General features: G+C 48.0%; 4 protein-coding genes across 10 annotated transcripts in view; 2 read left to right on the top strand and 2 right to left on the bottom strand.

Annotated features, from left to right (window-relative positions):
* Positions 1-7,034, top strand: part of zfc3h1 (zinc finger C3H1-type containing) — an 8,615-nt gene extending 1,581 nt beyond the window's left edge. Inside the window, exons 4-23 of the mRNA XM_076170755.1 lie at positions 1-454; positions 574-689; positions 869-1,000; positions 1,283-1,404; positions 1,518-1,619; positions 1,883-2,011; positions 2,130-2,307; positions 2,636-2,822; positions 2,907-3,095; positions 3,256-3,493; positions 3,597-3,702; positions 3,782-3,980; positions 4,155-4,249; positions 4,443-4,550; positions 4,656-4,760; positions 4,951-5,101; positions 5,374-5,474; positions 5,705-5,806; positions 5,992-6,031; positions 6,743-7,034. The exon at positions 1-454 is cut by the window's left edge and continues 224 nt beyond it. Of these exons, the coding sequence (XP_076026870.1) occupies positions 1-454; positions 574-689; positions 869-1,000; positions 1,283-1,404; positions 1,518-1,619; positions 1,883-2,011; positions 2,130-2,307; positions 2,636-2,822; positions 2,907-3,095; positions 3,256-3,493; positions 3,597-3,702; positions 3,782-3,980; positions 4,155-4,249; positions 4,443-4,550; positions 4,656-4,760; positions 4,951-5,101; positions 5,374-5,474; positions 5,705-5,806; positions 5,992-6,031; positions 6,743-6,865 (2,977 nt within the window). The 3' untranslated portion in view covers positions 6,866-7,034. The remainder of the gene's footprint in view (positions 455-573; positions 690-868; positions 1,001-1,282; positions 1,405-1,517; positions 1,620-1,882; positions 2,012-2,129; positions 2,308-2,635; positions 2,823-2,906; positions 3,096-3,255; positions 3,494-3,596; positions 3,703-3,781; positions 3,981-4,154; positions 4,250-4,442; positions 4,551-4,655; positions 4,761-4,950; positions 5,102-5,373; positions 5,475-5,704; positions 5,807-5,991; positions 6,032-6,742) is intronic.
* Positions 7,035-11,243: 4,209 nt separating this feature from the next.
* Positions 11,244-12,950, bottom strand: il17c (interleukin 17c). Its single transcript, XM_076170760.1, has 3 exons — positions 12,796-12,950; positions 12,471-12,709; positions 11,244-11,499 (listed from the first exon to the last, which is right to left on the bottom strand). Exons 1-3 carry the CDS (start codon positions 12,808-12,810, stop codon positions 11,244-11,246), a joined length of 510 nt encoding a protein of 169 aa, XP_076026875.1. The 5' UTR covers positions 12,811-12,950.
* Positions 12,951-16,608: 3,658 nt separating this feature from the next.
* Positions 16,609-33,290, bottom strand: zc3h18 (zinc finger CCCH-type containing 18). 7 transcript variants are annotated; one of them, XM_076170748.1, is made up of 19 exons: positions 33,111-33,290; positions 30,966-31,975; positions 30,191-30,275; positions 29,689-29,837; positions 29,344-29,439; positions 28,657-28,799; positions 28,290-28,319; positions 27,523-27,637; positions 27,089-27,363; positions 23,349-23,534; positions 23,082-23,213; positions 22,818-22,916; positions 22,392-22,703; positions 19,868-19,984; positions 19,118-19,323; positions 18,783-19,000; positions 18,179-18,278; positions 17,432-17,528; positions 16,609-17,054 (listed from the first exon to the last, which is right to left on the bottom strand). In XM_076170748.1, the coding sequence occupies exons 2-19, from the start codon at positions 31,959-31,961 to the stop codon at positions 16,844-16,846; spliced, it is 3,567 nt and encodes a 1,188-aa protein (XP_076026863.1). In that variant the 5' UTR covers positions 31,962-31,975; positions 33,111-33,290; the 3' UTR covers positions 16,609-16,843. The 7 variants fall into 7 exon arrangements, with proteins under 7 accessions (XP_076026863.1, XP_076026868.1, XP_076026867.1 ...); XM_076170753.1 differs by having other exon boundaries at positions 18,179-18,275; XM_076170752.1 differs by having other exon boundaries at positions 18,783-18,997.
* Positions 33,291-37,607: 4,317 nt separating this feature from the next.
* On the top strand, positions 37,608-45,816 carry trhr2 (thyrotropin releasing hormone receptor 2). The gene is made up of 5 exons (XM_076170747.1): positions 37,608-37,990; positions 38,091-38,223; positions 40,909-41,060; positions 41,399-41,522; positions 44,947-45,816. The coding sequence occupies exons 1-5, from the start codon at positions 37,608-37,610 to the stop codon at positions 45,814-45,816; spliced, it is 1,662 nt and encodes a 553-aa protein (XP_076026862.1).
* Positions 45,817-70,175: the final 24,359 nt, after the last annotated feature.

The following is a 70,175-nucleotide window of genomic DNA, read 5'->3' as shown; positions in this document are numbered from 1 at the left end:
GCCGCCGCCGCCCCCCACCAGCCCCTTCTCGCTGCCGCAGCCCTCCTTGCACGACCTCACTCAGGATAAGCTCACCCTGGACAGCGAGGACGTCCCAGAAGGCGAGGATCACGAGTCTGAATCCACAGCTGCTCCTACTGCCGCCGCCGCCGCCGCCGCCGCCTCCTCTGCTGCTGCCCCCGCCGCCGCCACCGCCACAGGAACCCGCCGCCGCTCGTCCAGCTCCTTCACTAAGCCCAATCTGGACCAAGTGGCCTCGACCCCGACTAAAGACAACAACGCCGCCAAGCCCTCCAAGGCCGCGACCGCCTCCAGGGAGCCGTCTGAGATGTTTGCGGGCCTGGACATGGACACGCTGAAGCAGAGGTACCAGCAGCAGGACCAGCTGGGGGAGCTGCTGCTGAGGGAGCTGCAGAAAGTGGGAGAGGCTGAGGAGACGCCACCTGCTGGAAAGGTGAGGACCACAACTCATACTGCTTACTATCTACTGTGTGTGAGAGGGGGAGAAGAGCGGGGACGGTCCTGCTGTCTGTATCTCAGTGTGTGTGTGTGTGTGTGTGTGTGTGTGTCCAGGTCCAGCTGTCTGCAGTGGAGGTGGACGCGGTCTCGAGCCACTCTGGGGGCTCGGAGCTGAAGCTGGTTCCTTTTGAGCCGTACCACAGCTCCCTGCTGGTGTTCAGGTCCTACAGGTAAACACTGTGTGTGTGTGTGTGTGTGTGTGTGTGTGTGTGTGTGTGTGTGTGTGTGTGTGTGTGTGTGTGTGTGTGTGTGTGTGTGTGTGTGTGTGTGTGTGTGTGTGTGTGTGTGTGTGTGTGTGTGTGTGTGTGTGTGTGTGGACTGACTGGTCCTCTCTCTCTCTCTCTCCCAGGTTCAGTCCCTACTACAGGACCAAGGAGAAGTTGGCACTGAGCTCTGTGACTTACAGCAACGCCATAGAACCCAAGAAGTGTTTCTGTCGCTTTGACCTGACGGGGACCTGCAATGACGACGGCTGCCGCTGGTTAGTGAGGGACAAACATCTTTATCACATTCCCTGCCCCTCCCCGCTCTGTGTTTCCCTGTCTAACGTGTGTTTCCTCTTCCTGTGTGTTTCCTCTTCCTGTGTGTTTCCTCTTCCTGTCTGTTTCCTCTTCCTGTCTGTTTCCTCTTCCTGTCTGTTTCCTCTTCCTGTCTGTTTCCTCTTCCTGTGTGTTTCCTCTTCCTGTCTGTTTCCTCTTCCTGTGTGTTTCCTCTTCCTGGGTGTTTCCTCTTCCTGGGTGTTTCCTCTTCCTGGGTGCCACAGGCAGCACATGAGGAACTGCACTCTGACTGGAAACCAGCTGTTCCAGGACATCCTGTCCTACAACCTGCCCCTGATCAGCTGTTCTGACAGCAGCTCCAGTGAGGAGATCGGCGCCTCTACAGGTCGGGCTGAGAGAAGAGACGCAGCAGAGACGATCACACAAGCGTTTTGTGACTTTGTTTGGTTTCCACAGACGTCTGTGAGGAAACACGGTTTGCTTTTATTTCTGTTGTAGAAAAGTACATGAAGAAGCTGTTTGGGCCCAACAAAGACCGGATGGGCTCGGACCAGAAGGCCGTCTTCCTCGTGAGCAAAGTCAACGAAAGCAAGCGTCACGGTGAGTCCCAGCCGAGTCCCAGCCGAGTCCCAGCCGAGTCTCAGCCGAGTCTCAGCCGAGTTCTGCCTCGCTTCTTTCTGCCTTTATACTTTTCTTCTGAATGTGTTTGGTAAGAAATGTGATTCTGATGTATGAACGAATGAAACAGTTCTCATTATTTACACTTAATCAACCAAATCTTATCACTTAAAAAAGTGAAATACTTTGGGTTTGAGCAGGTACATATCTTCCTCCTCTTCTTCCTCCTCCTCTTCCTCCTGCAGTCCCTCCCTTCACCACATTCAAAGACATGAGGCGGTGGAGGCCGAAGCCTTCGGCTCACACCGACCTCAGTGCCGAGGAAGACAGCGAAGACGAGTCTGTAGACCGCAGCCAGGCACCGGGGAAACGTGGTGAGGAAGAGTCCGCTAGCTTTCATCTTCATCCTATGATTCATATCCAGTCGGTAAAATTCATTAAGCAGATTTTACAGGTTTGTTAAATGAGTTTCTTTTGTTGATGTTGGCCCAGTTGAAGGGTCAAAGAGCAGCGCGTCGGCGCTGGACGTGTGCGTCACGTCAGAGGACAGACGTTACTTCATCAGCGAGACGGACGACATATCCAACCTGGAGACGAGCGTCATGGAGAACCCCTGCAACACGCAGCTGTGGATCAAACTGGCCTTCAAGTACCTGAACCAGGCCCAGACGTGAGTGAGCAGCGGTTCTGTGTACTGGAATCCTCTGGAAGTGAAACACTGATGGGTTTATCAAACCCAACGTTCTAGTGAAACCTAACCCAGGTCCCTTATCAGGCTGGAGTCGGAGCAACGCTTCATTCCCCAACTCTGGCTGGTTTGTGTGCAGTGTGGCGTTTGTCTTTAGATGGTCACAGTGTGGTTGATGTCCAGCAGGTGGCAGCATTGCACGGAGTAGACCAGCTGTTCTGACTACAGTGTTATAAAGTGTTATCGCTGCGGGAACCAAAGGTAGCGAGCGGCGCCGTCTGACCGGCCTTGTTTCCCGCGTCCTCTGCAGCTCGCCGGCCGAGTGCCTGGAAGCCGCCTTGAACACTTTGTCTCGAGCTCTGGAGAGCAACTGTGAGAACCCGGAGGTGTGGAGCCACTACCTGTCTCTGTTCTCCAGGCGGGGCAGCAGGGAGGAAGTGCAGCAGATGTGCGAGATGGCGGTGGAGCACGCGCCCGACTACCGCGTGTGGTGGAACGTGAGTAGCTGACCTTTGACCTTTTCTAGAGTCTATTCCAGAGCGGCATGCAGATTACATCACAGCGGTTTTTGACGTCCTCAGTACCTGGACCTGGACAGCTCGTTTGAGGGGAAGGACTACGTGTGCGAGCGTCTCCTGCAGTATCTCCTCAACGAGGCGTCGGCCGGCGTCACCGAGAAACTCTCCTTCCAGCTGATGGAGGCTTTGCTCTACAGAGTTGACCTCAACCTGTTCACGGGCCGGATGGAGAGCGCGCTCGCCATCTTACAGGTGAAGAGTCCAGAGTTCAGCTTTACATTCAAATCTAAATTGAAGCTCTGTGTCCTCTGCGCTCCACAGTGCCTGGCTTCTGTTCCCCTGGCCTGGGAATGAACCGGGACGCTCGAGTTCCTATGCAACCTTTACTTAGCGAAGTCTGGTCCCGTTACAGAACGCCTTGAAATCGGCCAATGAAAGGAGCGTCGCCGACCACCTGACGCCGAGCGACCGCTCCCTCGTCTGGCTCTCCTACATCCACCTGACCGAGTTCGACTGTCTGCCGTCCAGCCTGTGCAGCCCGGCCGAGTCGGGCCCGTCCAGGCTGGTCAGCAGGGAGCACTTCCTGCTGCCCTGGAGGACGCGGCAGGACATCAGCACGCCGCTCCACATCCTCGTCGCACTCTTCCACGGTACAAAGAGCTGAGTCGGCAAACAAAGCCCCGCGGCGCTCATTCTGTCCTCTCAGCTGCCAGCAAGTGTGTCTCCTGAGTTTGGTTCCATTTCTACCCGTAGATGCCATCGGTCTGTGCAGTGACGAGACTCTGTCGCCGAGCGAGCGGACGCTGGCCTGCATGCCTCTTCACACCAACCTCATCTTCCTCAACAAAGTGCTGGAAAGGTGAGCGTGTCGCTGCTGCGTGAAGGAACTCTGCCACATGACCATGATCTTCTGTACTGAGAGAGGTTCTTCTCTAAAGGTTTGATGAAGGCATTGAGCTGTGTGAGTCTCTGCTGGAGCTCCGCCCCGAGTCCTGCGCCCTGCGTGACGCCCTGGCCGACCTCCACATCGGGAAGGGAAACGGGGACCGGGCGGTCAGCATGTGGCTTCACGCCCTGGCCGAGTGTCCCAACAACGCTGAGGTCTTCTACCACTCCTGCAAGTTCCTCATGGCTCAGGTGAGCTCAGTCAGCAGCTGATCTCTCTTATGGAGGAGAGATGAAACTTGATTCTGCCATAATGGCTCTGGCTTCACTCTGGAGGCGTTGAGGCCACGTGTGATGCAGTGAGATGCAGAAGAGAAGTTCATAGATTGCGTTCAGCTCAATGACAGGTTTCCTCCTCGTCCACAGGACAAGTGCGGCGCCATCATGCCACTGTTCCGAGGATTCGTTCTGTCCTTCTGTGAGGACGAACAGAGTCAGAGGAACCCTGTGGATGTGCTGCGGTAAGTCCTTCACAATCCCTCTTATTCTGTTCATCCTTTAGGAAGCGACTTCACCTGGAACCATCAGGAGAGCACGGTGGTCCCACAACTCACAACTATCTTCTCATGAGCGACACGGCGTCTCCCACTGAGCCCCTGGTGCACGGGCGGACAGAGACTAAATGTTGTTGTTGAGTGTGTTTTGTCCCCTCAGGCTCATTCTCGGCGTTCCTGCGGAGGGAATCCCCCGCGGCTCCGTCATCAAGAAAGAGCTTCAGCAGCAGCTCGGCCCGCAGATGCCTTACCTCCATCTGGTTCACTGGTATGTGAGGCGCACACACACACACACACACACACAGCAGACAGCATGAGGCAGCGCACTTGTTTTAACCCTTTCCTACCCTCTGTGTGTGTCCCGCTGGTGCAGCCGCTGGCAGTGGCTTCACGGCAGCGCGGAGGAGACGGTGGACGCCTTTGAGAGAGCGCTGGGCTCGGCCATGCAGCTGGAGGAGCTGCACAAGCTCTGGATGGAGTGAGTCTCACTGCGTTCACCTGCTTTCATCGGTCTAAATGACACGAAGGGCTAAACATGCTTTAAAACAGCTGCCTGCAGTCAGCATCTCATGTAATACATAGGGTCCACCCGGGCATCATAGTGACTGAATATTTACATGTGAAAGTCAAATGCATCAACACTTCTAATCCTATTTCTGTTTCCGTAGTTACCTGGTGTTCAGCAGCAGCCAGCAGACGAGCAGCCAGTCCAAAGTCTTCTCTGACCTGGTCCAGCGCTGCCTCAGCACCGTCCCGTCCCGCCTCCAGTTCCCCTTCAACCCGGCGCAGTACTGGAGCTGCTACCGCTTCCATAACAAGGCAAGGCAGCATGGAGGGGTTCTGACAAGGAACTGTGATTCACACAAATGAAACTTCAACCAAAGAAACTTGGCTCTTAACTTCACGTTTGATATTTTAATGTTGTCAAATGAGGCTAAAGATGCTAATGATGCTAAACAAAGAGCAACCGGCCTCATGTGCTCTACATGAATGTGTCCCTACCTGAGGCTCAGTGCCTTGCTCAAGAGCACGGTGACAGCAGCGGTTAGGGGGATGTTAACGGTTGACCTCGCTCCTCTGTGGACCTTCAGGTGGTGAATCTGTATCTGAGCTGCCTGCCACACTCCCAGCATGCCGCGGTGTTGGAGAGACTGAGAGACGCCATGCCCAACAACCTGGAGCTGGGCCTGAGGTACACACTCGCTCACCACCACTGACATCTGCTCACACACCTGCACCAGCAGGCTCACTGTCCTCCCCCATTGTTCTGGTGAGCCGGTGTGCTCCAGCAGACACACACACACACACACACACACACACACACACACTTCCCTGTCGTCTGCGTCAGGGGACATGTTGGCAGTTTGTTGGTGCTGCATAATTTGACGTCCACTCGGTTAGTGTTGGTCTGTCGCTGCACAGGTTTCTGCGCCAAGAGTGGCAGGATGGAAACTGTGAACGTCTGAAATTCCAGGCCAGGATGATGAGCAGTAACGCTCCAAAGTGTCTGGCCACCTGGAAAATGTAAGTGCAGACCATCGTCCTCTGATCAAGGGGCTCTGATGAAGATCAGCCTGTGGTTTTATTTGCTTGTTCTGGTCGGAGATAGTGACAGTCTGAGGTTGGCCCGAGGTCAAAGGGGTCAAACATGTCTGACACCTCAACCACCGAGGAGAAGCTGACAAAGTTTTTCTGCTGTTTCCCGGCAGAGCAATAGCTGTGGAGAGGGAGCTAAAGGAGCGATCGGAGGTGAGTTAGTGACGGGGGGACGGGGTCAGGGGTCGCCGGTGTTAAGCTAGCAAACTAGGATGATTTCTGCAAATGTTTCCATATGAAAACATGCACGTCTGCCAACGCTTCCATGTTTGTGGAATGATTTGTATTGCTGTAGATTCTCTCCCAGCTCAGCTTGTTCCGTCTTTGTCTCTGGCCAGGATTCTACTCCTCTGTTACCTGTGCAGTCAGCGTACCTGTGTACGCCAGCTACACCAGAGGCCTTTGCTTTTATTCCCTGATCTGTTTCGTGCAGGCAGGTTCGTGTTCGTAGGTGACAAACTCCTCCTTACTGCCCCCCACAGTTCTGTCTAGGTACTGCATGCGGTGGCCGCGTGTCATTTCTCCTCGCCGTGGCTCCCGTGCAGCAGCCGGTGCGCGCACGTTAACATTGCGTAGAATCCTGGCCTAGTGCCCATTAGCAAACACGCCCAAGTGTCGCTGCCGGTTTGACGTTATTGAATCTCGTTTCTCCCCCTACAGGCTCTTTGTCACCGTCCACTCAAAGCTAATGTGGCGGTTTAGCTTGTTGTTGACAGTTTGGGTCGTTGCTCGTGTGTTGATTTTCATGACTAAACCTCATTCCACACTTTTCCCATCGTTGTCCGCTGAACTGACTCACTGCTCCGGCATTTGGTGTTTTTGTTTTTTTCTTCTTCTTCCCCTTCTTTGTTTGACTTTTTGTAGGTGCGACTTCTGTATCAGCAGGCCCTCCACAACCTTCCACTGTGTGCCGCCCTGTGGAAAGATGTAATTCCCCCTCACGTAACACTCATCACACGCAAACACCTCACTGCCACCCAGCAGTAGGCCCCCAAGGCACCACCGGAGATTCAGACAGACGAGCCCAAACAGCTCAAATTTTAATGGAAAAGTCGGAATATTTCAAGAAGAACATAAACTTGGAATAGTCACAATATTTAGGGAAACAAATAAATCCTGCAGGAATAAAGTTTTTTGTTTTAGGAAAATTGTGACATCGTGAGAAAAACCCCCATAATTGAAGGAGGATGAAGCTGTAATGTGTTCAGGAGAAAGTTTGAGTAAAGTTGAGATTTGTGCTGCGTCACTCCAGATGATTGTAAGTGGATCAATCACTGCCGAGCTCCACTGTTTGCTTCGAATCGTTGACTTTTTCCTCTTAATCTCGATGTTTTTCTGGTGAACACACTGATTTAGGTTGTTTTTCTTAACGCTGCTCCAGTGTACTGGCATGTTTACCTGCTGACCCCCCTCCTTTCTCTGTCTCTCGCTCTCTCTCGCTCCCTTTCTCTCCGTCTCTCTCTCTGTCTCTCTGTCTCTCTGTCTCTCTCTCTCTCTCTCTCTCTCTCTCTCTCTCTCACTCTTTCTCTCTCTCTCTGTCCCTCTCTCTCTGTCTGTCTCTCGCTCCGTCTCTCTCTCTCTCTCTCTCTCTCTCTCTCTCCAGCGCCTGCTGTTTGAAGCTGCTGAGGGAGGTAAAACAGATAAACTGAGGAAACTTGTTGACAAGTGTCAAGAGGTGGGCGTGAGTCTAAGTGAGACGCTAAATTTAGGCCTGAGCACGGCACAGGGGGACGATGAGTGACCCTCGCTACCGCTGCTCACGGCCGCCACCTGTCTGACAAATTCTAAAAAGGCCCGAGTGACCCAATTCAGTCAGAACCGAACGGAGCGCTCAGATGCCCGCAGCCTAGGTAAGCCAGGACGGGAGGGGCGGGGGGGGGTGCGTGCCGTCATTAGCCGCCGCCCCCCCCCCCCACCCCCCCAACCTCCTGTGGCGCCGCTCAGGGGGCCGGGGGAGCGCCGACCGCCGAGGCCAATGTTCTCCTCCAATGTCCAAACACTCTGGACCTGCTTATGTCTCCGTACGTAAGTATCGACCTGCTGAGTGACAGTGTTGCCTTTTCCCCTGTTTTTAAGTTCAGTCTTCCCTCTTCTGTTTTTGTCACTTTTCGTTTGGATTTTGTTCCTTTTGTTTCTTTAACCTGGGGTTTGGCGTTGGGCGGACCGTGACATGATCACTGTGGTGTTTAATACCGTGTGTGTGTGTGTGTGAAGGCATTCTTCCCCTGTAGCGATGCGACAGCGTCTAAAACCCCTCAAACCAGAATGAATGAATTTCTTTTTTTTGCCCATTTTGTTTAACTGATTAAAATTCGCCCAAGTGGAACCAAACCGACCCGGGACGAGACAGTCGGGACCTCGTTAACGTGTTCACATGTGCAATCTGTCTTTTTGTGTCAAAGTTCTACTACACAGTGATTACAGAGTATTAGCAGAGGAGCTCCGTCCTCCACTGCTGCTTTTGTATGTTGGATTAAATGTGATTAAATTATTTTCTAAAGAACCATGAACTTCTCCTGTGCTTCATTGAGTCTCGGTGTTCGTAACTCCATACAGACGGTTGCCATGGGGAATTACTACATTCAAAACTGGAAATTTCTAGAATAGGTAGATTTTGAATTTCTTATTTATTTACATTTGTCAATTATGGTCGGATAGTTGATGGTTCAATAAGACACATTCATTATGTTATAGTGCATAAAAACACATGGTAGCTGGCCGACAAGGTAAATATAAATATAAAAACAAAGAGGCTTAAACACCAGGGGCCTCGACCCTGCTCACCTGACGTGACTCCAGAAAGCACAACAAATAGGAGAGAGAAGAAGAAACACAGAAGCCATCTGACGCTCGCTGCCTTCATGTTCCAGAGCACATTTGCTTCATTTCATGGATTACATTTCTTCGATTATAACTGAAATGAATTTTGAAAGAATGACTTCTATAAAATGTATTTGAATTCTGCAAGTTACAAAAAAACAATTCTGCTAAATAAATCTAGAAAAATATATTCAGGAAAAAATGATTCCAGTGTCTGGATGGAAGAAGAGTTTAACAAACTTCACCCTCCAGAGCTGAACTGAGGCTGTGAGGAGATGAGTGATGTCCTCAGTCAGACACAGACCAGCACCTGCTCGGGTTCCTCTGAGCTTCTTTGCACCTTCAGCCTGCGTGATGTCTCGTGAAATAAACAACAAAGCGCCGCTGCAAAACGGCAGCTGGGCCACTCTGGAAACAGAAACCAACCTGGTGTGAATGAACTCAAAGTGTGACTGGACACTCACATCTCCCTCAGCAGCGTACCTGAGTGTGCTGCAGGGGCAGGGGGGCCCTCAGCTGCAGGTTGCCCGTCAGCCTCAGGTGGGTGAGGCCCTGCAGACCCTCCAGAGAGATGGAGGAGAGGCGGTTGAAGGAGAGATCACTGAGGCAGAGGATGAAACAAGAGAATGAGAAGATGAGGGTGAGACAAACATGACGGAGGGGGAAGACGTACAGAAATCACATTTTCCTAGATGGAAGACTCTTCTTCCTCAATTATCCACCGGTCTACATGTCGCAACACGCCATCATTTCCACAGAGAACATGAGATTTCTCCTTCACATGTTGAACCACGACGCGTCCCGATCCAACATAAGAATACAAACAGCTGATTGATTACTGACCCGGGACAGGAAGTTGTCGGGGGAACACACCAGACGGCAGGAAGGCAGAGGCGTTTGGGGTCAATCAGACTTTTAGGTTTGAGGTTTTTAGATGAGGTTATTGTTCCTGGATTTATGTAGAACAGAGAACATTTGTGTCAAAGTTTGAGCTTCTCTGTGCAGCTTTAGATTTCTGTCTTCCACACATTAGAGGGAAATATGACTTTTATCTCATAACTTCATTCTTTTTTCACCTAAGAACTTCAATGTTTGTGTGCATTTTTTTCCTGCAAAATGTTGATGAATGATTTTAACTTTATTCTACAGCAGACAAGACAAGTGTGTGTGTGTGTGTGTGTGTGTGTGTGTGTGTGTGTGTGTGTGTGCGTGTGTGTGTGTGAAATAGACAGACAGACAGACAGACAGACAGACGGGTGAAAACACGCCGTCCCGCTGCACAGGCGAGTTTTCTTTTCGTAGGTGAGCCCAGGGGGACCTCATGGCGCTTCTGTTCCTCCAGGTCTCGCTGAACTGAACGCCTCTTTAGGCCACAGGCGGCGCTGTTTCACGCCTTTTATACCTCGGATTGTTGCCCTTCAGCTCTTTGGAGTTAATCAGTGTTATTTTACCAACACAGTTTACTACAAACAACAGAACCAAACAAAGAAACAGGCTCGATTATTGAAATTTAAAATTGTGTGAGGAACTTTTAAGAAATATAATTTTTTAATTGAAGAACATTCTAAATAAATAGGTTAGAAATATTCAACAACAACAATTCAGTCAAATATAAAACACATGTTTTGACTCCACACGTGGAGATTTTCACGTTTGTCTTTATTTTTCATTTTTAAAGAAGCTGAATTCAGCTTATATGATAAAAACAAAATCATAAATAAATACATTTGACTTCTCTGCTTCACAAAAGCCAGTTGTCAGAATTCTAAAAACTGAAACAAACTAAATAATTTATTATTAAAATATTATTCGCTTTAAATTATAACTTAACGTAACTATACAATAGCTAGTTTCTATGATGACAAAGCATCAATCCACATGTGAACACGTGTTCACGGTAAAACACCTGAAAGCACCACAGGTGAGTTTAGAAGACAAACAGCCTGTTAAAGACTTTACAATAAGACTCAACAGCTGACATGAGCTGCGGGAGGGGCGGAGCTCTGAGCGGAGACACTTAGTACACAAGCGGAGACAGCAAACAAGCGGAGACTTCAGTAAACAGGTAAAGAAGCTGCAGCAGGACTTCAGGCTGCTGCAGTGAATGAGCGGGACTCTGGGTTGTGCTGCCATCATCTGGTGGCTTTCAAGTACTGCAGTGTCATGGACAAGGATTCAGAGCCACTTTGACACAAACCTCCCAATTGTCCCTACTGTTCCTTCTTTTGTAAAGGTTTGATTCCCACAGAGTTTCACGCAATGATCCTCGTGTTGAAAAACATTACAATTCTGTAAAATCACATTCTGAGCTGCACTTTACTGCGCTGTGATTGGATGTTACAGGTCTAAGAGTGAAAGAGTGAAAGAGTGAAAGAGTGAAAGTGTCTCCAGCCGCAGAGCAGCCGCCGTCACCCGCAGTTTACAGTGAACTTGGTGCGTTTTAAAACAAACACAACATGGAGCTCTGGAGCCGCTCTGGAGCCGCTCTGGAGCCGCTCTGGAGCCGCTCTGGAGCCGCTCTGGAGCCGCTCGGGAGCCGTCCCCTCTAGGAGGAGTGGACTTTGGGCCGGACGCAGGTGCAGCCCACCGGGACGGTCACCTTGTCGGGCACCAGTCGGTACCTCCGTCCGTCCTCGCAGAGCTCCTTCCTGAGCAGCAGCCTGCTCTGGAGGACGAGGGCAGAGTTGTAGTTCATGCTCTCCTCCTGCACCCCGTTGGTCACGGAGACCAGGATGCAGCCGGAACAGAGGCACTGAGCCACGGCCAGCCTGGAGGGGAAGCGCGCCAGGTTGACGTCATACCTGAAGGGGGGCGAAGAGGCAAGGTGAGGACATAATCAGAATCAGAATCAAAGTCAGAATTGCTTTATTTGCCATTTAAGTTTACACTTAACGGGGACAAGTGGAGGACACGTCATTGACAGATCACACGCACGCACGCACGCACGCGCGCGCGCGCACACACACACACACACACACACAGACACACACGAATGAAACGTGCAAACGCTCGGGAGCCTCGACATGACGGGAAATGACTCGAGCGCTCAAGATGTTTCACGCTTCATCTGACGTCATCCGTGACGTGTTCATGTATACGCTACGTCATGATAATTGATGAGTTCAGGATTAACGAAACTACAGGAGTGACCGGGAAGCTTTGGCACGTTTGAACCTGAACCAACCAGAGATTACAATGACGCTGATGATGTAAATGTGCCTGCGCGCGCGTCTTCCTCTGCTCCAAGTGTCCAAGTGACCAAGTGTTTTAGGAGACGCTTGGATCTGGATTATCATCTGAATTTGACACCTTTAATGCACCACACTAAACATTTAGAAGAGCTATAGGTTTGATATGAATGAACGTGACCGCTGCATTAGAGCGTAACTGCGCTCTGCAGTGCGTAAAAACATCAGATTGTGCGTAAAAGGCGCGCTGGAAGATTTGCTCTGTCTCTCTGTCTCTCTGTCTCTCTGTCTCTCTCTCTCTCACACACACACACACACACACACACACACACACACACACACACACACACACACTCTCTCTCTCTCTCTCTCCGCACCTCTCCAGGGTTTCTGGTTTGAGACTAATTGAAGGATTATATGAGAAACTCAATAGGACTTCTATCCGCACAGATTCCACATACGGGCTTTTCATCTGACAGAGCACGGCTCCATTCAATGTTTGTGTTTTCTTGGCTTTACGCATTCAGACTTTAGAGATCCTGGCGTGGATGCTGAGGTTAGGGGACAGCAGATGGAGGACTTACACGAATCTCCATGGCGACAGGGACCTGTCACTTTGGGGGACCAGGTCCTGGTAGCGCTCCACGGGGCAGGAGACCGGGGAGTCGGCGCTGGATACGTGTGCGGGCTCCGGCGGCTGCAGGTAGTGGCTCCTCAGCTTCCGCTCCGCTTTGTCCTGCAGCTCATGCTCAAGGTAACACGGCTGAATGGAGCTCCACACCGGGACCAGGAGGAAGAGGAGGAGGAGGAGGAAGGCCGGGATCTGGGAAGAGACAGGGGAGAAGGTGATGAAGGGCTGCCTCAGAGGAGGAAGATGAGAGCAGCTGGTCCTGTCAGTTGGTCACTCACCTGTTTCACGTCCATGCTGCTCCTCTGTTTGTGAGTGTGTGAGTGTGTGAGTGTGTGTGCTTCATGGTGTCAACGCTCTGTATTTATATCGTCGATCTGGGAAAAACCGTGCGCACATGAGGAAATGGAAATAGTGTTATTATTTAGTTGCTGGACTTCCTCTTCCCAAAGACAAAATGTAAGAGGCGCAGAACACGCATGCGCAGTGAGGCAGCGCGTCACACGTCCGCCCAGGGATTTTCTCCCTTGCTGTGACGGCATACAGGAAGAATGCAGTCTCTCTCACATACACGTGTGTGTGTGTGTGTGGGCGGGGTATCTCTCTATCGCTGTTTGTATTATTGAGAAAGATGATGATGATGATGATGATGATGATGAAGATGATCATCTCTTTCACTAAGTCATTGATTAATGATAAATGTAAATAACTGAATGAGTAAATAAAGTGTAATGAAGCAAACAGCCTTCTCTCCTCAGAGGTTAAAGTTGGATCCCAGCGCTCCTGCCAGGAAAATTTCCAGAAAGATTCAGAGTGGAGCTGAGAGGAGCTCAGGTGACGACTGAGCTGCTTTGTGTCTGAGAGCCATCTGTGAGGTAAGAAGCTCCTCTGGTGTCACTTATTGTTCCTAAACTGAAACACACACACACACACACACACACACACACAGGTGTGTCCAGCATGTCCCAATAGGTGAAAGTACAGTGTGACGACCCGAGGATGAATCATTCAAAATTCAAAACTTAACCTGATTAAATGGCAAAGTATTATTTGGGGCCAGGTGTGTGTGTGTGTGTGTGTGTGTGTGTGTGGTTAGACATTAACAGGGGAATGCCTCTTATCATGCATGTCTCTGCCCCGGGCTTTTGCCATTAACTTTCCAGCATTCAGTACCTCTGTGTGTGTGTGTGTGTGTGTGTGTGTGTGTGTGTGTCTTCTTCACCTGTTAATCCAAACTTCCTCACTTACAAGCCTGAACGTGTCATTATGATCCGTCTCTCACACTTCAGTCACATCAAACCAACACTGGCGTGATGTGGCGATATACCAGCAGTCACCATGGTGATGTTAGGGTTGCTGCTCATGTGTGGTTCAATACGTGGTAGGGAGCACCTTAGTGTGACGCCAACCAGGATACAATTCATTTCAAGGGTTTTCAGGGAGTTCATCCTGAAGAAACTGTAACGGCAATTTTGTACACTCACTGTGAATTAGTGTGTATCAGTGTGTATTAGTGTGTATCAGTGTGTATCAGTGTGTATTAGTGTGTATCAGTGTGTATCAGTGTGTATTAGTGTGTATCAGTGTGTATCAGTGTGTATTAGTGTGTATCAGTGTGTATCAGTGTGTATCAGTGTGTATCAGTGTGTATCAGTGTGTATTAGTGTGTATTAGTGTGTATCAGTGTGTATTAGTGTGTATTAATGTGTATTAGTGTGTATCAGTGTGTATTAGTGTGTATCAGTGTGTATCAGTGTGTATTAGTGTGTATTAGTGTGTATTAGTGTGTACCAGTGTGTATTAGTGTGTATCAGTGTGTATCAGTGTGTATTAGTGTGTATCAGTGTGTATTAGTGTGTATCAGTGTGTATCAGTGTGTATTAGTGTGTATCAGTGTGTATCAGTGTGTATTAGTGTGTATCAGTGTGTATTAGTGTGTATCAGTGTGTATCAGTGTGTATTAGTGTGTATCAGTGTGTATTAGTGTGTATTAGTGTGTATCAGTGTGTATCAGTGTGTATTAGTGTGTATCAGTGTGTATCAGTGTGTATTAGTGTGTATTAGTGTGTATCAGTGTGTATCAGTGTGTATCAGTGTGTATCAGTGTGTATTAGTGTGTATCAGTGTGTATTAGTGTGTATCAGTGTGTATCAGTGTGTATTAGTGTGTATTAGTGTGTATCAGTGTGTATCAGTGTGTATCAGTGTGTATTAGTGTGTATCAGTGTGTATCAGTGTGTATTAGTGTGTATCAGTGTGTATCAGTGTGTATTAGTGTGTATTAGTATGCTTATACGATGTGTATCTTATGCTGACCGTTGTTCAGGGTTTCTCCTGTCCAGCAGAAAACCGGTTGTATCTGGTTTTGGCCTTAAGGTCAGAGTCATAATTTGCCCAGTAACAGGGTTCTTCTCAGCGTATTACATTTCATTTCATTTCATTACATCAGGATCATGTAGCAGACGCTTTTATCCAAAGCGACTTCCAATAAGTGCATTCAACAAAGGTAGATAAAAGAACTTCAGGTCACACCTTATATGGACTTACAGGTCACGAGCCTAACTGCGAGCCACAGTTCTTTTCCCTTTGTGGGCCAGAGAGCTAGGTGAGCTTCCTGAGCACACGGATCTCTCCTCCATCTGCAAATGTGAATAAACTTTGTTTACTCCGACAAAGTGACTGATCTCTGCTGAACACTGTGGCGTTCCAGAAGTTGCCACAACACCATTTGGATTCGACTTCAATTCCTTTCAGGGTGAAATCTTTGATTGGCTGAAGTGAGAAAGCAACTGGAAGTTACTATAGAATAGAGATCCATGATAACGTGCAGAGGGCTGAGGGTCAAAGGTCAGATGTGTATCCAGGGTGATCCTCCTTCAGGGTGAGCTTTAGAGGCTTTAGACGTTCTATAGAGTATAAATCATAAGAGACGTCACTGAGGCAACTAACCTGAGAATCAGTTTAAAAGCTGAAGCTTCTGCTGGGATCTAAGCTCTGAGTGAGCAGGAGGCGGAGCGACGTTTACGTTTCCTCCTGTGTGACGAGGTCCGTCAGCACAGACATGATGTCATCCACCACTGCAGAGAGACAGATGTTCAACTGTAAACAGAAGGCAAAAGATCCTTCAACTCCTCAACGTTTACAACGTAGGAGCGGACGGAACTGAGCAGAGAGGGTGAACGGTAGAGACGAGGACAGAACACTCAGTGTGCACCGTGGTGCTGCCAAGCTGGAGAGCAGAAGTGGAGGAGTGAGTATGAAAGCATGACCGCGACCTAATAACATCAGCCCCCGGAATGAAAACAGGAAGTTGGAAATGTGTGAAAGCCTCAGCGGGGGGACGCAGCAGCAGCAGCAGCTTCATGTTTCATCTTTACACCTTCAGAAATCTGCCACACGCTCACATTCTCTTTATCAAAATAGTTTATTTAGAAGCCTTTGTCACAAAAGAAAGATATCTGGTCTCTAACGTCCCACCTCTCACACTCTGAACTAAAAATGTGACACAAATAAAACATCAGTTTATCACTTTAGAGCTAAGAAGAAAAGAAAAGGCTGCAGATTAAAAAAGCAACGCTTCACGCCTGTCACACACACTCACATGTTTCTATGGACAGACTCTTTACTTTGACAGAATCTGATGAACAGGTGTGACAGCAGCGCAGGTCGTCGGGTCGAGACCCTGCGGACGTTCACCGCGTCTTCACAGGGTCCAATACGGAGGTTTAAGAAATGATTTGTAGTTTTGTACAAAGATGTCTCGTGAATGGCGGCGGGCCGTCAGTCAGGCACACACTCCGCACGGCCGAGAAGAGAGAGGAAGAGCGACGGAAGAGAAGAGACGGGAGAGAAAGAGATTCTTGGTTTAATGTGCAGACATCTGTTACTGGACAGACACAGTTTCAGATTCTTCCTTTTCACTGAACAGATCAGAGCCAGTCGGGAGTGAGGAAGAGCGCTGGCCCACAATCCCCTACTACAAAATGGCCACTCCCCCCCCAGCCCACACTCCTTGGTCTGCTCCTCTTCCCCGACACATTCAGAGGCTTACTGGAGCTAAACTGAGCCCACCTGGGAGCAACGCAGCCAAACATCTGAGGGCAAACGAGCAGAACATGTTTCTTTTTTTTTTGGCGGCCACTTTTGTTCATCAGCCACTTTATACGACTTTATACAAGAACCGGAGAACATTTTTACAGGTCCAGTCCCATGTGACGCGTCATCACTGAAGGCGGATCACTTCATCCCGTCACCCTCGGCGCTGCCCCGGCTCACGGCGCCGTGCAGACCGGCGGGCGGGCCAACAGGCAAGGAGCGGCTCCTTTCTCTCTTATTTGGCAGGGATCTTCGCTCGTTTCCGGGCGATGGCGTCCTCTACGGCTTTCAGCTGTTTCAGCAGCTCCTCGCGACGGGACAGCGTGTTGCTGGGCTTGTTGGAGCCGGAGCCCGTGGCAGAGGCCGAGCCCGGGCCGGCCGGCTTACCCGACGGCACCGCCGGGCCTTTACCCGACGACTTGGCAGGTGGAGACAGAGGGCGTTTCCTAAAGACAGACAGGGACGATTACACTCACATCACACTGCAGCAGGAAAGAGAGCAAAACAATAACACACACACACACACACACACACACACACACACACACACACACACACACACACACACACACACACACACACACACACACACACACACACACACACACACACACACACACACACACACACACACACACACACACACACACACACACACACACACACACACACACACACACACACACACACACACACACACACACACACACGAGGAGATGTTCCTCATTTGGACTAAGAACTTCTCAATAAATCACTGGAATGTTCCGTCTGTTCCACGTGATCACAGTGAGAGATTTGAACAGGAGCAGTGACGCACACCCACCTGTCTCCCTGCGGGAGCAAGGGTCGCGGCCCCTGGCCTCTGGGTCGGTCCATCCGTGGGGAGAGCGGGGGTCGGCCGGGCGCCCTCTTATCACGGCCTGTAAAGCAGAAGCGTCACGGGTTAGCGAGGCCGGACGGTGCCGATGGAGGGAAGTTTAAACCGTGTTACCATGGAGACAGAAACCTGTGACCGCTTGGTGAAGTTATTGAACTTCCACAAGTACAAACACGTCAGAACATTTCCCTTCAGGTGGAGTTTGAGCTCTCAACAGGAAGTCATGGATCTGTGGCCCATTTGTTTGGTAAAGGTCAAACCTGCTGCTCTCTCTCCTCAAACATCATGAGGTCACCACAGACCTGTCTCACCCACCTGAGGCTGGGTCAGACAGACCATCTGTATGACTGATGATCATGTGTTCAGACCTGCTTGGTTCAGAGTCGGGGAATAATGTAAACAAACACCAATATGGAAACAATGTGTTCAGCTTCTAACGAGGAGACGTCCTTCATCACTGTTTGTACAAAGATACAGGACGTCTGAAACAGTGGATCATAGTGATAACAGTTCATTTCTACCAACACAGAAGAGGGAAGCTCACATTTCTAATGTTAAGCCTCCTTTAAGGGATTGTGTAAAGAATAGATGTAGCTAGTGAGAGGATGAGCGGACATGAGGGGACGAGAACATAAAGCTGTCAGAGCAGCAGCAGAGTGTTTCTGCCGTGTGCCTGCTCTTCCTCCTCCTCACCTCTGTCTGGAGACATGGCCATTCTCTTGCTCAGGGGCGAACCCGGCCGGTCTTTGTCTGACGGCATGTAGCGCTTCCTGTTGCCTTTGTCTGCCTGCTGCTGGAGGACGACACCGCACATTCAGTGTTTACAACAGTGTTTGACATCTTTGTAACTTTGTAATAATATTAGAATGATCAGGATTTTTCTCCTTACAAACCCGGAATGCCTGATGAAGGCGTGCTTGGGTTAAAAGGTCAAACGTATCGTTTTTTCTTTCTCTGAGCTTAGACTCATTCCACCCACACACACACACACACACACACACACACACACCCATCCACCCACACATCACATCACACTACATCACATCACATCACATTACATTACATCATGTAGCAGACGCTTTTATCCAAAGCGACTTACAATAAGTGTGTTCGACAAAGGAAGATAAAAGAACTTCAGGTCACAAGAAATCCTAAGTGCATTTCCTTCCTAAACCAACAGCTAAGAGCAAAACTAGAGCTAGAGTAGAAGAGTGATAAGTTAGGTACTATGATGAATGAGAGAAAAGGACAGATTAGAAATGAAAGATTAGAAAACAAGAGCAACACACACACTTACCTTGTTGAGGAGCGTGAGTTTGATGTCTTTGTGGGAGCCTGAACCTCCATAGTTTCCCGGTGGGCCCATGTTGGTGGGTGGGGGGTGTAGAGGGGGGCCCCCTCTGCTGCCCGGCCCTGATCTGGACGGGGGGTTTCCTCCTCTAGGGGGGGGGCCGCCCACGTCGGCCTTCCTGCGATCCTCCCTGAAGGCTTCGTCTTTCTTAGACGGTTTCTCTGCTAGGACCAAAGACATTTAGAGAAAGATAATAAACATATTCTTTGTGACAGTAAAACACTTTCAGTCCTTTAAATATTCCATGAGGGTCAAAGGTCAGAGTCAGGCCTCTCACTGACCCCTGGCCTTGTCTCTGCCGTGTGGCGGTCGGTCCCTCGGGGCCCCTCGTTCTTTGCGGGGGTGGCTGGGCGTGGGCGAGCGGGAGCTGGCCGAGGACACGGGGCTGGCCAGGTCGGCGTACATGTCGTCCGTATCGGCGCTGCGCACAGAACTGCTGCTGGACGAGGCCGACGACACCGACGACACGCTGCTCACGCTCAGAGATCTGTGGAGAGAGAGCATTACCTCATCATGCCGGTATGCCATTGAGCAACACGTCACTGTTCAGATAAGCTGCCTGACGAGTTCCGGTCTTGCGTCATGACGACGACACACACCCCGCACGCTACACTGCACCTTCAACACACACAGAAGCTCCTGCTACACACGGGCCTCTGTCATTATGAGATCACACTCAAGCTCTCATAAAGACCAATGACTGCCACGCCACGATGACACAACACACAAGAACCAAGAACAGAGGGAAGGGAATCAACAGGTTATGATGAAAGTGTTGAATCAGTTAGTCGGGACTTGAAGCAGCGACGTCTGAGAGGAAGGGAAGTGTGACCGGGGGTTGGATCTGTGCTGTTTGGCGGAGGCGTTCACTCGAGCGCCGGCCTGCTAGGTGAAGCCTCAACTGCAGCCAATTTGCAATAACATGGCGATGCGCATGTTGCGGTTACTGCCGCCGTCTCGCAGCCGTCTCTGCTTAACGTCCCCATTATCTACGCCGTGCAACTGGTCCACATGTGAATGTGAGCGAGAACCTTGATTTTCTTGATCCGGAACGTGAGTGTGAGAGGGAGTTGGAGGAGGATCTGGACCTGGAGCTAGAACCCGTGAAACTGCTGCCACTTCCACTAACGCTCCCACTCACAGTCCGCCTGGAAGACAGAGACAGGGACTTTAAAACAAGAAGTCAAAATGAAGATTAAAGCAATATAATGCAGCTTCAGACTCCATTTATTTCTTGTCATAGTCCACAGTTTGTCATTTCTGTTGCTTAACATGGTGGCAAACGCATGCATCCCTCTGCTGCCTTCTGTCTGATCTCAGTATGATTAGATTCTGCTTCTCATCTAAAGGTTTCATTCGGCCTTCTGTCCTCTGTTTCTTATGTTGCAGCTTCACAAACAGCTGGGATGGCATTTCCTTTTCTATACTGCAGATATCTTTGCCTTCATGGTGCAGGTTGGACTCAACATGTCAAAGGTTCACAGTTCAACCCTGCTTTTCCATTCATGTGAAGGAGATGAGGTCGTGCATCTCATCGATACCTTCTGGCTGCAGAAACCGGTTCCCAAGTCGTCTTTCTGAAGTGAAACTGTGTGACAGCCAGCAGAGCTCCAGCAGAGCAGCAGAGCTCCAGCAGAGCAGCAGAGCTCCAGCAGAGCTCCAGCAGAGCAGCAGAGCTCCAGCAGAGCAGCAGAGCTCCAGCAGAGACACCAGGCAGAGCAGTCAGATTAGAGAGAGCCGGTGTGTGAGGAGCAGCAACAGGGGGACAAATGAACAAGTTCAAAAAGCTACAGGGCTGCTGGACCACGCAAAACAAGAGCTGGACTGAACCTCCAGCCCTCCATCATGATGTCGCTCGCTCAGCTCGTAGGCTCAGAAGAGAACCGAAGCACAGAGGTCCGAGAAAGACAGAACCAATAAGATCAGAACTCTACAGGTGTACATCTGATATAGGTGTGTGTGAGAGAGAGAGAGAGAGAGAGAGAGAGAGACAGAGACAGAGAGACAGAGAGACAGAGAGAGAGAGAGACAGAGAGAGAGAGAGAGAGAGAGAGTGAGTGAGTGAGTGAGTGAGTGAGTGAGTGAGTGAGTGAGTGAGTGAGTGTGTAAGAGTGTGTAAGTGTGTGTGTATGTGTGAAGCAAATTCCTTCATCGGCTAGTTTCAGCTGAAAAACTACACGTCAAAAGTTTATGGGCCAACAGCTGTGTGAAGGAGCAGAGGATCACACACACACACACACACACACACACACACACACACACCTTTCTGCTCCATAACTCTTCCTCTCTAACTGATAGAGAGATTTGCCAGTGAAACCCTGCCTCCCACACACACTGCGGTGTTCCCCAAACACGCTCAGCTATGGGAGCCACACACACACACACACACACACACACACACACACACACGCGCCCCGTAAACACTTCCGCTCATCGATACCTTCTGACTGCAGAAACCGGTTCCCAAGTCGTCTTTCTGAAGTGAAACTGTGTGACAGCCAGCAGAGCTCCAGCAGAGCAGCAGAGCTCCAGCAGAGCAGCAGAGCTCCAGCAGAGCAGCAGAGCTCCAGCAGAGACACCAGGCAGAGCAGTCAGATTAGAGAGAGCCGGTGTGTGAGGAGCAGCAACAGGGGGACAAATGAACAAGTTCAAAAAGCTACAGGGCTGCTGGACCACGCAAAACAAGAGCTGGACTGAACCTCCAGCCCTCCATCATGATGTCGCTCGCTCAGCTCGTAGGCTCAGAAGAGAACCGAAGCACAGAGGTCCGAGAAAGACAGAACCAATAAGATCAGAACTCTACAGGTGTACATCTGATATAGGTGAGTGAGTGAGAGAGAGAGAGAGAGAGAGAGAGAGAGAGAGAGAGAGAGAGAGAGAGAGAGAGAGAGAGAGAGAGAGAGAGAGAGAGAGAGAGAGAGAGAGAGAGTGTGAGTGAGCGAGTGAGTGAGTGAGTGAGTGTGTAAGAGTGTGTAAGTGTGTGTGTGTGTGTGAAGCAAATTCCTTCATCGGCTAGTTTCAGCTGAAAAACTACACGTCAAAAGTTTATGGGCCAACAGCTGTGTGAAGGAGCAGAGGATCACACACACACACACACACACACACACACACCTTTCTGCTCCATAACTCTTCCTCTCTAACTGATAGAGAGATTTGCCAGTGAAACCCTGCCTCCCACACACACTGCGGTGTTCCCCAAACACGCTCAGCTGTGGGAGCCACACACACACACACACACACACACACACGCGCCCCGTAAACACTTCCGCTCCATGCAAATGTATCTGGTGAAGGTCAACGGCGTCTTTGTTCATTCTGGGCACGCTTCCAATTCACCCAGCTCACTGAAAAATGCCAGCGTTCTCCCACCCACACACACCCACACACACACACACACACACACCCACACACACCCACAAGTCAGCACCAAACAGACTCAGAATGTTTCGGATCAAAGAAAGCAGTCTCTTACACGTCAGCTTGACTCTGACACCAGGAGGCGTGTGTGCTATTGTGTGAAAGTTGAAGTGGTGATGACATCGTCCGCAGACGTACCTGCGGGGAGGATGAGGCTGGCGTTCTTTCTTCCTGCCTTCCCTTTGGTTGGGAGGCTTCCCAGATTCTCTCGGCGGCGGGGGTCTCCCCACGCCGCCTCCCGGCCCCCCGGTACCGCCCCCTCCGCCCGCACCTAAGGCCACACCTCCGGCCCCGCCCTCTCTGGGATTGGCGGTCGGCGGCTTGGCTCCCTCTGGTGGCGGTTTGGGAGGTCGGCCCTGCGGCGCTCCCGGCGGCGGGGGGCTGGGGGCTTTCTTCACGGGAGGCTTGTCCCTGCGGGGTGGGGGCATGGCACCGGGCTTCAGCGGCAGCCTGTGGGGGGGGAAAAGGCACTCTGTGGTTTGTGGTGACAGGCAGGCATCAACTATCAATCCAGCAGTGGATCAATCTAGAAGATGTGTGTGTGAGGTACAGCATCATGTTTACATTGACCCTTTAGGCACTGCAGGGGGCAGCTCGGCTTTGTTCTTAGGGTTCCTCTGTGCTGCTGGACTCGGGGAGGGAGACGTGGAGAAAGACCGGGACCTACAAGGAAAGTTAAGGGAGGGAAGGAAAACGGCACGGTAGTGTTATTCCGCTAAACTCAATGAAATTCTAGATTCCAGGAAGAGGTGTGTTTGTTTCTACTGCGTGTTCCTGCGCTCAAAGCTTCAGCGCCACATTAGGCTGGTAGGTTTTATACACGTGTACCTGGAGCGGCTGCCGGTGAAGGAGCTGTGCTGGGACGAGCGGCTGGAGTAAGAGCTGAACGAGGACGAGCGGCTGCGTGAGCGAGAGCGCGAGGATCCGGAGCCCGTGTAGGACGAAGAGCGAGACGAAGACCTGCAACACACAGAGCACAGGGAGGCGTCGACACACGTTTAACAAGCTGAGCGAGTCCCGGTCCTAGATCCGGCTATGGCCGTTTATGAACAAATAGTGACTCGGTCCCTGTGGGAGCATCTGCTCCTCCTTTACCTGGAGGAGTTGGACAGGGAGACAGAGGAGCCCGAGGGCCGATGTCGCCGCCGTCCTCGCGGCGGGGAGCCCAGCCCGGGCCGTCTCCTGGGAGATTTGGACCGACGCCACGGGTCCTTCCACTCATCCGGCCGCCTCGTGACGGGAACAGCTTCCTTCTTTGTGGGCGGCTCCATCGGCCTGAGGCTGAGGGGAAGAGACAACAATGAACAAAAACACAGGGGAGGATTCATCCACAACATCTACACCGTATGGAAACCTCATGACTGAGAGGAAGTCAAAGGTCAATGACAGGTCAGACTCGCTGACAGAACAGATAGTGTCCCCACGTGTCCCCACCTGTCTGGCCTGGTTGCTATGGTCCTCATTTTGTGTGTGTGTGTGTGTGTGTGTGTGTGTGTGTGTGTGTGTGTGTGTGTGTGTGTGTGTGTGTGTGTGTGCGTGAGAACCTCTAGTTGTGTAAACACCAGAGCCTTGTCGGCACGGAGCAGAGGCTATTTTTATTCTGAGAGTATTTTGAAACAATCCATCTCTTAGATAGCACCAATGAGTGTGTTCACTAAAGTTACATTACATTACGATCATTTTTGCGACTTACATTACATCACCACCCTTCACAGAGGGGGGAGCAATTGAGGGTTCGGTGCCTTGCTCAGGGGCACCTCGGCAGGGGCTCGAACCGGCAACCCTCCGGTTCCCAAGCGGAAGCTCTACCCACTGAGCCACTGCCTCCCTAAAGTTAGATCATATCTACAAAACACGGGACTTTCCAGAGGAGAGAATCAGTGTTTATAAATATGTGTGTAATGTTCTTCAGCTTTAAGTATCCGTCCAAATATTTGTTGGAGGAAATGAAGGAAGCGTGAGCGGAGACTCGTCCTGTCGCTCCATCGCATGAATGACTCGCAGCTATGATGCCATTATGTGTGTGTTATATGTGTGTGTGTGTCTCTTCTTATCCTTCAGGTTGGCCTCTGGATGAGCGGCTCTGTACTTCATGTAACCAGAGGACAAACACAACCTGGAGCCGCTCACCTGTAAGTCCTCTGATTACATCACAGGCTGATTTAGGCTCCACCCACACAGAAAAGTCCACAGGTGAGGTAATAACAGATTAGAGCTGGGCTAAAAATAGAAGCACAACACTGGAGCTAATTTAAGCTGTGAAATACAGCACATTCACAGAATGCTTCCTTTGAGGAAGCAATAAAGGAACAAAGGAAAGGGGCCAAGTAATCAGATAAAGCCACAGCGCAACAAAAGGTCACGTCATGCTGGCAGAGCTTTGGAAGCTTTGTTTACCTTATGCTCAACATAAACTGGTTGACCTTATTCTATAAAGCAGTGCTGAATGTTTCTGGCAAAGAAGCTCTAACCTGAAAGGAAGCTGTGAAAGTGTCGACCACACAAAAACAGAATGTGCTTTTATTCAGGACCTTGTGTTGTGTAAAGTAAAGCGTGTTCAGGTCCTGGAGCTCCTGAGAGTCACAGCCATGAACCGGTTTGACTGTAAGCTCAAGTCCCCTTCCACATGTAGCCCAACTAGAGAACTACACGGCAGAATACATCTGGAAAGACTCCTGACTCTATCTGAATCACGTGTGAGTGCAGGTGGGACCTGCAGGCTCAGGTCAGGACCAAGTTTCTGCTGCAGTTGCAGATGACCGTACAACCCTGGACATGATTTGGACAGAGGGAGGATTCCAATGTGTCCCAATGACTATACAAGGAGCATTGCCTCATTATGATGTCATGTCACTAAAGAACACAATAGAAGGAGAGGAGCGTGACGTGTTGAATCAAGCTCGTTTCCAGAGGGGGGTAGTAGGAACGTCACGTCCCTCATGACAGGTGAACTAGGAACACCTCACTTAATTCCAACATTGTGCCAACGTTTCCAAGTGAGACCTGTGTCAAGCTGAGGCCCGGGAGCCTGGCCACAGTGTGTGTGCCGCATGGAGCGACAGGAGGAATACGTCAGACCACCCACCCACCCACCCACCCACCCACCCACCCACCCACCCACCCACACACACACACACACACACACACACACACACACACACACACACACACACACACACACACACACACACACACACACACACACACACACACACACACACACACACACACACACACACACACACACACACACACACACACACACACACACACACACACACACACGCTGGCACGAGCTGCAGGTTTCACATGCAAACAATGCTGCTGTGAAAATAATAAAGGCACTTACGCAATGTGGACGTCAGCAACACAATCAAGTACTTAGAGAAGATAAGTGGTGTGACGTGTACACACTCCTGACGTTATCAATATTAACAAACACCTCTTTGAAGGGACTATTAATTCCTGGAAGCCCTGGACTCAGACGAAGAGGAGGAGGACTACGACACCACAGCTACACAGTTCAGTGTGAGGCTCAGCCCACACAGGGGCTTTCTGACACGCTGAACTCAAAACTGTTATGGTGTGAAACGTGGCTGCACCGTCTGTCTGCTACCATGTAGTGGTGATGAGTGTTAACACGCCTCAAGCTGTCTGAAGACTAATAAGACACACACACACACGCACACACGCACGCACGCACACACACACCTTCTGTGTGATGCTTCATCCTGTTTTACAACTTCTTCCAAATGTCCCAAAGCAAGTTTGGTCAGTGTGATAATAGGTACTAAGAGAGAAAACCTCATGTTCTGCTTTCAATATGGGCTTTATGAGAAGATCAGAGCGAGTGCACACATGAAGGATGAAGTCATTTCCTTCTTTTCAGCCACATGTGAGGTTCTCTTCATCTCAGCTTCCTCTGAGCCTCAGACTCCAGTGAGCAAATGTGACAAAGAGAGAAAGCAGCAGAGAGCCAGTGTGCCCCTTCATCCCTCTGCTGCATGTGAGGGAGAAAACACTAAGCTTTCCACCTCTGTGTGTGTGTGTGTGTGTGTGTAAGTGTGGGTGTGTGTGTGAGAGAGACAATGATGGAGTCAAAGTGTGTATTCAGACATGTGAACTTAGGGAAACATTCTGGGAATGAATAAAGAAATGAACCAGAAGTGCTTATAAAGCAACACACACACACACACGCACACGCACACGCACACGCACACGCACACGCACACGCACACACACACACACACACACGCGTCAATAAACACGTTTGTCGTACTTTCTTTCATGCAACGTGCAAACATCTAAACCAAATAAAGACAATGAAACACAAGGTCAAACTCCAGTGCAAACTGGGTGTAACCATAGTAACCTAAAGCAGTTCCTACGCCACACAGCCAGCAATGGAATCACGTTTAAACGGTTTACTTCATCTTGGTGAAAACACAACCCCCCCCCAGCAGAGGAACACGCTCACAAGCTGCCACAGGTTCAACCTGGCCAGAAGCTTTACAGTCCCACATTTGACTGTCAACATTATTGGACAGTTAGAGTTGGTAACAGTACGTAACACACGCACAGTAAGTGAAGCAGGAGGGGGAAGTGAAACCGAGGACTTCTCCGCTCTGGTGCAGTTTCTCTAAGCACTTATCATCGCTCACATTAAGCTCCATTAGAATACGAGTGTGTAACGAGCAGCAAGTCTGCAGTGCAACCACTTGTGATTGCTCTTGGATCAGATAACAGAGCGATAACGTACAAGTAAAGCATGACTCCGGTGTTGACATTAGGACAAAGGCTGGACTGCAGAGACAAACTGCATCCATCACACCTACTTTGGCGGCAGGCTGATGGGGGAGCGCGGCTTCATCTTGTCCTCCTCCTTCTTCTCCCTGGCGTCCCGAGGAGGACGCATCCTCGGCCGCTCCTTCTCGTCTCGCTTCATCCGGTCTTTCTCCCACTCCTCCTTCCTGCGCATCCTCTCCTTCTCGCGCTCCCTCTCCCGCTCGCGCTCCCTCTCCCGCTGCCTCCGCTCCCTCTCGCGGTGATCCCTCTCACGCTCCCGTTCGCGGGGTCGCTCTCGGGGGTCCCGGGCGTCTCGTTCTCGCTCCTGTGGGAATGGGATGCATGTGGCTTTCAGGTCAACGTTAAAGCAAAGACGCTCACTCTCATTTGAGTAGATCTTCTCATGTTTTCATATTCTGCCTCCCTGGACTGATGGAATGTGAAAGGTAAAGGCAGGTTTACTCTCGGTGAGCAGGTGACTCACACTGTAGCCGTACGGCAGAGGAGCCTCAGTGTACTGCACTCTGAAGTTCTCATACTGGCCTCCGCGCCACAGGGCCTCCATCTCATAGTCATAATAGGGGTCAGCATAGGGGTCACTGTGGAGGGCACAACACACACACATGATCCCTGTTCTCACTGAGGAGGTCACTAATCACCATGAACTTGAAGAACATAAAAGAGTCAAATCCATTTATGAAGTGAGTCTGACTCAGCTGCCACACTGCAACTTGTGTGTCTGATAACAAAATCCTTAGATTTGTAGAAACTCCTTCTTCCTCTCTTCACTATGAACAGGTTCAGTGATTCTCTACTCCGGTGTATTTCAACCTGTTTTGAGCCAAGGCACATATTTTACACCCCACAAATCCTGAGCCATCTGCCGGCCCGGATCGGCTCGCGGACTAATTAAGTGAAGTTGGATAATTTCCCACGGCACACCTGACGATCTCTAGTCAGGTGATCTCTAGTCTGGTCAGTAGTCTAGTCAGATCTCTAGTCAGGTGATATTCTAGTCACACCGGTTGAAAAACACTGCTCTACTCAAAGCAAAACCCATCAACATGACATGCCCACACCTGCTGTACTCTTCATTCATTCGTTACCATTCCAACTGTCAATCATTGTTCAACAGCAGCACCGAGGTTTTAAAGTTCTTTTCTCAGGGTCAGGACCCAATCTGAGGTTTCATGACTATATTACAGTCTAAAGCAGAGATTCTGTGGAGGAACAGAGGATGATGTCGCTCACCTATAGACGGGGTCTCTGAATTCCATGTCACTGAAAGGAGGGAGACAGAAACGTGTTAAACTAGCATCCAAACACGAGCAGTGTTTGGTTGATCCAGTTATTTAACATTCAATGTAGAAAGAAATAAATCTATGATTATGAACATAAATGTATTGTTGGGGTGTGCTGACTCCTCTCAGAGGTCATTATGGGGTTATACGTGTGTGTGTGTGTGTGATGTTTATGTAAAAGCACCGCTGAGATGGATCAACAACCAAACAAACACTGAGCACAGTCAGCTTCATGGAGGTTTGATTGATGGCTGTGGTGCATCTAATCAAGCAGCCAGCGAGCAAATGAAGGGGCGCTGGGTGCGAGCACGTCTTACTCTCTGACGATGCGGTAGCTGCGCTCCCTGAAGAAATCGTTCTCCTTATCAAATTCTCTCTCGTCTTCTCCGATGGTCACGTTGAAGCGCTTCTCCTCAAAGTCCGGCTCCTGCTCCTTGCGAATGGTGGCCTTCTTGAGCACCTGAAGGGAACACGGGCCCAGACACACACACACACTGGATCACACGTCGTGTTCACACCAGTGCCAACAAAGGGCAGCCATTGTTTCAAGAGTTCAACAGAGCCCAGGGAATAAATGATAGCATCAAACTAAACCAAATGTGATATGATTCAATATAGTTCACTATAAAAACAGTTAAGTGTTCCACATTTTCTCACTTTATTGTCCAAATATTAGAAATTGTGATTAATGTATCTATTATCACAGTGATAAACTGATAACAGTATCAAAGGAGGAATGTCTCAGAGGAGGAACGTCTCTGCTGTGTTTCAGCCCCGCAGCACCAACATGCAGCTTCCTGAACGTTTCCCCAGGGATGCCTTTTACCCTAACATATCTTTAACCGGATGTTGTTTACCTAAATCAGGATCTGGCATCTCCACCAATTAATCAAAGGGATCACATGTTGGCTTCCCTTCTTTGATAAACAATGATCACGTCACATCTTGTATGTTCTGATCTTCTAGCTCTAGCAGGTCTCAATGGCAGATGTGCAGGTGTTCACCTCTTTGGCGTGCCTCAGGCCCCTCTCCCAGGCGCTCTCCACAGGAGGCTCCACTGGAGGAGGAGGAGGAGGGAGCTCCTCCACCGCAGGCCCACCCTGAGACAAGGACAGAGACGAGTCACACACTTGCACACAGGCTGGAGAGCAACTTCCTGACCATTTGCACTCAGATCAGGGCAGACGTATGAGTCATTACATACACAAGACATTTCTTGTCTCCTTTTTCCTTTTCTATGTATAATTTTATTCATGAACTTGATTTAGATATTTTCCACATTATTAGAACTTAGAACAGCCTGACTCCAAACATCGCTTCTGACAGGTAGAGACAGGAGTGAGACCTACCCAGGGGTTATTGGGCATGAGCGGGTGGGGTCCTCCAGGGGGCGCTCCGTTGGGTGAGAAGAGGTCCGGCTTACTGATGAGGGAGTAGTTACCTTTGTCATTGACCCCAGGGTGGATGAACCTACAGTTCATCCCCCAAGTGCAATTTCCTAAAGGAAACACCAAACACACAGCTCAGTTACACCAGACAAGCCAAAGAAACGGAGGAAAACATATTTCAGCAGCAAGAAATAACTACAGGGGCATTAGTGGTTTCATGAAAGAGAATACACTCTTCAGTAATACACTCTGATTCGTTGCGAGTACTCTTGTATATTCTTGAGCCAGTATGTGAACACACTGAATCTAAAACAACTTAGTACGATGGCACCATCTGCTGGAACAGACGTGTAATTACAACTCCCAGCACAGAGTGACAATCCTTCAACCAATCAACTCAAAGCTCAATCACAACAGATACCAGCAGAGTGAAAACACAGCAGCACTCCCAGGCTCCACCTACCTTTGACGAAGAACCTGCAGATGGGCCGTGGCCTGATCTTCCTGTCTGATGGATCCTTGACCTCTCCTTCCTCCAGGTCATCATCCTACACACACACACACACACACACACACACACACACACACACACACACACACACACACACACACACACACACACACACACACACACACACACACACACACACACACACACACACACACACACACACACACACACACACACACACACACACACACACACACACACACACACACACACGGAATCATTACGGAGCATCTAAACTATTCCAATCTGTGCTGAGACAAGATTCCAGGCCCTCTCTCAGAACTTTAAATATAGGGAACAGGCTTAAACATTTAATCTCTTTCTGCACAACTCCAAGAACAAAGAAAGTGTAAGACGCAGGTCACTGAGTGTGAAAGTGAAAATGCACCATTTACTGGTCCGTGACTTCAATAGAATTCAAATATGTATATATATTACAAGCTTTCAACATCATTGGTTAATATTGTAATTCTCCTATTGGATCATTTAAAGTCGTCCATAACAAAAGAGCTCAATAAGCACCGATCATCTGCAGATTGATTGACACATCCAGCTGCTCATGGTGCAGATGGACTGACTGCACATCCACCAATGGACCAACATCAGTACATCACTTGTGCTCCTCCTGAGTGTAAACGCCTGTTCTGGCTCAACCTGACAGAACGGCGTGATGCCTCGTGTCACTAAAGCTCAAAAAGGTCTCAACTAGAAGCTACAGATCACTTACATCGATCTCTCCTTCATCGATCTCTCCATCGTCTTCGTCCTTCTTCTTGTCGCGGAAGGAGTCTCTCCTCACCCTGTCGGGCCCTTTGGAGTCCTCTGCCTTCCTCCCTCCTTTGTCACTGGGAGACGGGGGGAGGATGGGCTTCTTCTCCCTTTTCTTAGTAATGCTGCTCTTGTCCCCGCTCTCCTCCTCTTCCTCCCCCTCCAGTTTAGCATCCTCCTCGTCCTCCTCTTCTTCGTGTGTCGGGACGCTGGGCTCCTCCGGGACCTCCTCGTCGTAATCCAACTCGTGCTCATCCAGGTCCCTTGAAACAGATGCAGAGTCAATCTTCATCTCTCGCACAGCGACAACCCTCCTCTTCCTCTCCCGTTCCTCCTCCTCCGCTCTCCTTTCTTCTTCCTCTTCCTCTCCTGCCTGGTTTTTGTAGTCCTCCTCATCTTCATCATCCACCTCTGCTGTTCCACCAGCAGGTCCTGCTAACGCCTCCTTCCTGTAATCCCTGTACCCGTCTCTCTCTTCTTCTTCCCTCTCCTCTCCGTCCTCTTCATTGACGAAGCCCTTCAATTGCTCTGGCTCAGAATCTGGTGATTGAGGGGTGTCAATCACTGTATCCTCCCCCTCCTCGTCTGCATCCAAACGGCTCGCCCGAGGACCATCTTCATCTCCCTCCATCAACAAAATGGTCTCGTCCTCTTGTCCCACTGCTCTTCCTCCTCCAAGGGGCTCCTCCTCATCCTCTGGGTCAGAGACAAAGTCGGGCACCACCTCGTCATCTTCTTCCCCATCCTCTAATTCTGAACCTCTTCCTCTGCTTCCTTCAGCCTCTTCTTCTTCTTCCTCCACCAACCTGCCATTCTCTTCGTTGACTATCTCGTTGTCTGAGAGGACTCCGTCCTCATCTTCATCAGCAGAATCCAGCAGCTCACTGTCAGACAGGCCCTTCTCCTCCTCCTCAGGGGACTGAGGGGACTGGGTCGGGCTTTCAGGAGTATCCATCGAACAATGTTCTGCTGTAAACAAACAGCAAAAAAGTCAACTCAACATTTCCTTACAGACGTGTTTCAGATGAGCATGAACACAAACATTATGTTGACACAGAGCTCCAGGAGGTGAAGATCAGTTCCGTCAGAGAAAAGTGTTTGTGTTGATTGATCCTCTTAGCTCCCCCCTCTGTGTGTCTCAGACTCACACTCTTCCTCATTCAGACTCTGGGGCTTCTGAGCTGACAGCAGTTTCTCCAAACTTCCATCCTGCCAAACTCTGTAATTCTGCTCAGCCACTTTTTAAAACCCCAAACAGTTCCTACATATGGATGACATCACTGCTGTAACTGTCTTAGCTTGGATGACGTCACTGCTGTAGCTCGGTTTGAATGAAATCAATGTTGTAGCTTCGCTCGCTTGATGACATCACTGTTGTCTACTTAAGTCGCTTGAGCTTCGGTCGCTGTTCGAAGCGCGTTGTTTTCAGATCTACAAGTTTTTTCATTGCACATTTGTCTTCGTAATTTTGTGTTTTTTAATGGAATATTTTAAAAGGGAAGCTGCCTACTCGGGTCCGACCCGCGGAACAGGAAACTTTAACCATGTACGTGTTCTTATGCAGTCATAACAACTTTCTACAACGCCAACAAACTCATATCTGTAGAGACACGGAGCTCTGGTGAAACGGTGTTAATTTATAATAAGATTTAAACTATACACTAATGAACGGCGTCTGCCTTAGCACAAAAGATGTTAGCATGATAACTCGAGACAAGCTGCACATGACCGAAGGTCAGATGTGGAGAAGAGGCTTCACTTCAGTGCACACACAAACTAAACACGTTCAACTTTGTGAACGCCGCATCGCTTCATTAGCTGCTAACATGCTAATAGCTGCTGCGCGCTGGCTAGCAACAAGGCCCGAAACTTATCACCGCGCAGCCCGCGGGAGAGCGAGGCTCCATCCGCCCCGAGCAAACACCGAAAAGCACGGGCGAGGCCGAACCACCCGACCGGTCAACCGGGGCACAAACGGAGCCCCACGACGACGTCCGTGTAGCGGCCCCGGCGGCTCGCTCGGCCCCGCTCGGTAACAATGCGTCCCGCTGAGGCGAGCCGCGGCGCTAACTCCGCCGGCTAGCACACACACATTGTCAATCACCTTGCTGACCTGGAGGTCTTCAAAGACGGCACAGCTGCGATGAGACGCGCCCTCTCCCTCTCACAGGACCGCACGACGCTACAATGAATACGAGACGGTTTAATTCATCCGCTGTAGTGGAGAAAATAAAAAACGCTGCACAGAACAGCGATGGCGGCCATTACATTGACGTCATCAACAGACGACAGAGTGGGAGGAAAAAGCCGCGCGAGGGCTGAAGGAGGAGGAGGAGGAGGAGGAGGAGGAGAGGAGAGGAGAGGAGAGGAGAGGAGAGGAGAGGAGAGACCTGGACCTGGACCTGGACCTGGACCTGGACCTGGACCTGGACCGACAGATTTGTTTCATTCTATGAGAATTCAGGTTCAGATCCTTTAAAGTCGCCACACATGAATGAATCTTCCGCTGCGTTATTCTGTGCTTTGTAATAAAATAAGACGATATTAAATAAAAACCAGGAGAAGAAAACATCAGTGTTCTCTTGTGGACACGATTCTCTATGAAATGACACAAATGATTCCTTTATAGAAACCAAATCATATTTTGTCATTTTGTGACAAGGTGTCATTTATTTAACAAAATATTAAGTAAAACAAATTCAAACAGTCTCCCTTAGGCATGGATTGCTATATGTTGATGAAAAGAAGAGGTTCTGGTGCTTTTGTGGTTTTAAATTAGTGCCATATTGTTTAAACTTTAAAAGTACATAACGTGGAGTTAAGACAGTGTATTTCATGAGCACGACCACAAGATGGCGCCATGGGCTCTTATGGGCTGAGGAGCTCGGAGCTCATTTAAACTGAGAGGCGCAACAACGTTAAGTTGAAAGTCAGTGAATACAAGACTTCCTTTCTAAACCTTCAAAATAATGTGTTGCGCTTGAGACTTTTTAATAATATATTTGTAAAGTAAGTAAAATCCAGAGCATCCAAACTCACAAACTCTTACCCAAAATCTGACCGTCCGTTTGGATGGATTTCCTCGCAAACTAGAACATCTCTGTTGGTGAAACCATCAACGTAACTCTGTTATCGGCCCCAGCTGGTAAAACACGGTGCGGATTGATATGGTGATATTACAAATAGTAGATTTTGTGCTTTTATTTTGAAGGCAAAATCCCTTTCCACGAGTGTGTGTGTGTGTGTGTGTGTGTGTGTGTGTGTGTGTGTGTGTGTGTGTGTGTGTGTGTGTGTGTGTGTGTGTGTGTGTGTGTGTGTGTGTGTGTGTGTGTGTGTGTGTGTGTGTGTGACAGCTCAGTAAGTAGAGGCAGGGTGCAGTGTACTAAAGTGTCAGAGTGAGTGTGAGCTGCTGATCCACCTGAAACAGTGAAGAATGGGCTGCACTTCATTCCATTAAAGACAGACGCCTGCAGATTGGAAGAATTCATATTCTGGACCAAAATGGTTTCCTGCAAGGACGCAAAAGGTAAAATATTTGCATTTATTTTGAAAACAATCAGAATATACAGAATATATGAATGAGAATAGGTGCAGTTATGTGTTGCAATTAGTCAGGGAGGTGAATGAGTGAAGCTGCTGCTATGTTTCAGCTCTGATAGAGGAGGGAAGACCAAAAGGAAGAGACTGAAAGAAAAAAAGACAAGGAATGAACAAAATGAACAAAAAAAGACTCAGATACCAGAAAAGATTCAGATTTTTGATTCTGTTTGGTTTCTCTCAACAGTCACTTTTCTGCTTTTGGCATTTCTAAATTATTCTTTATATTTGACTTTAATTTCATTGAGCTAAAGTCTCTTTTTCCAGCATCACTTCACTCACATCCACAGTAGTCCACCTGTTCAGGCACAAGTCCGAGGTTAGGTGCCTTGCTCAGGGGCAGCTTAGCTCTACCCACTGAAGGAGTGGAGAACGTTATACTATCACCATTGATCGCGACTCCCTGGACCAATAGATGCAGCGTCTCAATGGGACCACGTCTGCAGCTAGTCGGGGTATTTGGACCTATGACCTCAAGCCTGATACCTTAAACTAGTTCAGTCAGAACAGCCAGTTCTGACTGAACATCTGCTGTGGGCGTGTGTGGATCAGATCAGCAGTGAGCTGACGTGTGGGGTTAGAAACTGAATCACCTTAACGTGGACAGCGGAGGAGAGCGATGGTGGTGTGTATTGGATTTGTTGAGACGTCGCAATCCTCACAGCCCGGCTGAGGAAAAAGGGCGTCCGTCCGATCTTCTCCACAATTCTACCAACTCCACAATCTTATAGACTGCAGTCTTCATTTTGAGGATTTGAGCAAAGCGTTCCATCTCAGACGAGCTGCTTTGGGACATCAGAGTGGAGAGGAGACTTCATTTGCTAAGTCACATGTTTCATTCTGCATTCCAGGTTTATGTCAAACAAACTTTAGATTCATTTATTCCAGCTCCAGTTTGATTCATGTCATGTGGATTTTGTGAGTTTTGTATAAGACACAACAGTCATGCTGACCAGACCAAGATCTCCTCCGGTCTCACTCATTTCCTGTGTTTGTTCATGTAAGCTGACGTGTTCCTGGCGTGGCTCCTCTCATGGAGCAGAGTTACATACATACATACATACATACATACATACATACATACCTCATGTCTTCTGGTATCAGTGTTGTGTTAGAAACGTCTCTATCCAAGCCGACATGAAATACAGACTAATGAAAGGCTTTAGAATGCAAAAACATATTGTCAAGCTGCAAACGATCAGTGCCGTCAGTGCCTATAGAAATACATACACTAAGACAAATCTATAGGTTCTGAATGGCCCTGAAAGCTTTGTTATTGATTGGTCCTTTACTTCTGTAACGTCAGCGTGAAACACGTGAAGTTGCACAGCTGGTCAGACACAGGTGGGCCACGTATGAGCGGCACGCCGCGTTCACACACACGCAGGCCTCCAGTCAGACATACGGGCGGATGAAGAGGATACAAACATGACTTGTTGCAGGAGTAGAGATGCCAGACTGTAGAAACATTCACATAATCCACTGAGGACATGAAAAAGATCCATTTACCGCCTCAATTGCAACATAATCTAAATGTTCATGCATATAAACATGTACAGGTGTTCTTGTAGCAGCCATGTGTCTCAGCTCAGGTGGGACCCAGCTCAGCTCAGAATTTGGCCTTAGAATTTGGCCTCTGTCTCTGTCTCTGTCTCTCTCTGTCTCTCTCTCTCTGTCTCTCTCTCTCTGTCTCTCTCTCTCTCTCTCTCTGTCTCATTCTCTCTCTCTCTCTCTGTCTCTCTCTCTTTTTCTCTCTCTCTCTCTCTCTGTCTCTGTCTGTCTCTGTCTCTGTCTCTGTCTCTCTCTGTCTCTCTCTCTCTCTGTGTCTCTCTCTCTCTCTCTCTGTCTCTCTCTCTGTCTCTCTCTCTTTTTCTCTCTCTCTCTCTCTCTGTCTCTGTCTGTCTCTGTCTCTGTCTCTGTCTCTGTCTCTGTCTCTGTCTGTCCGTCTCTGTCTCTCTGTCTCTCTGTCTCTCTCTCTCTCAACCAAGTCTACAAAGACATTGTTAACAACTCCTCAAGTAATCCTGCTAACAAACAAACTAAGAGAGCAGCATGGGAAACATTTCAATCTGTGCAGAAAAATCCCTATAAATTCCATTGGAAAGGAGGATGATGATGATAGAGGGTGTGAAACTGAGTGGTGTGTGTTTGAGCGGAGAGAAGACGCAGTCTGGCTGACGGCAGAACAGTGGAGCCAAATGACTTTTCATTTCATGTCCGCCTCAATTTATTAGAGCCTCTCTCTGGAGGGAGAAGGAGAGCACAAAGAGCAGCAGACGCCCTGGAGAGTTTCAGGCGCTGGACGCCGCTTCGTTAGCTTTCAGCAGCACGTGACGGCTCGGGGCAAAACCTCAGGATGTGTTTTAATGCCACAAAAGGCTTTACGTCCACCTGTGATGCACTTTGCCTCCAGTGGAAATGAGTTTAATCTGGGAATAATTCACATTGATTAAGTGTGACAGCAGAAAGGCAACAGGAGGCCTGGGAGCGCCTAATGAGGGAGAGCAGGGAGTTTAATGCGCTCGCTTCATGTGTGTCTTTGTGACAGTGACATATTAAACCTTAACTGGTTTCCCATTTCCAGGTGAATCAATAGAGGCGGCCTTGTTGTGACTGCAGCCTGGACCGTTTCCGTCTGCATTCTTTACTTTCACTCTCAAATATCTGCACCTCAACAAAAGAAGAAAGTGGGAGGAAATAGGAAAGTAAAGGCTAAAATGGAACAATGGATGAGGAAGCAGCCGGCACAAACAGAGCGTCTCTCTGCTGAAGGAGCGGATTCCTGCAAAGATGCTGAATCATCACCATTTCAAAAGCGCAGCTGCAAACAGTGATGAGCCAAATCCCACGCTCTTCATCCTGTAGATGAAGTGATATTTAATGAGACCTAACACTCTAAATGAAGCCCAGACAAACATGGCCACCTTTCAGAGCGGTGACCTCATCACTCTTCTCTTTAACTAAATGAACATCGGAGGCCGGGGGAACTAAAGAGCCAGCAGACATGACGGACAACGTGAGCTCCAGAGTGGACACGCCCACCAACATCTCCCTGAGTCCCAGCTTCAACGTCTCGGAGTCTTTAGAGTACAAGACCGTCTCTGTGTTCCTGGTGCTGCTGGTGTGTGGCGTGGGCATCGTGGGGAACATCATGGTGGTCCTGGTGGTCCTCACCGCACGCCACATGAGGACTCCCACTAACTGTTACCTGGTGAGTCTGGCCGTAGCCGACCTGACGGTGCTGGTGGCGGCGGGGCTGCCCAACATCTCCGACAGTCTGACGGGGACGTGGGTCTTCGGCCACGCCGGGTGCCTGGGGATCACCTACCTGCAGTACCTGGGCATCAACGTGTCGTCCTGCTCCATCACCGCCTTCACAGTGGAGAGGTAAGATAAGATAAGATAAGATGATGAGCCTCACTCTGCAGCACACATGAAACAAATCTACATCGACCCGGTGCTGAGATCCTCCGCTGCTCCTCTGCAGGTACATCGCCATCTGCCACCCGATGAAGGCACAGACGGTGTGCACAGTGTCCAGGGCCAAGCGGATCATCGCCGGGGTCTGGATCTTCACCTGCGTCTACTGCATGCTGTGGTTCTTCCTGGTTGACATTCAGGTTAGAGGGACATTTCTCCTTTCCAGGACAGGACAGGGAGGTACAGGACAGGACAGGACAGGACAGGACAGGACAGGGAGGTACAGGACAGGACAGGACAGGACAGGACAGGACAGGACAGGACAGGACAGGGAGGTACAGGACAGGACAGGACAGGACAGGACAGGACAGGACAGGGAGGTACAGGACAGGACAGGACAGGACAGGACAGGATAGGACAGGACAGGACAGGGAGGTACAGGACAGGACAGGACAGGACAGGACAGGATAGGACAGGACAGGACAGGGAGGTACAGGACAGGACAGGACAGGACAGGACAGGATAGGACAGGACAGGACAGGGAGGTACAGGACAGGACAGGACAGGACAGGACAGGACAGGACAGGACAGGACAGGACAGGACAGGACAGGGAGGTACAGGACAGGACAGGACAGGACAGGACAGGACAGGGAGGAACAGGACAGGGAGGTACAGGACAGGACAGGACAGGACAGGACAGGACAGGACAGGACAGGGAGGTACACGACAGGACAGGACAGGACAGGGAGGAACAGGACAGGACAGGACAGGACAGGGAGGGACAGGACAGGACAGGACAGGACAGGACAGGACAGGACAGGACAGGGAGGGACAGGACAGGACAGAACAGGACAGGACAGGGAGGAACAGGACAGGACGGGACGGGACAGGACGGGACGGGACGGGACGGGACGGGACGGGACGGGACGGGACGGGACGGGACGGGACGGGACGGGACAGGACAGGACAGGGAGGGACACGACAGGACAGGACAGGACAGGACAGGACAGGACAGGACAGGACAGGGAGGTACAGGACAGGACAGGACAGGACAGGACAGGACAGGGAGGTACAGGACAGGACAGGACAGGACAGGACAGGACAGGACAGGACAGGGAGGAACAGGACAGGACAGGACAGGACAGGACAGGACAGGACAGGACAGGACAGGGAGGTACACGACAGGACAGGACAGGATAGGACAGGGAGGAACAGGACAGGACAGGACAGGACAGGGAGGGACAGGACAGGACAGGACAGGACAGGACAGGACAGAACAGGACAGGGAGGAACAGGACAGGACGGGACGGGACGGGACGGGACAGGACAGGACAGGACAGGGAGGGACAGGACAGGACAGGACAGGACAGGACAGGACAGGGAGGTACACGACAGGACAGGACAGGACAGGACAGGGAGGAACAGGACAGGACAGGACAGGACAGGGAGGGACAGGACAGGACAGGACAGGACAGGACAGGACAGAACAGAACAGGACAGGACAGGGAGGAACAGGACAGGACGGGACGGGACGGGACGGGACGGGACGGGACAGGACAGGACAGGACAGGGAGGGACAGGACAGGACAGGACAGGACAGGACAGGGAGGTACAGGACAGGACAGGACAGGACAGGACAGGACAGGACAGGACAGGACAGGGAGGTACACGACAGGACAGGACAGGACAGGACAGGACAGGACAGGACAGGACAGGACAGGGAGGAACAGGACAGGACAGGACAGGACAGGACAGGACAGGACAGGACAGGACAGGGAGGGACAGGACAGGACAGGACAGGACAGGACAGGACAGGACAGGGAGGGACAGGACAAGACAGGACAGGACAGGACAGGACAGGACAGGACAGGACAGGACAGGGAGGGACAAGACAGGACAGGACAGGACAGGACAGGACAGGACAGGACAGGACAGGACAGGGAGGTACAGGACAGGACAGGACAGGACAGGACAGGACAGGGAGGAACAGGACAGGACGGGACAGGACAGGGAGGAACAGGACAGGACAGGACGGGACGGGACGGGACAGGACCCAGCTGCCCAACAATCAGGCCTGTATGTGTCTGTCCTGGCTCAGAACAGAACAGAAATGTTTAATGCTGCAGTTCCTCTGAGGCTTTTATCAATAATGGATCGATTTGGTTCCATTCAGATGTGAAAGATTCATGACATCATTCCACACACCTTCAGGCTGTTCTGTTCCTAAGAGTGTGTGGCTCAACCAGAATGAGTCAGTATGCTGACACACACACACACACACACACACACAGGGGGCGGCACTAGCTCAGTCCATAGGGATTCAGCTTGGGAACTGGAGGGTCGCCGGTTCGAGTCTTGTACCAAGGTCCATACAGGACCTTGGTAGCTGGTGAGTTGCCAGTTTGCCTCCAGAGCACTGCCGCGGTGCAAGTGAGCAAGGCACCGAACCCCCAACTGCTCCATGGGCACCGTATAATGGCTGCCCTGCACCGCCTCTGTAATGTGTGTGCGTGTGTGTGTGTGTGATATGAGGGGGTGCAAGATCAATTTCAAGTGCATGCGATTTGCCTTGAATTGCATGCAAACTGAGGAGTAGTCTTTATGAGCATATTGATGATGTGCTGATCTGTTTGTTTCCCTTTGATGCCTCTGAGTTTAGCTTCTCAAATTGCTGCAAAATCGCCTCAGGTGTTCACCTGGTTACCATGGCGATGAAAGCTGGCAGCTGGTTGATGACAGCTTATTTCAAAGACCACACTTCATCTGAACTTAGCAGCCTTGCTGTCCTTTGTAGGACATCTATCAGCACTCCTATAGTATGAAACAGCCTCTTTGAGCCGCCGCAGGCAACTCTTAACGTTCGTGCTTCCTGTGTGACCCTCAGGTCAGCCACGACGGCCACGTGCAGTGTGGCTACAAGGTGAAACGAGATCTCTACCTGCCCATCTACCTCATCGATTTTGCCATTTTCTACGTCATCCCATTGCTCCTGGCCATCGTGCTGTACGGCCTGATAGCACGGATCCTTTACCTCAGGTGACTGCTGCATGTTTCAGACCCCACAGAGCATGCCTCCACCAAGGACAAACACTTCTCCTGCCTTGACACTCCAAACCTGCATCTGGGTGAACATTTGACCTTTAGAATCTGACCTCTTGACCTGTAACACCTCCCCATAGGAACATAAACATCATATCGTCTGAACTGAACTGAACTGTGTCGACTCCCTTATCACCGCATCAGCAGCTCTCCTTTCCTCCCCAGCCTCAGATGATTGACTACATGTTAATTAAACTCCTGTTTCTGTCAGAATCACCACATTAATCACAGCGCTAAACCAATCCTGCTAATGAATCCCATTATTCTCCTCCCAGCCCTCTGCCCAACCACCCTGACACCAGCGCCACCACGCTGCGCCGGAGCTGCCGAGAAGCCTGCGAGCCGGGGAAGGGGGGTCGCCAGAGCCGGCCAAAGAGCGCCCTCTCCTCCAGGAAACAGGTGGGTGCTCTCGCTCCCATCAGCCCCCCCCCCCCCTTGCTCTGCTCTCTTGTTGTTCAATCTTGTATCTATCAGGTAATTGCCCAGGCGATAGCTTTGCTCACATCTGACCCTGGTATCCTGGTTGAAGTGAGTGTAATCTGCTGGGAATGTAGAGGCCATGATTTCTTCTTAACGGCGGCGCTGATGATGCTCCTGATGTCTGTCGCCTCAGAGAAGTGTTCTCTCTCTCAGATCTCCACCTCAGGGCCGATCGTGGCAGTAATGACTTCTTTCCCTCAGGAAGTGTTTTTTCCTAGAGAGCCCAGATTTCCCAGACTTCCCTGCTGCACCTTTTGTCTCTGTGCTGGTGTTGAATGTGTCTCAGGCTGTTTGGTCCTGATGAATCTACCTTCACATCTTCCTTTATGTGCTCAAATGGCTCCGTGCCCTCATCTTGTTCATTCACAGCCAGCAGGGATAGATTGATCTTCTTCTATTGCCAAAGCAACGTGACCTTCCATCTCTCACATTTCAACGCTTTGTAGCAACATTGAAAAGAAATGATTTTAGAGCTGAAAGCAAATATGTGTCTTTACTGCTTTAAGTTTAGAAGTCATCAACCGATAAGAAAAGAGCCGGTGTTTAGATAAACAATTCAACAATAAAGACACAGATTTGCCTCCACAGTCTCTTACTCAGAGCTGTGAGTGCTTATTTATTACTTTGGTCCTTGAACATTTCCCCACAGGCACAGATAGATACGACCATCATACATACAGAAATAGACACGCATCAGAACACAAGTACATATAGTACAAGCATTTAAATACAACACACGTGTGTCAAAGAGAAACACACACACACACACACACACACACACACACACACACACACACACACACACACAATTACAGCCCAACTTTAGAAATCCAAATTAGAAATTTCTGGCTTTAGGATGGAATTGCAGTAAAGCCGGTTTGATTCTGTGTTTTCATCAAAGTGGCCGAGCTTCACCTGACCGCTGCCCTCCACGCTGTGCCAGCCCTCACACTCCTGGCACCAGGTTCTGAGCTCAGGTTCTGGTTGGCCCGGCTCGCTCCAGGGCTGCACGTCTGGCCTCACTGCCTCTGTTCCTCTCACTTCCTCTTATACGGTGCCAATGTGTTGATGTCTTTTTTGTCGCCCCAAACTTCACTGCAGGTTCCCTCACCAGATGTCCATTCAACTTTGACTGCAGATTTCTCAGTTTGATAAACTTTAGTATGTTAGCTCTCTGAACTCTCTTTAGTATCTTAACTCATCTGTTCGCACTCTCTTATTTACACAGCCTGCAGCTCTGCGCCCCTCTGGACCAGGCTGCTAGAAACCAGCAGAACTTACGCAGTAAAGGTCAAGGTCACAAGGACACAAACACAGACATGAAAGAACACCTAAAGGAAACTTCCTGTAAACACATCTGAGCTGAAGTTGGACACAAATGTTTAGTTTCAGTTTTGTTTCAAGCGAAATCAAAACAAACTCAACAATTTTCACTTAATTGCAGTAAAAGCAAGATACATTTCAGCAGATTTGCTACAAACTCTCCAAGTAACACCGATTTCACTTCAGTGTAGCCAAAGTATGAAGGAGAGAACATGCAGCAGTGCATTCTGGGAAGTACTAGTGTGGACAAACTTCACAGAAAGACTCTGCACTCTGCGTCAGTCCAACTGTAAATGCAGAATGCTGTTTCCATGGCAATTTCCCTGTCAACTGATTTACTGACAGAATCTACGCTTAAGGAAAAAATGTTTTGCAGACATCTGTGAAATATTAAGGAATATTCCATCATCATCAATATTTAGACGAGAAAAAACTATCATTACCCAAAATCACTTGGAAACCCAGTTTAGTGTGTGTGTGTGTGTGTGTGTGTGTGTGTTTGTGAGTTTGAACCCTCATGCAAGGAGCAAGCAGAAGATTGTAATCGCGTGTTGAAGAGCAGCAGATTTGCATAATGTGATTTGGGATTTACATGGAAGTGTGTTTAATAGGGCTGGTTTCAGCGTCTCTGCTCTTCAATGAGCCCTTCACGCTCCTTCATTCATCGCTTGATAGACCCAGTTTGATAAACTTGTGTGTACCAAAGAATGGCTCTTTTATGATTGGAGATTAGGCTCTGGTGTGAGGTTATTCTCCATATTTAATCTCTGAGAGTTTCTCCACGTCTGTGATCTCCTCAAGTGTATGTTAAGGAAGAGAAACAAGGGACGTTTGGTCCTGGTTGCCCGGGCGACACAATATCACGGCTGAGTATCTGAGGCTGAATGTGAAATGATGCATCCGGTGCTTTCCTCGTGTGGGAGGCGGCAGCAGTGTGTGTGTGTGTGTGAGCGAGCGGGGATCTCAGATGTGTTTATGGTGTCCCTGTCCTTTATGCTGCTGCTGCATAATTACACTCTGATCTGCATATTCCAAATGTCACCGTGATGCTGTCAGTCTCACGATGGCAGCGCCGGGATAATTACAAATCCAGCCTGGCCCGCCTTTTTCCTGTTCAATTAAAGGCTTTGTTATGCAGAGATCGTTCATTTGATCTCCCTGCTGAGGCGGCTGTGGGTTCAGGGCCCAGACACTGAGGCTCATCGCTCTCTGGCCTCAATCTGCAGCCACTTCTGTTATCATATTATATTTATGTATTATTTACATTATTTGGCACAATCTGAACGAGAGGCGTCCACGCCTCGACAAAGCTATTATGGTATTAATGGCGCAGCGGGGTGTGTGTGAGTGTATGTGTGTGTGTGTGTGTGACTGATAAAACTCATCACTGGAGATTTCCAGGCTAACCGCTTCCATTCCCCATGCTTCTTCTTCCTCTGTCTCACCGGGGTTCAGGAATGTCTGCGCTGTTACCATGGCCACCACCTGTGTGTGAGGGCTGGCAGGGGGTCAAGGCATGCTGATGGAGAGAGACAGACCCCCCCCCCCCCCCCCCCCCCCCACACACACACACACTTTGCCGTCCATTTAAATCTGTTGCTTCTGTTGAACTTGAGTTCATCTGCAACACGTCACATTAGATCACATTTTAAAGTCAGACTTTAAAATGTGGGATTCTAATCACAGTTAGACAATTTATTACTTGTTAATCGTGTAAAACAATGTCAGCACAGAACTTCACATCTACAGGGAGCGACTGCAGAGGGGCTGAAGAGCCCTGGTGTTTCAGCAGCCTGGGTGATGAAGCTGCTGCACGTCTGCTCGTCTTCATGTGAGCTGTGACCAGTGTCTTCTTAAATGGCAGAAGCCCAGAAACACACAGCCGAGACAAGAGCTGAAAGGCAGAATCCATCCAGATCCATCCAAAACCAGCAAGGAACCAGAACCCTTTCACACGAGAAGAAGTAATCAGTCTGAATGTGGCGGTTATTGCTTCATGGGTTGTGTTTGTCATCTGCAGGTGACTAAGATGCTGGCTGTGGTGGTGATCCTGTTCGCCCTGCTGTGGATGCCCTATCGAACTTTGGTTCTGATCAACTCTTTTGTGTCCACGCCCTACCTGGACGCCTGGTTCCTCCTGTTCTGCCGCATATGCATCTACGCCAACAGTGCCATCAACCCGGTGATATACAACGCCATGTCACAGAAGTTCCGCTCTGCTTTCCGCGGCCTTTACCGCTGCCAACATCTGGAGGGAAACCAGAGGACGCTGTCAATGATGCAGACCGGCTCCGGCACCGTCCGAGACCCACGGACCTCTCAGCTCAACAGCAACGGAACCAATGAGAAGGCCAGGAGAGCCGAGCTGAGAACCCCTGCAGGTGCCGCCATAAAGCAGAACGGAAGCGAGACGACGGCAACAGCCAATGACATGAAAGCAGAAGATCCCAGTGTGAGTCATGTTGATGGGAAGCTGCCGGCATCTAAAGATATCACAGCTTTAAACATTACAGAATCCCTTCAGCTGCCACAAAATGCCAGTATTTCCATATTGAATTGTAGGAAATCTGTGGATTTGACAGACTCGTTCTCACTCCCCCCCGACACGTGCGGACCCAACGACGGGAAGACCTCCCCCGCACCCAATCAGAAGACAGTTGGCCGCTCTTCCTCGAGCAAAAAGCCGGCTGTGGAATACTCACACGCAGACTCTTCTTCAGGCGATGAAGAGAGGAAGAATGACCGTGTTGACGCTGATTCGTGCCACCTTTTGACAGCGGTAGATAGTGAAGCGCCCTGCTTGGTCATGGATGTCAGATTTAAAGATCCCATCGATCCCAAAGCTGGAGCAGAGCGGAGAGACAACGGCATGATTCACACTGTGGTGTAGAAACGTACAAACACCCTCACTGTGAGGTCGTGCATCAGGCTTCGTTGAAATCTCTTTGCATGCTACCATTTGTGTTCACCGCATTCTAACGGCCTGGACGGGGCGCAACAGATTCAGCATCAGACAACAACTGTTTACCTTTGTGAGGGGAAGAAGCCCCGACAGTCACACAAGGCAGCAGCAAATACAAACGTCTGGAGCCTTTAAAAGAGCTGACAGATGCAAATACTCAGTATTTACTATCACTAAGTATTTGAGGGATTAGTCGTAGTACTTTAAAGACACCATTGCATTAATCAAGCCCATGAAAGACAAATGCATTTTAATCTAATGGGTTCCACTTAACAAAGCTCCAGTTTGGCACCAAAGACAGTTGATTCTTTGTTTAGCTGGAGTCAAGTGTCTCTACTCACCAAAATAAGTCTGAGACCTTCGTCGTGTGCAACACAACAAGCAACACACAATGAACAATGATTTGTGTCTCACTGTCTTTAAGTCCACACTGATACTGAACCCATCCTGCTCACTTCAGTCAGTTCTGATCCACTGCATGTGTTTGCTCGATGAACAGAAACAGAATAAAAAAATAAGCAGCAAAGTAGCAAAAGCTACACTACACTGCTGTTATAATGAGAGAGACAGAGAGAGAGACAGAGAGAGAGACGGAGCGAGAGACCAGCTGGTCCTGTGTGTATGAACCAGATGGCTCCGTGTTCCTGCTGTGTGTCGACCTTTGACCTGCAGCAGCACTAACAAGTGTTTTTCTACTTGTCACAATTGTATGGAAAAGACAGACAGGTGTGTGTGTGTGTGTGTGTGTGTGTGTGTGTGTGTGTGTGTGTGTGCCCCTCAGTTGCACTGCAAAGCAGGACGGGGCAATAAACCTGAAACAGGAGCAGAGTTTGTCTCTGTGCTGGATTGCTGCATTCATGTCGTTTACTGTCTGAAATGAAAAAGAAAGAATAAATCACTACATAGATAAAACTGATTAATTAAATAGAATTAAATTCAACTAAATAAATAATATGTAAATATTATTTAAAATGCGTTCATGTTAATGATTGTTATTTTAGAAAACAATTTTCCCTTCTAATCATAATCATAAATAACAAAGAATAAAAATCATTACAGAGGCAAATATCTTGTTTAATGTAGACAGAAAATATTATTAAATCTTCCTAATTTATCTTTAGTTACATAAAATTCCATCATTCTTCTCAGATCAGAAGTCTATCTTGACATCTGACAAAATATTTAGAATATTCATTAACAAAATAGTTCCACAGTGAGGAAGCAGTCAGGAGTTGAATCAATGATCGGTCGAACTAATTTGAATCTGTCAGCACCACCATTATTCTCTTTATGCTCTTCTCATCATAATCATGGTTTGCCTCATGACATGGATGAAACAAAGAGGCCGCTGGGTTTGATCGGATGTGTAACACAAATCAATACCTGGTTTGCTTTGAGGAGACAGCATCGGTTGTTTGGCTCCTCAATGAGGCCTTTAAAGATGTTTGATGCTTTATCAGCACCTTGAAAGTTACCACTTCATTCTCAAAGTGAATTATTGATTAGTCTAACGTCAAGCATCGAAAACATTTGAATAAAATTCTACTTTAGCCCAGATATGTTGGGTCAGGTGAAGGAAAGATGTCTCCTCGGCTTCCTGTGTGTGTGATGAACTGTAGCGACGCCTGGAGGCCGGCAGCTCAAACTGCTGCTTTTCTGGAGGACGCTTCTCACTTTATTGTTGCTTTTTCTCTCTTGTCTTTTGAACCTTAATGCACCTCTGAAAGCTCACTGATCATTCCCTCATTGTTCAGTGTGGCGGCCATGATCCTGTGCATTGCCGGACTCATAGCCGGTCTTGGACTGGTCCGTGTCACTTTGTCAGTGTGTTGTCTCCCGTGCAGCCAGCAGCAGGATTCACATTCACACACACTCTTTGCAGGCTTTGGCTCACTGGTTTGGTGTGGGGAACAGTTTGTATTTTATTCCCACAATGTTCTGATCCTGTGTAACTGAGCCGGCTTCATATCCATGCATTAGCATTCACATTCACATTTGGTGAGCTCAGTATTTCAGGTTCTATCTGAGAGACGTACAGATTGAACACTTATTTACTTTGTGGAAATGTGAGTACACATCAACAGGATGTATACGCTGCATGTCATAATGTACAGAACAGGAGGTCATCATGCATCCATGATCCACCGCTGATGTGAGATCAGGTGCAAGCTGCTCCTGGCCATATTCTCCAGCTTGTCCTGGGGATCCCAAGACGTTCCCAGGGCTGATGGCTTCTATTATCCCTCCAGCGTGTTCTAGGTCAACTCCCAGTTCCCTATGGCAGGAGGGGCCAAGCACCTCAGCTGGCTCCTCATTGTGCGTCGGCTTAACTCTGAGCTCCACCCCGACGCTCCCGAGTCCATCCAACTTGATTTGAGTCTCTGAAGGCCCCGGGTTCACCATCATTTCACTCCCTTGTCTTTTTCTTCATTTGGAATACGCCTCTGCTCAACGCTTCCAATCCTCAACCATAACCGCATTGTTTTAGTTGGCTAACTTCAGAAATGATCCTGCTAATGCATATTGTAGGGATTTTATCTTTACCTATACAAACAGAACAACCCCAATGTATTGGCACTGAGTCATACCCAGAGGTGGTTTGAATAGTAATAGCTCCAGTGCTAACTGCTCCAGCTAGCTGTTTAGTGTTTCTGCGCGTTTTAGCCACCATAACACAGACAGTTGTTGCTAGGCTAGCAGTTCCCCCCACAGTCAGTCTTTGTGCTAAGCTAAGCTACACACATGGTGGCCCTCTTTCCTGATGCGATGAGATGAAACAGTTTAAGTGTCAGACGTTCTTACACACACGCGCACACACAGATTGATGAAAGTTGCCTGTTGTTTTAGACAGAAAAGTATTTTTTAGAAAATGCTTCATTTATCATCCGTTTGCTTTGTTTGCGATTATGAAAAGAAAACAACCGATAATGTGGTCGAGGTGTTTGTGAACATCGGTCAGCTTTCCCTTTTAACCAAGACTCTGCTTGCTAACACAGAGCTTAAATTAGCATATGACCTTAAATGTGTGATTGATGTGTCGACCTGCTGTGACACAGTCGCTATGTTTACACGCTACACTGCCATGATTCCTCTGCACTGCAGCTAACAAACAAACAAATCAACAAGAACCATCGTCTCTCCATTCAGGCGTAGACGTGCCGTATTTAAGGATAGCATGACGGAATCTATGGTGTTTACATGTTTGAAAAATGAATCTGTGACAAATCAATGTGTCAACATGAATTTAAACATTTGTTTTCATGCTGAATTAGCCTCTGATGACTTTGATGGTTTTTGTGGATGTGTTAGCTTAACGTTCTATGTGCAGTTTGATGCTGTAACTTACATTTTTATATTTGCAGTGGCAGTGATTTGCTTTTTATGAATCAGACTATCAGACCAAACACATTTGGTTTGTGTGCTGCCTTATGCTGTCAAATGATTATTGCAATGTTTAGCTTTGTCAGAAACGTGCAGCATGAATATGATGGAAATGATAAATGTACAGAAACTGTGCAGGTATCCATGTGTTTGTGTGTGTGTGTGTGTGTGTGTGTGTGTGTGTGTGTGTGTGTCTGTGTGCGTGTGTGTGCGTGCGTGTGTGTGCGTGTGTGTGTGTGTGCATGCGTGGGAGAGGATCAGCTGTCAGCAGTTGGAGAACAAAAGCAAGAAAGCAAGTTGGAAATGCAATTAAAGTGTGGCCAAAGAAAAATGTGCTTTAGTAAAACATGATGGTATGATTTCCACATGTGATGTTTATGAAACTGGCCCAGTTGCTCGCCCACGTGTTTCTTCTCTGTTTGCAGAGTCATTAAAATGGCTGATAGTTGTGAAACTCCCTCACACATGGAGGTGTGTGTGTGTGTGTGTGTGTATGTGTGTGTGTGTGTGTGTGTGTGTGTGTGTGTGTTTGTGTGCAAGTCTTCTATTATTTGGCCCTGGAGAGCTGCTGGTTTCTTGTGTTGTGTTGTGTAGTTGTGTAGTTCTTTGCACTGTGTGGTCTCAGCATGCACCTGCAGTAAAGTGGCTTTCTTTCACTATTTGACCCAAAGTCAATAAAACATGTTGTCAAAGCGTCTCAGTCACGTCTCTTTTTCTTGCTCTTCATCTCCCAGATTTATCTTTCATAGTTTCATAGTTACTGACTTTCATGAATCTTCTTGTCTTCAGTCCAGTGGACGGCCTTTATAGAGAGACGGGTCTCTGTCCTCTGCACATGCTCAGAGGGTCCCCAAGCCCTAACAGCAGAACTTAACCTCACGCAATGTTCACCAAAGTTCATCTGTTGCCGAAAGGAAAAAAACTAAATCAAATGGACTGAAGACACGTTTCAGTGTCTGGAGACACTGGAGACACATTTCAGTCTGTTCTTGTTGGTTCAGATTGTGGAGGCAGTGATTTGTGTGTGTGTGTGTGTGTGTGTGTGTGTGTGTGATTGGCTCGTGTTGCTGCTGTGGGATATCTCTGTCTCACACATTTATCACTTTGATTAAATGTGATAAACATTGTGAATAATTCTAGTTTCTAGGTTTTTAACGTGAGTCAACAAGTATGACTGTGATGCATCTGTGAGCAGACATTGTATTTAGTTTAATAGAAACCTGAAAATGGAATGACAGATTAATGCTAGTTCAACATTAAAACCTCCTCTCCCTCATTAAACACAGGTGAGTGTTCATGAAAATGTGTGTGATTCACATTTGTTTGTTTGAATTCATGAGGAGAAAATGGAGTCTGGTTCAGAGGCTTGGTCAGCACGTTGGCCCCTCAGCTCGCCACGTGAACACTGACAGCTTCCAGGACGACATGAGCCCACGCTTCAAACACACTTAAAGTTTGTTATTCTAAGCATCACAGTGAAAATGTGCAGATGAACACTTGAGCCTTTCCAGTTGGCAGAAACAGCGTCTGTAATGACGTCGGCCCCTGATTTAACACTTTCCATTCATAATTCTGGATATATTGCAAATGATGTCCCTTTACCTTTGCTGGTGCACCATACAGATAAGGGTCAGAGGTCAGATGGAGCGAATCTGAGGCCTAGCAGAGTGTAAGGCATCCTTTTTGGGACTTTGATGCCCCTGAGGACCGCCATGACAGCCGGGTTGAGGGTCTTTGTCTCATTTGTCTGGAAGCAAGGAGCGACATAGAGATCGGAATGCTGCATCTGGAAATGACGGATGAAACCGTGTTTGCTCAGCTTTGCAAAATCATCAGGAGTCATCCTCTTGGGACTGTGATGATCCGACTAGGTTTCATGGCAGTGAGCCCAGTGGTTGTGTCACTCTGGATGAAGGTTTAGTGAGGCAGATGGATGGACCATCTGACATCACCATCAGCAGTCAATACAACGCAGAAGCTTCACGCTCAGGTAAAGGCTTGTTTGTGTCCGGCGTGGTTGAAGACCTGTACACACTGGGCCACATCTAATCAAAGTGTGAAATTTGTGGTAGCGTCTGTGACCGCTCGAGTCCGAGTTGGAAGGTGGCTCATGGGTGCGGTGATTGTGATGCAAAGGCGAATCTTGGTCCTCAAGATCTCCATTCTGTACCAGGAGACAAGATCGTCCATTAAATGTGGCTTTATTGAATAAATGTTCCTTCTCTTCTCGTTTGCGGCTCTAAACACCTGATCCCAACTTGGTTTGGAGATCAATCTTTCTGTATTATATTTGTCTGGAGGTCATAATAATAATAATAATAATAATAATAATAATAATAATGGCATTGGGTTTGATATGTTGTGGGTCCATTGCATCAATATTGCATCAATAACGCCAGCTGAGCTCCTCTGTGAACTCTCTCTCTCCACAAATATCTGTTTCCCACTTTACTCTGTGACCTCGTCTGGCTCGACGTCTGACTCGGTGGCCGTTCATCTCCGAGTTACCGAGATTGGCCGTCGATAGCGGCATTTCATCAATGGGGGAAAAGCACACAGAGAGACAAAGCTCCAAATAAAAGGCTGCAGGGTGATGGGTTAGATAGCGATAGGGAACAGATGAGTTCTGTGTGTGTGTGTGTGTGTGTGTGTGTGTGTGTGTGTGTGTGTGTGTGTGTGTGTGTGTGTGTGTGTGTGTGTGTGTGTGTGTGTTGTCCCACTCTGAGGAGCTCATCTGTTACTATCTACCGATCGCCATGTCACAGTGGAAAAATCTCTCCTCGCCACTCTAATCAAGGCTACCACTGAAAAACTGCTTCCACAGAGAGAGAGAGAGAGAGGAAGAGCGAGAGAGAGAGAGAGAGAGAGAGAGAGAGAGAGAGAGAGGAAGAGGGAGAGAGAGACAGAGAGGGGGAGAGAGACAGAGACAGAGAGAGAGACAGCGAGAGAGAGAGAGAGGAAGGGAGAGAGAGAGAGAGAGAGAGAGAGAGAGAGAGAGAGAGAGGTTATTGGATTTTTGTATTCACTAAATCACTCCCAGGAAAATTGAAATGACTTCAGGTGCAGAGACACATTCTTCCAAGTGTGTGTGTGGCATGGAAATTCTTCATTGAAATGTAATAACAATACTAAGTGGAAAGCACTCACTCACTCACTCACTCACTCACTCACTCACTCACTCACTCACTCACTCACTCACTCACTCACTCACTCACTCACTCACTCACTCACTCACTCACTCACTCACTCACTCACTCACTCACTCACCACAGACTGGAGCTGATAAAGTATAGAACAGAAAAAGCTCAGAGATTCCAGGAAGCGTCTGGATTCTGATCCTCATTCAAACACACACGATGACGTGAAGATGATTGGCTCATTGTTGCCACGAAAATCAGAGCTTTGTACAAAACCCACAGTTACATAGCTGTAGAGAATGGTGACGTCTAGCCCCCGCTTCCCCCCTGTGACTGAGTCTCTATGTGTCCCTTCTGTGTCTCTATGTGTCCCTCCTGTGTCTCTATGTGTCCCTCCTGTGTCTCTATGTGTCCCTCCTGTGACTGTGTCTCTATATCCCTCCTGTGTCTGTGTCTCTATGTGTCCCTTCTGAGTCTCTATGTGTCCCTTCTGTGTCTCTATATGTCCCTCCTGTGTCTGTGTCTCTATGTGTCCCTTCTGTGTTGCATCCAAACCTTTCCCTGCAGGTGGCGGAGGACATTGTCCCCTGAAATGTCTCACACTGGACGCAGCCTGTCCCTCATGTGACAGGAGTGGACCTGTGTGTGTGTGTGTGGAGGCCCAGACCCTCCCCACACCACAGGAACTCCAGCACACTCTCCACACATACACATACGCCCATAATGTGACGCTCACTATATTCTCCAATTGGGAACGTTACTCATGCCGCTCACTCCCGCTGGGAACGTTTCTGGAGTCACAGCTTTGATGTTACGTCTGTGTCGCCCATCGCCTTCACAAAGCTGAGCTGGGATGTAAGCGGTGCGACCTGAGAGGCACAGAGAAGCAGAGAGTTTACTGAGCCTACAGATGGCTCTTATCAATATTAACTCTAAAACCGATGCTGGTGTTGGAGCGTGGACTCGAGGGAGCAATAGAGAGTCGCACTCGAGAAACCACACAATCCATAAATGCCAGTATGGACCAAACAGCGTTCACCTTTACCATGCAAAAAGAAAAACTATGAAGGAGAAAACATGGATGTAAAGAGTTAATGCTGCCTGAAACACAGATTTGAAAACTGTTGAAGCTGCTGGATGGAACTTTAAGATCCTCCTGACAGGAATCCATGAATACACAGAGTGTAACACGTTTTCCACGGCGTCGTGATATCACTGACTGAACAATAATAATAAAGCTCAGGTACACACACAGCTGCTGGCCTCTGCTAGAGCGCTGATATATTTAGATTCAAAGAGGAAACATGCTGTCACCTCACACACACACACACACACACACACACACACACCACAGTGAGGTTGGACATGTAAAAACACATTTGTGTCGTAACTTCTTACAGAATGATGTCACATAGCACAGAAACATAAGCAAAGCTGGAGATCAGGTGTGTGAAGCTGACGTGATGGCACACGGCCACACACCCACATGAGGGAGGAGCAAACAGAGAAGATGAGAGGTCATGAGGTCAACCACTGTGATGATGAGGCATACACAGACCAACACACGGCGCTCTGCAGCTACAGCAGAATAAGATATGAGAGCCATTGGACTGACTGATCTCAGAAAGCCTCAGAGGAGAGCGAGGGGAACGTTTAGCTTCAGACTGAAGCCGCTCCCTTTGTAACTAGGACGCTTTGCTTCATGAGTCACTCGTGGAGAAAGGGAAGTGCAGATGATGAATGAGAGAAAGCATCAGCGTGACACTAAAGCTGACGGAAGCTTTTATGAATACGAGCCTTCATTTCCACCAACAGCTGACAAAGGGACGAGGACACGCACGTCCCCAATGGATACAAACATGCTGTTTACCTGCAAAGAGACATCCAGAGAGACTGAACCCAACTTTGACTTCAGGTGAGGTCAGGTCAGGCCTAGAGAAAGAAGAGACAAATCATTCCTCTTCTTTGCCGGCCGCCCTCTCCGCTCCCATCAGTGGGAGTGATAGTGCTGATAGCCCCTGGTGGCTCTCAGAGAAACACTCAGCTCCCTGAGATTACACAAAGCCGGCCCAGCGCCGCCGGCGGCCTCCGGTAGATTACCGAGCGGGAAGTCCTGAGCGGGCAACAGCGTTTCAATCTCAGCATCAGGAAAGTCCAGACGGAAAAATACCTGGGAGGGAAGAAAATGGAGGCCAGTGTGATTATGATTTCACCGTTTGGCATAAAGGATCTAAGGCTAAAGCTGAGATGGATAAATCTCCACTTAAACCTGAGTTTGATGCGTCTGAAACATAAACGATCACTATAAACAGAATACAAGACAAAGCGGCTGATTCAGGGGACTTCCAGGTTGGTGGTGTGAAAAAGCCACCATAACCCAGACTATCCTCTGAGTGGCGCTGTAACTCTCAGCTGGAAGGGATAGGAAGAGGATAGTTACTGTCCTTACCTAGCGGAAGCCCCTCCTTATGGGCAAGAAAGCCCCAGTGGAGGAAAAAAGAAAAAAGTTTCGACGACAAGTTACATATAAAAGGTTGGATTTCCACCTAAATGGGTTTTAAAATATGACAAAGCTTCATACTAAGATGTCTTCAGGCTGTTAATGGACTTGAAAACCTGGACCTGGTTGACTTGCCAGCCAAACAGAAGCAAGTATTCTCTTGAGAAGTTTGTCAAGAAAGCTTCATGGTGCTTTTCTGAAAACTGCCCGTTTCAACTTCAGCCTGCTTTCCACAAACAAACACAAACACGGAGCATCAGGGACACAACAGGTCCCTGATGTGGACAGAAATCCACTGATGATGATGATGATGATGATGATGATGACGACGATGATTGCCAAAGTGGAGCCGGGGGGTTGGAGGTTTATCTCTCCGGTGAACTTGAGCCTCTTGTGCTTTCATCTCAGCTCTGCTCTCGTGCCACGTGCACGGTGTGTACTCACATGGAAATTACACCCAGAGCCATCTGCGCTCTGCCGTGTACATTAAGCATAGAGGCCGCGGTTGAACAGAGAGCGCCGTCGGCCGCGGCCCCGATGATAACAAGCGAGTGGGAGGAACAAAGTGAAGCCGGACGGAGTGTTTATGCTGAGATCAGAAGGCTGCACTACGGACAGAAATACAGACGGGAAAGGCAGCACTAAAACTCACACAAAGCACGTACACACGTACACACATAAGAGACTCACATGCTACAATGACAGACATGCATGTATAAGTGCACTAATGCTGTTGTGGTGTTGCTGCTCATTGAGTCACACAGATGGCTGCTACTTGTTGAATGATTTGGTTTTGGCTTCACTCAGTGTAAACATCCCCCAAGGCCCACAGCACACACACCCAACACTCACTCCAGCCCCCCCCCCCCGCAGCCCCCCTGCAGGGCCGCCAAGACACCACAGAACACAGATCCTCCTCAAAGTGGAACTGAACCACAAAATGTATTTGAAACACGATCCGTCCCCTGAGCGACGGCAACGATGCTACAGAGAATTACAGACAGACAGAGACAGGGACAGAGACAGAGACAGAGACAGAGACAGAGACAGCGAGACAGACAGAGAGAGAGAGAGAGAGAGAGACAGAGAGAGAGACAGAGAGAGAGAGAGACAGAGAGAGAGAGAGAGAGAGAGAGAGAGAGCAAGAGAGAGAAACAGAGGGATAGACAGCGAGACAGAGAGATAGACCTGGTTCCTGCTCTTTCCTGCTCATATTGTTCTAGAAGGTCACGTCGTTGTCTTAAGCGCTGCTAACAGCTTTGGCCGTGAGATGGATTTTTACTTGACGCCAGCGAGAGTGCGCTTTAAAGAACAGAGGGTGGGAGAGAGAAAGACTTCCTGCCACTTTTATTCTTAGCACAAATCAATGAAACCTTTTGCTTTCCATCAACCAGTGACCAGGTGGAATGAATTAGCTCCTGCATTAGCATACGTCCCTGAAGTGTAAAGGGTTCCAGCCTTTCAGTGGAACTTCATACTGCCGCTGCGTTCCATCTGGAAATAAAAGGATGTCTAACAAAAAACATTTATCTCTAAGCAGCATGTAAACTCAGACGTGTCAGATGTGGACTCTCCATTCAGAGCGCCATTTTGGGTACAACTCAGAGTTGGCAACCGTTTTGACTGATCTTATCTTATCTTAAGGTTCTTCAATCCAAATGTCGACCTCATGCTACCAAAGCTCCCTCTGGACTCTGTTTCCATGTTTGTTTTATGTAACAGGCGCAGAGTGCAGCAATGTGATCTGATTGGCCGTTCAAACTCACGATCAGGCTCTCTGATTGGCCAGTCTGAAACTGCTATGTAAGCACGAGTACAGCCGGGGGTCGACATTTTCTGCAGGGCCTCCCTTTTGTAGATAAGAATATTTTTCTTACGCTTAACTAGCAGCTAGCCAAGCTAACGACTCCCATGTGTCAGAGCGGCTGATTAACAAAACAACAACAACCAGAAGGAAGAGTTGCAGTAAATACAGATAAGAGGATAGAAATACATTCAGCAACGATCTAATCTGGACCTCATATGAAGAAGTATCGCGTCTTTCATTTGCCGCGCCGCGCCCTGCAATAGCTCTGCGCCCCCCCTAGGGGGCGCACCCCCCACTTTGGGAACCACCGTCTTAATTGTTTGTTGATAGCAATCGTTTATATTTTACATTGATCCCAGGTCCACTCAGGCTGAAGTGCTTAATTTGTCTCAGCTTCAAAGTCCATCACCGTCTGTTGCTATGGTGATGCTGCAAGTGACATTCAATCTAGTTTACTATTAGGACACCATGTAAAGCAGAATCATCCAGACAGGTACAGAGAACATTTGACACACCAGGACACGAGACAGAGGCGTTGACAGGAGGGCGGATCAGAGGAAAAGGCGGCGTGCTTTACGGGATGAAACACGCAGCTTCAACGTCATCAAACTGGAATTTGCAGCGTCTTCAAACCCACACAGACCCGACGGCCTCACTGTCTGTGCGCTAAAGCTCATGTGGTTCACAGGCTGAACATCATTTTATCACGAGTGAGGTCTGCAGAGTGCAGACGTGTGCTGGAATCACATTGATTTATGTTCAGCAGAGTGAAGTTCTAAAGCTGTCCGCTCTTTATTGCTACGACAAATTAGACAATAAAATGTGTGGAAGGTTGAGGATTAGAAGATGAGCTCAGTGGTAAACTAAAGCCGTACATTCTTCATGTTCATGGTCCAAAGACGTCTCCATGGTCACGCGACATGCAAAGCTGAAACAGCAGATGAATCACACAGACCCATTAGTTTAGTTACTCTTCGTCTTGTCGTTGCTCCTTCAGCGCAGCACTTGGGCCGCTTCCTCCTACAGCCACAGACTACATTCAGATTAGGTGACTAAATTGCACTTATATGCAGTTTGTGCGTTTCTATAAAAGCTGTAACAGTGTTGGACTTTTTCTGTGGGACCTGCAGGCTTCAGCACAGAGGAATCCTGATCACTGATTGATAAACGGAACACACACTCATTTACATTTTATCAAACCAATCTAATTGGGAACACTGGCAGACATGAAACATCTCCTGAGCTCCGCCACCGTCTACTTACAGCAAAAAGCGGGCATGATTTTTACATGAGCAGGTACATTTCCCCACACATGGAGCAACACGGAGCGTAATGCCATGAATAAGTCATGAGAGAGTAAAAGTCAGAGCAGATCCCACTGAGCTGCAGGCCCGCAGCAGAACAACATGCATCTAAACACACACTGTCCACCATCATGGCACATTACACACATTAGGACATTTTACATTTTAAGTTTTATGACCGAAATTGATGAAATGTAAAAAATGTGTCAGGTCAAAATCTAATAAACGTGTGTGAGTGAAAAATCCAGGAAAACTATTTTAGTATGACTTATGGTTCAAAGGTTAGAAACCAATACGTGCCAGTGTTACAGCGCCACCATCAGGCCATCTGGTACCTGAATGTAATGACTTCCTCCCTGGACCAACAAATTCAAATCAAGACAAACTTGACTGACTGAAAGGATCACAGTCAGAGGTCATAAATGGAGCAAAACGCTGGAAAAGTGGGAAAAGAAAGGAGTTATCCTCCTTCTGCCTCATCCTCTCTTATTGTTCTGTTGTTCCCATGGCCTCATCTTTTCTTTGTTTATCCAATTTCCTGCCAGCAGAAGGAGTGTTAGTGGAAGCAGACTGGCCCTCCCTGGGTGAAGACAGTTGGCTGTCAACAGGATTTAGTTAGTGTGAATTATTAATGAGAGAGGAGCAGGAAGATGGAGCTTTAATGTCCTTAACTCCTAAAGGCTCCTGCAAATAAGGGACACAGGACTGGTGACAACACAATGTGGCGTTCAAGGACTTTTTCAATTCAGATTATTATTGTCAAGATGAAAAACAGCAGGGAAGCGCCTGAGCAATGAGGAAGTAAAGATGTAGATGTTGCATTAGAAAGTGACTCTAGGAGAAACGGCTCTGGACACTTTCAGTGTTCTGACCACGCTACCATGGTAACGCATGAATCACCGTGCAGGCTTTTGACTTTCTGATCCAAGTCAGCACACGCCAAAACCTTGAATTAAAATCAAGGCAGAAGGAGGAGGAGGCGAGGAAAACATCCCAATGCTCCTCTTTCCTCTGAATCAGGCTGTCACCGCCTTGTTCAGGTGCAGGGACGCAGCTATGGAAACGTGCGTCTCACATAGAAATGCAATATGAATGAAAGCAAGTGCAACCCAGAAAATGAATGGTGTTGACATGTTGAACTCATGAATGTCTTCTGTGTCATGATGGTGTCCCACCTGAACACACTGCAGTCACACAGGACGACCAAACACAACGCCACACCAATCACATGACATTTCAATCAGAAGCTGTCCTGAGAGCAGGTCCACCTTGGAATGATGTGGTTCATTATCTGGACAATGTAAACATCCTAACAGAAGCTTTCATGGGGCTGATGTGATCGGTTTAAAGAAGGAGACTAATAAGCTTCTTCCAGACACACTGCAGTGAAAATGAGACTGATGCAAAGAAGCTTTAGGGTTTTTCAGATACATTTCAATGTCAATTCACCTAACTTCATTAGTCTTATGGTTATATGTGCGTTTGTATCTATGTGTATATATATATATGTATATATGTATATGTAAGCATCTCGTCATGGGCGTCTCCATGGATACAGTAATGATGCTGAGGCCATATTATATATTATATTTCACCATCCAGTTCAAACTCTGCAGTGAAGTGAATACATTTTGTTTACAAATCAATTCATGAGCTCAAACATCTGCTGTGTGCCAAGAAGTCAGCTTGGGTTTCACAAACACTCGTCAGGTTGTATGAAAATCTACAAGCGTATTGAATAATATTCTGTCATAGATGTGTGTGTAAACAGCCTACAGAGTACCCCCCCCCCCCGCCCCCCCTCTGGGCTGTGAGCAGATAACGTTGGCAACTGTTGTGTGTAACTGCTGTTGCTGGTGCCGCGCTGCATGCCACACTGCCCCCATGAATTATACATGTGGTGTCATTGTACGGGCAGAAAGGCGGCCGGGCCTGCGCCCTGCTGAGGAGAGATACCTGCTGCCAGAGGAAGGCAGAGGTGGAGCTGGGTGGAAAGATGGATGAAGCAGCTGAGAGAGAACAAAAGAGAGAGAAACTGTCTATCAATCTGTCTGAGGCCATGCACCTGAGGTGGCAGCCAGACGCCGAGGCTCTAAACAGGCAGACAAAAGAAGAAAGACTCCACAGCTACAGATAAATGTAAATAAGAGCTCCACAGGGTGACAGCAGAGCTCAGTGTGTGTGGAGCTGCACAATGTGTTGGCTAATTACAAAGTGTCCTTGATTGATGATTTTGCTTTATTTTTCCTTTTGGTTTTTTTTTATTTGGTTCTGTTCCCATATAAGCACCACGGATTAGAGCAGAATGTTATCAACCTCTGCTTTCTTCAAAATGTATTTGATCTATAATGGACGCAGCTTTCTACAGTGTAGAAGTCCTAAATATGAACGACCACTGGATCTGGATTATGTTCATTACAAGCAGCTTTGATGGAGCTCCATCCAGAACTATTATTATTATTGTTTTATTATTATTATTATTGTTGTTATCATTATTATCATCATTATTATGGTTTAGTACGGCCATTTCAGATTCGACAAAGACTGAAAAGGTAAAGTAGCCTGGTAGAGAAGTCAATCAAGCAGACAGAGAGGGAGCAAAGATGTAACAAAGCAAAGAGCAGAGAAGAGAACATGGTCACATGGTCCATCACAAGTGAACTGGATGATACTGGACCAGAGTCAAGCATAGATGGAACCACTTCTGATTAGACGATGCAGAGTCGCCTGCCGGGGTTTTCAGGTCAAAAGTCATTTTTTCCTGCAATCAGAGCCTTTGTGGCTGGAGTGGCTAATGCACTTTCCAAACACAAAGAGCTGACAGGCAGCAGACAAAGAAGACTGCATCAATCTCAAACACTGGCATCTCTCCTTCTTCATGCTTTAGGAGGCAGCAGCATCTGCACATGCTTCAAAACCCGAGTGCTCACATCTGCGTGAGTCCAGGGGTCCAACTGGCAAGGTTGAGCGTGAATAATGACTTCATGGTCCAACAGTGATGTAATTAACGAGTACGCCAATATTTGAGCAGTGGTATCCAGCCGCACGCTGGTTCTCTCACAGATCAACCTCAGTGCTTTATTAGAACAAAGTTGTGTAAAGAACACGGTGAATGAGAGCTTCTATGGCAGCACGTAGGAGGAACCTGTCAGTCTGGGACTCCACTCAAAGTTCTCTGGAGCATCTTTTCATAAAGTCTTACTTTTTACTAAGAGCTTTTTCAGTCAAAGGTTGGACCATTCTTAAGAGCATTTCTTAAAGTTGTATAACTACCAGCTCCTGTCTGCACGTCTGTGAGGCGTGATGAAGGCTGTGGCCTCTAGGGGTCATGGAGCTGCTCCATGTCACAGCTAATTGGAAAATAATTTCTGCCATCATCATTATGAGGCAATCATAGGAAAAGAACGAAAGCTTTTTTAGTTTAATATATTTTGTAGAAGTGCAGCCCACTCATGACTGTGTGTGTGTGTGTGTGTGTGGGGGAGGCTAAGCAGCCAATAAGAGCCACTTTGGCAGCAGTCACATGACACCCTGCTGGTGTGCAGATGCGAGTGCACACATGGCTGTGACTGTGTGACGCTGACTTCAGCCTCTCCGCCTCATGCAGATCCCTGTCTAATTGCCTTGTAATCACATTACACATTGACTGAGTCATTTTATGGAGAGCTTTATCAGGGTCACACATAATACTCCACTTTGAGCTCTGTGTCATATGATTTGGTGATAAATCATCCTCAGTATGTCAAAGCGTTGATGAGTGTAATGGCTTTCCCCCGCACAGCTCCAGAGGTTTAATGAGTGTAGTTACAGCCGTGCTGATGGGAAACGCTGCACGCCAGAGATACTGGGAGCGCCACCGGCCCTGGTCCAGCAGTGTGTGTGTGTGTGTGTGTGTGTGTGTGTGTGTGTGTGTGTGGCGACATGTCGGCTGATAGCCTTCCGGATGAGGGGATGGAGAGGTTGTGAGGTGATTGATATCTGAGAGAATGTTCTCACCCACAGACGTTCAGCTTGACCAACACTGTGGAGGGTTGGGGGGGGGGGGGGGGGGGGGACTTCATTACTTAGAACATCACAGTTAATTTGCCTTGGACAAAGTTTGCAGTGAGAGAAACAAAGTTGTTGTTACTGCGACCGACCTTCAGCTTTCCACTTACTTTGCTCCAACACAGAGCAAACACTCAGCACATTGAAAATCAACGTGATGCCAGAGTATTTCACTACTATGGAGAGAGAGAGAGAGAGAGAGAGAGAGAGAGAGAGAGAGAGAGAGAGAGAGAGAGAGAGAGACGTCGTAAAACACACACCTCCAAAAGAACCCCAACACTGGAGAGCTTGATGGGAGGTAATTGTCTGTTTGCGTGCACACTCACACACGCACACACACACACACACACACACACACACACACACACACACACGTATCAGCCCTTCTTTCTCTTTCCCTCTCTCTTGCTGCCCGTTCCTTCATTTTCAATCCCTCTGTTCCCTTCATCCTCCATCAGGCCTGATAAGAGAGTTAATAGAGATGGAGAACAAAATACCTCAGAGTCCAGGGTCAGAGTGACCTCTCTCCAATTTTGCGGTACACACACATGAACACATCAGCCCCATACCTCAGATTAACAGTGCGTATCTCAATCAGTTTCTTGTAAGATTACAGTCTGAAGCCCTGTTCTGCTCCCAATCCCCTGTAACAAATAACAAATATGTGCTGTTTCTTGAACGTTGCACAGCTCCGTCTCTCCTTTAAACAGGAAAAGGTTGTGTTGTGAGGTGAGCAGCTGCTGGGACACTGACAGCAAGGACCATTTTTGATTCTCTCTGTTTCTTTGATCCTTTGAAGAAACTCAAATCCCACCAGGCTCAATCAGCCTCTCCTTCAAACGCGTTTCAAGCCCTTTCTCTGCTTTGCCGTGGTGCTGATGCAACAAATTAGTGCGTCTTGCAAACACGTGGCTTTAATTCTGTGCAGAACAAGCTTACCTTCCATGCACAGTCCTCAACACCAAGCTGGGTACATAATAACTGTTAATGTCAAAACGCACTCATCAGCCCCAATCAGAAAAGAGGCCCCGAGCTGAGAACATCCAGTTTGCCTCAGTTGGTTATCAGCGGCTTGTGGGAGTTTCGTCTCCACTGCAGCCCACTTTGTGTTCTTGGGCAGATTTCAGATGAGCACACTGAGCCCTCGGCTGTTAGATAGGAATCCTTACAGCCGCTCAATGGCTCTCCACCTAGACAACCTTTAGTCAACTTGTAGTAAAGTCAAGCAGAACCCTGCCATTAAAATACTTGTGGGTAATAAGTGAGAAATGTAGGCTGAGCAGCAGTGAAGAGATGAAGAGATGCTGTAATACAAATGTACGACCTGGCCGTCCCATGTAAGCTGAAGACACAGAAGCTGTGTGTTCTCACAGCCATGCTCTGTAGAAACACTTGAAAGTAGAAACACAATTGTAGACGTGGATACGTCTCTCGTATTTTTAGCAGATGGGGATTTGCTCCATATTGTGAGTTTTGGATGGATTGCTATGAGTGATGTGGATGTTCTGCTGCTGTGGCATCATGTGACTGCTGAGGGCTGGAAGGTCACCAACCAAATGAGAGACAACTGCTTCATCCATTTAGCTGTTTTCCCTTGTAGGTAGGGAAACAGGACAGTTGATTGGGGGAAACAGCTGGAACACAATAGGAATGTCTCACCGGGTAACTCCCCCCAGGTATACATCACTATGTTTACAAATGTATAATTAGATAATAGAATCTGCTGCTGGCTGGATCCTGGGCACAGAATGGTACAGCCGCTGAACTGATTGAGTATTGATCTGTTTGTGAAACTCTTTGCTTACAGTCTTTTTCTAAAGAGACATGAAACCCTGGCTGGATGTTTTTGTTGGTCCACCTGTTTGTACTCATCATCCTTCAGAAGCTCTTTGCTCCACTCAGTAGGAGAGGTCTATGACTTCCTCTCCATCCTTTCCCTCCTTTTGATCTCACAGCCTCCTTTTCATTAGATCCATTTTAGTAATAATTAGATTTGATCTTGAAGGCCACATACACACAGCTGTACTCTTTTATTTTCTAAGGTTCAGTAAACAAAGGTTCAGAGAGGTTAAGTACATACACACTCTCCATATTGACAAGAAAGCATCCGCACAACAAATGATGGAGGACAACGGGACAGACGTGTCTCGTCTCCACTAAGCGACAGTGTGCGTTGCTCAGCCACAGAAACGTGACGAGCGTAGATCGATGTTTTGGCAGTGACAGTTACACCTCGAGGAGCGAGCGTCTCTGTGGGCCTGGGATCTGCTCATTCCACCAGACTGAACACTTAAATATCAGTTCAGTTCCAATCTGTCTCCCATCTCCTGCCAACCCGTCTCTGCCATTTGGTCCCGCTCACCAACGCACAGAGGCTGAGGGAGGATCAGAGAGGAGCGCCAACGCCGTGCCAAGGACTGCTGGTGAAATACTGCAACTTCAGAACAAAAGTACGTGCATGTGTGAGGAAGAAACACTAATCTATCTGGAAATCTGGGAAATCTGGGAACTACTTCACTGCAACTGTGTGTAGTATTGCAGCCACACTTAAAGCAGCCAGAACATTAAACTCTCATCATTTCAGCCACCTGCTAGTCCAGCCGCTTCCTCAAAGACAAAGTTTCCTTGCACTCATACAGCGTTCACCCCGACTGTGAGCACACACAACATGTTGTGTCACTGCAGTTTGAGGCGATGCACCTGGAGTCGGCGCACTATGAGGAAGACATTTATATCCCTTCATCAATGGTTTACAATCGCATCATCTTGGTCTGTTAGAGAGATTTTTCGTAATAACACGATTGCCTTAATTGCAGTTTAGTTCAAGTTCATGTAATTCTTAACAAATCCAATTCATCCTCTGGCCGTGTTCACTGTTTAAACATGCAACCAACACTCAACATTATTCCTTCCAAAATCAACTCCATGGGTGAAATACTTTCCAGTGTCATGCAGCAGAACTTCCTGCTGTGTGTTAACCCTAAACCCACATGCAGGTCCAACTCTGAACTGGAAACTGATGAATTATGGACGAATCGTCCTGTTAAACATATCAAAGATCTGTCTCCTCCTCCCACAGAAGAAAACATGCTTTAGGTTAGATCTGCTTCTGATTTGAATGGCGAGAGTGGACTGGGCGTGCGTTTATACACCCAGACGTCTGTTTGTGGACTCTAATGAGCAGTAGGGGTGAAGGGAGTAGGAGGTGAACAGGAACAGACAGACGTTGACACACTGGTCATTACGGCTGGGTAAGCTGCTGTGTTGTTTCTAATGATGGTGCTCTTCTTCCCCTCAGTCCAACCCTTGCATCTCCAACTTTGTGCTGCAGCAGTCGTCACGCCTCACATCTGTCTGTGATGACGCAACAGCAGAGCCGAGCCACGAGACCAAATGTCTCTCTGAAGTCCGTCTGTGTGCGTCGGTTCATCGTCTTCTGGTCTTTTCTTGGTAAGAATGTCAGGTTCGTCAGCAGGGTCTCAGTTGAGTCAATCGGCCAGAGACAGACGTCTAACTGCAGGGCTGCTCCACCTCGGCAGAGTTATGAACTTTCTGAGTACCTTGTAGTTTTGTTTCAGCTGTTATTAAACTAAATAATAGAACATCAGAGGTCTGTACTCACACTTATACTCTGGTTATTAAGAAGTGAGTCAAATGAACTCCAGTGCCACCAAAAGAAACAGAAGAACGGAGGAAGAGTCAGACAGTAAAGCACATACACACTCACACACTCACAAACATTCTTTACATCCTAATCATTCTTCCCACATACGCATGCATGCTTTGTATAGACGCATTTTCTCTGTTCTCAGTGCTGCGGCAGGTCGTCGCTGCCACAGTAAATATGTAATCATCATCTTCATCATCTCAAACATATCTGGAGTGTGAGTGGAATCTCTGTGGTCATTATGAAGCCTTCAGATAGCTTTAATGGTGTCTGAGGGGGAAAACTCAGCGTGTGTGAGAGGAAACGCTGTGATTCATTCCTTCATTCATGCGCTTCCTCACTTTACCTCTCGTCTCTGCTGCCCTGCGCCGTCCGCCGTCTTCGTTAGATGAGCCGGCTTGTCGTTCTCGATGATGTCATCGTTGCCGCTGAATCATTTCACCAGCATCCTGAGACTTTGTCTGAGGAGAAGAGATGGTTTTAGTGAAGCATTGTGATGTTGGATACCTGCCTGGAACACAAAGCTGGCACTCAGTGTGCACACAAGTGACGAAAATGCATTTTGAAGCATTGCAAAGGTTTGAAAATGGGTGAAAATAAGAACACAAATCAGTAAGTCCCCGTTAACTCTCTCAACTCAGGCCAGAGACACACCTGAGGCCTTCAGGTACCTGAACCAGAGACACACCTGAGGCCTTCAGGTACCTGAGCCAGAGACACACCTGAGGCCTTCAGGTACCTGAGCCAGAGACACACCTGAGGCCTTAAGGTACCTGAGCCAGAGACACAACTGAGGCCTTCAGGTACCTGAGCCAGAGACACACCTGAGGCCTTAAGGTACCTGAGCCACCTGTAAGCCTCAGGTGGACACACCTGAACATACATTCCATTAGGTGCTGTGGTGGCAATCGAACAACAAAAAAGGCCTTCAAATTGAGAGAATGTGAAGTCATTTCCAACGCATCATGATGCAAGAATGAGGTCCGCCATTTCATATGCGTTTGACATTTTAATTTGATTTAGATTGAAGAAAGCTTCACCCTTAAACACCGGGTGCACTGAATATAAAGTCGAGCTCATAATGTAAAACAAACAAAAACACTAACAAACAACAGGACCAAGCCAGAACCACATCCAGACCAGTACGGCTGAAAACTGTGTGGCTTCCCAGTTCCAAATTACCTGTCACCGTTCACCTGTGACTCTCCCTTGTAGACTGAATAATTACCTCCAGTGCCCTCAGGTGCGCAAGTGGAGCAGCAACAACAGTAATACTTAGACAGCTTACCACATGCACACACACAGACACACATGCACACATCATATAGCACACATCAAACAGGTGCATCATGAGCTGAACCCCTTTAGTAAATTCACAAGTTTGCTTTAACTTTCTCCACACACTCCACAGGTGCGTTAGGGTTGGCGAGTTAGCATACAGCCCTTTATCTTACTATTTATTATCTTATCTTATTATTTACAGACCTTAATTTTGTGTGATTTTCTCATTTATTTCCATTTCTTTGCATAGTTGTTGTCTTGTTGTCTTGTTGTCTTATATGTTTTATATCACACCAATAAACACAAAAAAAATTCCTCTTAAGTGTAAACTTAATTGGCAATAACGCTATTCTGATTCTGATCTGCACACGCACACGCACACGCACACACACACACACACACACACACACACACATTACTGACCTGTGGCGATGACCAGAGGAGACACCAGGTGCTAACACCTTAGCAGGTGTTAGCTTCAGGTTGACTTCTTCGTCTGCACTCTAAAAAGTAATTCAGGGGACCTTTTACCACCAATTAATTAGATGCATGGTTGCAAGATAAAAATTCTAATTTATTGATTTAGATCAATTTTTTAAGTTGCAAACATTATTTTGATGAGTTGTGTTTACATAATAATGTTGGTAATTACATCAACTTAATATTGTGTGTAATTTAGACTCAAATTTCTGTGTTAATTGATTCAAAACAAAATTCAAGTTGTAGTAACTTAATGAAATTGGCTTGGTAACTTAATTTTTCTCCACCTTGAGTTCAAGTCCCCTCCCCCCCACGTAACATGCCTGGAGATTCAGACAGTTAAGACTGTGTGTTAGAGGACCTGTAGCTGAAGAAATAAGTAACAAAGGAAATTTTCAAGGTGACTATAATTTCATTTACAAATAAATTCTACTAAAGCAATGTATTTGGGCATATTCTCAATTGTAATATGACCAATAGTGGACCCTGCACAGACGTTAGGCTACACCTGCTAATACAGTTGATGGAATATGTTGTACTACTATATGTAGCTAACGCTAGTCATATTTAGCAGTGTAATTTGGCCATCCAACCCTTTATTTTAGCATAACAGTGAAGAATGATAAAGTTTCATTTGACAAATCTGCTCAGCTAGAGAGGGCTTTTCATTTGTGCTGTGGGGAGGAAAATCATGATTAATTGCTTATTTGTGTAACTGTCAACTACATTGTGTAATCTAAATTCATTTGCTCATTTCATCCAATGTTGCTTTTATGTCTATGTTAGGTGAGATATTTGTATTGTAAATTGGACTTTGGTTACTATTGTGATACAACTTACAGTTTGGAAAAACTAGTTGATGCAACTAAATTTTTTGAGTAATCAACTTTAAAACTTGTGTTAATGCTACCAATTATTAAGTAAGCGGTAATTAAAATACGTTTGATTGTAGCGGAAATGCTAATTCCCCTAACTCAATGTAGTTTGTTGGTTAAACATAATTTCATTAGAAGTTGTAGTAACTCAAAAAGATTGATGCAAACTGTTGCGTTAATTTTTTTTGTTGAGCCAATGCTTTTGTTTTTAGAGTGTGTATGCCGGTGCCGATTGATCTCTGTCATTCTTTTCAGCGAATAAGCAAAACTGTCAGGAATGTCCTTTTGTAATCCTTTTGCTTTGTGTGTTCTGTCCTCTAATGATAAACTGTCTTCAACTCAAATGGAAGAAGAGTGTGAGGATGATTTCTATTTCAGGGTCATTTAAACTGGCTCATGCATGGGAGACAATTAATATCATATTAATATCATATCTGTGCTGATAAGAAGGGATTCTGCACTCAGACAAGGATTCAGATGGTAATATTAGAGCTAAATGAGCATCCACACCTCCCATTAAGACCTCTTAATGACCGATTACATGCAGACACACTGCTGCCTTTCACACTTCATTGGTAGGAGAGCACTGCAGGAATCTGAAGCAACGTGTGACAGTAATGGGGGGGGGGGGGGGACACACAGTGTGTGTGTGTGTGTAGGAATGAGTGTGAGAGAGAGGGAGAGAGAGACAGACAGACAGACAGACAAAGAGATAGAGGGACAGAGAGAGAGAGAGAGGGAGAGAGAGACAGAGAGGCAGACAGACAGACAGACAGACAGACAGACAGACAGACAGAGGGAGAGAGAGACAGAGAGGCAGACAGACAGACAGACAGACAGACAGACAGACAGACAGACAGACAGACAGAGTGCATCTTTCATTGTGGCGGCTCAGTTTAATGAAGCGTGTCATGGCAGCAAGAAGATCTCTGAATCACTGAATGATTGAATGTTGTAATAACTCTCCCATATGTGCTTATTGTCCTGATGACAGTATTGATCAGTAATCATGTGTTGTGAAAATGAAAGCATACATCTCAAAGAGTTTTAAGGGATGAGTTGATTTGTTATAATGAAGAATCATCTTCAGTCTGTTTGGTCCATGGGTGGAAGGAGGGAAGGCAACGCCAGTAAATATCTGAAGAAAACTGTTACAACTCAACAAGTCAAAGGTTTCAACAGGTTGCTGATTGATAAATCTCCTAGGCTACAATGTAAGAGTGAAAACCTTCTGGCTCAGGATAAACTCATGTCCATCATGAAATCAGGACATAATGAAGCTTTAGGTACAGGGCTGCTGATGTTGTTCTTCTGAGGTTGGATTTAATTCAGGTCTGAAGGTGTTTCAGGTCTGAAGGTGCTTCAGGTCTGAAGGTGCTTCAGGTCTGAAGGTGCTTCAGGTCTGAAGGTGCTTCAGGTCTGAAGGTGCTTCAGGTCTGAAGGTGCTTCAGGTCTGACAGTGCTTCAGGTCTGACGGTGCTTCAGGTCTGACGGTGCTTCAGGTCTGACGGTGCTTCAGGTCTGAAGGTGCTTCAGGTCTGACGGTGCTTCAGGTCTGAAGGTGCTTCAGGTCTGACGGTGCTTCAGGTCTGACGGTGCTTCAGGTGATGATGTTGTTCTTCTAAGGTTGGATTTCATTCACATGACCTCATCCTGGCTCCATGAGTTGTTTTTGTTCTCATGAACATTTAATAGCCTAAAGCTGTGAGGAGGCCTGTTGTTCTTTAGTGACATCATAATAATAATCTCCCATGTTGAACCCAAAGCTTCATTTGGTCCTGATTACATCCTGTGAGCCTAACGGGCTT

This window comes from Genypterus blacodes, unplaced genomic scaffold (genome assembly GCF_046128005.1).
Source record: "Genypterus blacodes isolate CSIRO-AG114 ecotype Tasmania unplaced genomic scaffold, CSIRO-AGI_Gbla_v1 ptg000231l_1, whole genome shotgun sequence".
Classification (NCBI taxonomy): Eukaryota; Metazoa; Chordata; class Actinopteri; order Ophidiiformes; family Ophidiidae; genus Genypterus; species Genypterus blacodes.
Note: the sequence above shows the minus strand (reverse complement) of the source record. Positions and strands in the feature narration are given on the sequence as shown.

Excerpts from the sequence above, each read along its gene's own strand:
- zc3h18 (XM_076170748.1), bottom strand. The coding sequence starts at position 31,961 with ATGGATACTCCTGAAAGCCCGACCCAGTCCCCTCAGTCCCCTGAGGAG. Across the intron at positions 29,838-30,190 it reads CTGCAGGTTCTTCGTCAAAG|GAAATTGCACTTGGGGGATG; the intron begins GTAGGTGGAGCC and ends TGTTTCCTTTAG. Across the intron at positions 19,985-22,391 it reads CAGCCTCATCCTCCCCGCAG|GCGGACTGTGAGTGGGAGCG; the intron begins GTACGTCTGCGG and ends TCTGTCTTCCAG.
- trhr2 (XM_076170747.1), top strand. The coding sequence starts at position 37,608 with ATGACGGACAACGTGAGCTCCAGAGTGGACACGCCCACCAACATCTCC. Across the intron at positions 37,991-38,090 it reads ACCGCCTTCACAGTGGAGAG|GTACATCGCCATCTGCCACC; the intron begins GTAAGATAAGAT and ends GCTCCTCTGCAG. Across the intron at positions 41,523-44,946 it reads CCCTCTCCTCCAGGAAACAG|GTGACTAAGATGCTGGCTGT; the intron begins GTGGGTGCTCTC and ends TGTCATCTGCAG.
- il17c (XM_076170760.1), bottom strand. Across the intron at positions 11,500-12,470 it reads CTGTCGCCATGGAGATTCGT|GTATGACGTCAACCTGGCGC; the intron begins GTAAGTCCTCCA and ends GCCCCCCTTCAG.